Raw genomic sequence first — 72,089 nt, forward strand, 5'->3', positions numbered from 1 at the left:
AATTCTTCATTCCCAACTCCCTACTTATAATAAGTGAAAACATCAAGATTGAGAAGTTGAATCAACAATGCATCATAGTGACAATTCTCTTGGGTCATATACCTCTGAGATCCAACAAGAAACGATATAAAAGAATTCACTTCAGAATTTCACATAAACTCTAGAACTCATCCAGTAAAACACACTCTAAAGATTTCAAGAACTTATAAAAGATATACAATAGTTAGGTTCATGTGACGCGATTATGGAGAATACTGAAATTGAGAATGAAGAGTTGGATTATATTAATGAGCATATGATTCAATTTCTTAAAGAGTCGATCTCGATGATTGTCCAAAGGAATGATTAAGAGACATGTGTGTCTTTCAAATATAATGATACTGACACGCTCTAGTCATATGACACACTTGACTTCAATGAGGAGGAAGAGGCTTGTTTATTCAAGCCTCAACTCAACTTAGAAAAATAGTGTGAGGAAAGTAATCTCATCCCACTTGTAGACTATACTGAATTGGAAGATGATAAGTATTGGGATGAGAATCTGTAACACCTGGTCCATTCGGTACTATTTTCCATGCATGTGTGCATGATGATTGATGCCCTTAGCTAGACCTGGATTGGTCGTTCATAGTACACACCTAATTGACCAGAACTCCAAGACCTCGAAACCTATCTCATATCGACCGCCCCATCGCCGCAATCGTGGAGGTACCACCAGTGCATCGGTATAATACTCCGTTAGTGAGATATGCGGTGAAGAATAATTAGTGTATCATGTGCACATGGCGTCATGTACTCCACTCCACACATGTGCACAACACATGTCATACACACATGCACATGCCACACATGGGTGAGAGAATCTCTAACCATGTGTGTGATGTCACACACCCATACCTCTCATCTCTCATGTGCATGAAAAGTCAACTCTCCTCCATACCACACCTCATGCATGACATCATCACACCATGCCATCCCATACTCCTTTAATCCAACATTAATTACAAAGCATGAATTAATTACCATAATCCTAGCATAAGCTAAGAATAATCACATTAGCCTAACTTAACCATATTTTATCCATTTCTCTACATAAACCCCTCCACCCCTTAGCCTTTCACCATTTTTCTACAACTAGAGAGAGAGAGAGAGAGAGAGGATTGATCTTGGTGGGTCATCAATCCCATCCCTTCCATCCATCTTAACCATCCATTCCATCAATTTCATCCATTTCATCCATCCAATTCATCAAGGTGAGTACACCCACTCCACTCTTGGTTTGTTTCCTTTTTTATTATTTGTGGTGATGATTTGATATGATCAATGGTGTGGATACATAAGAAGAATGATGTGTTTAATGGTGTGGATCCATGGGAGAATGGTGATGATACATATAATGGTGATGATAATGTGATAATGATGTGTTTAATGGTGTGGATTCATGGGAGAATAAATATAAAAAAATAATTTAAAAAAATAATTTCATAAAGAAATGATTTTTATAGACTTTATGTGGGACCCACTGATTGTGGACCCCACTAAAATTTTTGTAGGCTATCCAAACCATCCCAAAGTATGGCTCATTGGGCTGGCCAAACACACACACATGCCCATGCACACACGTGCACACAACACAAAAACAAAAAAATAAAATAAAATAAAATAAAATAAATAGAATACACTGGACGCTGCTGCCAGCGTCCTTTGGATGCTGAAGCAGGCAGTGCCTGGCTGCTTAAATAAAGGGGTTTAGACTGTGGGTCCACAGCAGGCCCCACCCATGATGTATGTATCAAATCCACGCTGTCCATTCAATTTTTCAGATCATTTTAGACGTTGAGCCAAAAAATGAAGCTAATCCAATTCTTTGATAGGCCACACCATCAAAAATCATGTGAAGACATGCTTAAACATATAAAAGCACTCATTGGGGCCCACCTAAAATTTGGATGCATCTGAAACTTGGACTGACCCATCCACCACCTGGGACACACACAACAATCAGACTGGATCGTCCTGTTGTGGGCCCCATATTTGTAAACAAAAAAATAATATATATATATATATGATGCTGCCGCCGTTAGCGTCTAGATAACGCTGTAGCAAGCAGCGTCTGCTACTGACGCTGGAGGAAAGTGGGCCCCATCACAGGCCCCACGTTGATGCATGTCAAACATCAGCACCATGCATTTGATGGGTCCCATTTAAAAATGGGCCACCTCCAAATTTCAGCCATACACAGAACTCAGGTGGCCCACACCATCAAAATAAAAATAAAAATAAAAATAAATTTATGAAGCTAAATAAATCAACAATTTTATGGGTCTGATCATGTGGTATATGTTATATCTAAACCATCCATCCATTTTGTGAGCTTGACCTAAGGCTTGAAAAGAAAAATAAGATAGATCTAACTATTAAGTGGGCCACACAACAAAAGGAGCAAGGATTGAACATCTACCATTGAAAACCTTTTTGGGTTAGAAGTTTTAAACCAATATGAAATTTGTTTTTCCCCTTAATTCAGGTCTTTATGATCTTATGAACAGATTGGGTGGAAAATAAACGTTATGGTGGGCCCGATGAATGGTTTAATAGTGAAATCATTATCCTAATTGCTAATTGAGGAGAGATCCAGATAATCTTTGGTTATTATTCATTTTTGGATAATTTTCTAAAATGATCTCTAAAAATAGATGAATGGTGTAGGTATAATAAATATATCACTTTAGCACCCATGTAACTTTGATCTCCTTGAACCATTTGTACAACTCGAAGCTCGAGCATGTAAAATCATGTGTTAGGTCCACCTGAAATTTGGATGTATCTGAAACTTGGTCTAAACCCTCAACCAAGTGGGACACACATAATGGATGGGCTGGATTTATGAACCACACCTCTGCGGGCCCAACAAATAATTATGAATATTTAAGGGAGGGTAACCCTTTGATGTAGGTGTTATGCCACTTAATCCACCATGGTTATGACATGATTTATATTCAAGATCCTCATCGTTTATCAACCCCTTTGACGGTATGTTACCAAGACTCAAGCCCATCTAATAATTAGATAGTCGTTTATTATGAAATAATGTAAATTGAACTCTCATCACTAAAAATTTATTATGGGCCATCCTAATGATATATTAGATATTCAACCCATCTAGCCCATGTACCGGGTCCCCTTTAGAGCATTGTCCCAAAGATCAGTCAATTCAACCTGAATTGGACCACACAATACAAGGTTGTGAGAATAAGGACTTAACTATTGAATCCAACCTAAGGCCACCATGGTGTATCTATTTAATCTATGCGGACCATCCACTTCCTCATATCATTTTAGGATTTGGACTAGAATCAAAGTAGACCTAAGTCTTAAGTGGGTCACACACGACTTAACCTCATAGGAAAATCCCATGAGCTCCACCACATAGAACTCATTGTAAATTCCATTGATGTGTGGGCCCAAGAATGTTAAGGCTCATTTTGAGTGAACGCCATGTAGGCCCATCAGTGGTAGCCTTGTTTAGGCCAACCATTAGGCCTCTTCGACACGGGTTGGTAATCTCCATGTGTTGAACATATGACGAACTAGTATTATAATTTTTGAAGTAATGATGAATAATCCCTTTAATGGGCTGGTTGTGGACAGCCCTTAATCACTTGGCACTTTGGTTAGAGTATGGTCCTAAGTAATAGGATCATGTAACTTGTGTTTAAACCCTTAAACATATTTAATTATAAAAAATATGTAGACTCTAGTGGTGTGAGGGTGTGATATACCTGTTTGGACCATTAATCATGTAGGTATTTGATGTATATATAGCCACCTAATCATAGGCAATGGTGGAGTATATGTAGTATATGTAGTCAGTTAATTGTATGAATGAGAAATACGTACAAGGCCACCTAACCGTATGAAATCAAGTGGCATTGATGGCCATTCAACAATGTAGGTTTGTGCTTATCGATATAGATACCGCCACTTGAATCACATATAACTAAGTTATATACTAAACTGAATGTGATGTAGGGTTATGTTACCTAAGCTAATGCTATTAAGGTCCTGGATTCTATACACTGTGATCTCTAAACCGTAAATGGTACGATGAAATGTGGCTCTTGGCCTTTAACCATGTGACACCAAATATGAGTCATTAACTATGTGACGTGTGAAGTGGTTGTAGTATAAGACTTATCATAATTGGTGTAGCCATGTATTCGTGGCCTATGGGCAAGGCCCATTAAGATATATTTCCGGCCCATATGATGAAGCTCATTGTGATGTATTTTCGGCCCATGTGATACGGCCCATTGTGATGTGTATTAGGCCCAAGTATGTGGTCTACCTGTGAAATAGATTTAAGGCCACTTGTAATGTATTCGAGGCCCATGGACGAAGCCCAATGTGATGTATTTGAGACTCATGGGCGTGGCTCATTGAGATATATTTTAGGCCCATGGGTTGTGAATCGTTGTGATGTATTTGAGGCCCACGTTTAGGGCTCACCTCTTGTGTATTTGAAGCTCATGGGTCGTGAAACCTGATGTGGTGTATTCATGACCCATGAGCCGAGGCCCATTACGATGTGTAGTGCATATATAATACGACCCAATGTGATGTATATGCGGCCCATGAGTGAGGCCCAATGCGATGAATGTGCAGCCCTTGTGTGAGACCCGAAGTAATGTATCTGAGGACCGATGTGATGTGTGATTTCACCATGATGTATGTATTAATGTATATGTGGGCCATTCCTTGGGGGTAATGTTGGTTAAATGTCCACATTGTTGAAGCTGATTGTTGAGGGTGGTTATTGATACTGATTATGAGTATGTGACAGCATAGCATTATCATACATGCCCATACGCATCATCTGCATGTTTGTTATGAGATGTGGTTGACCATTGCATATGTCGTTGGGCAGATTGTTATGAGACTCCTTGATAGGCGAAGGTTATCTCACATGAGTGCACGATATGTGCAGGATTGATGCATGACTGTATTGTATGACTCATGCATCTTGCATTATGTGCCCTAGCGACATCAGGGCCGTAGCCTCTACAGGCATATCATGGATGGCCAGATAGGACACCGAAAATGTTTAGTTCTAGCATACGGGCACAATAGATGTCCCTGGGTGAAAATCCCTAAACCTCTGAGGCCAGGAGACGCCCCAACGTCGAGACCGAGTGGATACATGAGTACCCGAGTGCCGAATACCAGAAGGCCGCATCTCCCACTGTGTCGTAGTCGGTTGGGAGGGGGTGTGGCCTTACCCACCCGAGGGTAGGAGGCATTACTAGGCTGAGTTTGACCAGCTCGTGAATGGGTCCGCTATTAACATGCCGGATAGGTATTGGCAGACTATTAGCCAGGTGGATAGTGAGATTTCTTACGCTCACTTGGACTATGCTGCTGGGAGAGAGACTGCCATTTGGAGTGTACTAAACCCCGGTGATGATCCCAGAGAGGAACTATACTGATATGTGGACTTATTAATCAGGAGTTGCATACTCATTCATTCATTCATTCACTATCCACTCGGGCTGATGATGCACAACTATTTGTTATGTGTACCTTCGCAATGGCTAGGATTTTGGTTGGGACGCGCAACTAACCTAAGATCAGGAGTTTACCACATTGAGTTTGACTATTCAAATTAAGTATGGGACTAGTTTGGATAGAAGACCCTTGTGATGGACCCCGTAGCCTGCGATACTACGTACTATCATCCCGACTTCACACTCTACCATGGTCATTCCATTCGCACTGCATATTACATTACATCCACGGCATACGACATTTTGGGTTACTGTGCTTTTACATTTAGATACAGCTGACAGCATTTGTGAACTCATCAAGAATTGTATATTGCATCATCGACATATGATATTTGACTCTTCATGACTCTTCATTTGCATGGCTAATCTATATTGTGTACTCTGATATTGTATGATTATGGCATGACAATATGATAATGATGATGTGATTACGGATGTGTGTAATATGGTTATGGCCGTGATATAGGAGAAATGAAGTAGGAGAAATGAAAACATGACTTGGTGATGCTGGTAGCATTAACCCGGAGTATTACTATGATGTATATGCATTGCATTGACATTGATATCATACCTTACGTGCTACATGCCTTTCATATATATGATTTTCTCGTGGCATATTTTTCTTGCTTGCATGTAGGACACACTGCACACACATGTGTACTCACTAGGCTTTTTGCCTAAGCTTCCTATTTCTCATTTTTTTTCCAGGGCTGGAGTAGCTTGGAAGACTTTGCTTTCTCAATCTATTGCATCTATTTTTTTGATTTGGCAATGTTGACGTTGTGTACCTTTTAAAAGCATTGTACTTATAACCATCAGGATTTATAATGGAGAGTATTGCTTGGTACCTTAATCATGGATCTTCATGCTCAGGTATTATTATATGTATATACCAAAAAAAAATTCAGTCAAAAATCTTCCTTGTGGTGCGCCGAACTCGGGACTTGGTGTATGGAAGTCGAGTGCCGAATTCGGGGCATCAGGGAAGTTGTCCGTCCCCGGGTTTGGGGTATGAAAGAATCTGAGTTTACAACCCAAGATTCACTGGAATTGATTTCAATTATGGTTCAAGAGAGTGATTAGGAGGTAAAGGAAGTTGTCAACCATAATGATCTACTCCACCCATCTCACACACCTGATTTAAATGTGGAGGATGAGCCTCTTTCAATTGACTCTTCCAGCTCTTTTGAGGCATGTGTAGACCACTCCCCCGATTCAGATTATAATATGATTAGGAAGAAGGACGAGTCGCTCGATACGACTCTTGAATTTTTAAACCACCCAGTTAAGGCCATTATCTGAGCTGTCAACCTTTGACGATATAGTGTCTCTATTGAGTAGTGGCAATGAATAGAATCTTCAAATCAATACACCTACTGATCCCCAATCTGTCTATACAGGGCGGGGCAAGATGTATTCGGTGACAATTGACTCTCACCAAGGTGAAGAGCAAGAGATCATGTTTCCCTCTATTCTAAGAGAAGACGAAGGAATCATTAGGCATATCATCATAGACCTCAATGTGGAAAATGAGCCCCTCTCAACTGACTACCTCAACTCTCTGATCGCTTGGCATATTTTACAGATTCAAATGATCCCATGATAAAAGAAATAATGGATGCCTTGCAAAATAATACCTCGGTGGTTATTACTGACCGAGATAACCCTTATTCTGAAGCCCTCATTCCACAGATCTTGAATGTTTACTATTAAGGAAGGAGCTGAAAGTTTAATCAAAGCCTGAGACTTTGGAATATGTTGAGACTACATCACCTACTAAGAATTTTTCTGAATTTTATTTACTTGTAGTCTCTGATTCACCATGTTGCACTAATTCTAAAACTTTGTCTTAGGTAAATCATATGTACTTTGGACACCTCAGGAGATTAAAAGGAAACTTTATGATGAGGTCCATAAATTTCTCTGGAAAATCATGCTTCAGGACATCCAAACTTATTACAAAAAGGGCTTTTAGATGATCTTATTATGAAACCTACTAAGAAATTTATCAAGATACTGGCCAGAAGAGGAATCTTGTGGCATGACTAAGTAGCATTTTCCTGTTTTCTTAGTTAGGCTTATTGCTTTCAAAGAATTTAGGATTAGGATGATTTGCTTTTTGTCGTTTAAGATAGTTTAATTTTTGCCATTTAAGATAGTTTGCTCTTTGCTGTTTAGAAAAGTTTACTTTTTGATGGTTTAATTCTTATGCTAACCCATCTTCACATTAAAATATTTTGAAAAACAAAAAACCTTAGAATTCCTTCTTCAAGTATTACCTTTCCACCACTTCCTTTTTCTTTTCGTTGCCTCATTTGCATTGAATGTTTATCTCTTTTACATTGAGGACAATGTAGATTTTATGTTGGGGGTGTGGATTAGGCAGGCTAATTAGTTGTTTTCTTAGTCTTTGGGCGAAGTTATGAAAAATTGAGAAATTTTCTGAAAATTTTACAAATTTAAGTGATCTCGAAGTTAATCCATGAATTAGAATTACAAGATACTTAATATTGATACCTTGTGTCTCTTGGATTTTAGTCAATTGGGAGATCTCAAAATTAAGTCATTGATCATCGATTAGAAGTTTTAAACATTGATTGAGTCATGATTTCACATGTCACATCCAGCTTACACATTAAAGTGTCAGTTTGATATTAAATTATTAACTTGGTGATTATTATGCATGGAAGGAACCAACCTTGAGAATTTATCCATCATGTTCAATGGGTAAAACTGAAAAGAAAGAAAAAGAAAATACCCAGCTAAAAAAATAATTGTCGTTGAAAATGACTACCTATTAAAGATCTTTGAAAAGGGTGACATAGCATGAAAGTCATCGATAGAAAAATCAAAAGCTGGAGGAATAAAAGATGGAACTAAAAGAAGAACTGCAAGGTAAGTTTTGGTTTAGGTTTTGGTTGTACTGAATGCTCTTTTAATTATCAATGTTATCATAAAAGTGGTGAATTGAACATTTGATTGTGATAAGTCTAGACTTCATTATATACCCATGAAACTCAATGTTTAGAATTGTTCTAATTAGAGGATTAAAGCTTTGAACTTGATTATGAAACTTACAGTGTGATAGAGTTTAGGAGAAGGTAGTACATAAGATTAATATATTTTAGAATTCTATTATTTGGATTATTTTTTTAAACCACTTGAGCTTATAGAAATGATCTTGTGGTTCTCAAAATATTTTTCACATACTTTGCTCAAGACTAGCAAAATGCTGGTTGGGGATTGTGTTGAGGGTCAAATATTGCATATTATTCCTCATTTATATCTTGGTTTTATGAACATAATAATGCTTAATGTGCTATTTTACTCATGTTTGTGTTGCTAGGTGAATTTAAGAGCTTGGATTGAAAAGGGTGATAAAAGCATGGATTTGATGCTCAAGTATCACTAAGGCAATGGGATGGATCTTAAGAGACCAAGATTGAAGAATTCACATGTCAAAGATCCAAGAAAACTGAGGAATGAAGAGAATTAAAGATTTGAAGTGAAGAAAAGGAATCTTAAAATCATCTTGAAAAGCTTGTTCTTAAACTCTAGGTCATTTTGTGAAATTGTGCAGAGTGAAGCCTATTTTGAAAAAATGCGCAGAGCGAAGTCTATTTTAGCAAACTGCATAAATTTGGAGCAGTTTCTAGAGTTTTCCAACTAGGTGCGAAAGTTGAAGTTGTACAACTATAAATAGGACTCCCTAAGATGTTCCTAGGTATCTTTTAGGGTTTAAGGAGTGGAGAAAAAGGGTGAAGAAGCCATCACTAAGAGGATTTTTTTTTCTTCCTTAGTTGTTTTCATATTTTTTTAAGAGATTTTGGTCCAATCATGTCCATGTTTAGCTAAACCTCTTAGTTAGGGCTAAGAGGTGAAGCTTGTAACATGATGTGATGTTTCTATTGTTTGATTCATGTTTATGTTGAATTTCATGGATTCTAATTTGATATTTAAGGAATACTTTCAGTTTTTAATGGTTTATTGTGACTCAAATTATAGTAAATGTGCAATAGCTTTGAGTATCTCCGTTTCCTAATTTAAGATTATGAAATTAGTAAGTCCTATTGTTCATCATCGTCCCTTGGGTATGATAGGGTGATGGAATCCTTCTTAATCTTCATAATTCTCCTGCTTTGAGATTATGGGATTGGTAAATCTTGTTGTTTGTGATTGTCTCGTAGGCATGGTTTGGTGATGAAATCCCTTCCAATTATCATAGTTCTCCTTCATTGAGAATTAGGTCAATGGAAGTTCAGATTTGGTTTTAATAATATATTTTCCAATTGGATAGGATAGGACTCCAATTCTAATTGTGTTACTTGAATCAAGCAAGAGGGCTCCCTGATCACTACAAGTGGATCTTTGGCATCATTGTTCCCACCTTTAAATTCTTAATTTTAATTACTCTATTCATAATTGCTCTCTCAAATACTCCAGAATTAGTTTTACATCTTCTTCTAGTTCTACGTCTAGTTAATTTCAGAAACGTACAAGTTTTAGTCCTTGTGGTTCGACCTCGGTCTTATCGAGATTATTACGACATCGTGACCCTACGCTTGGGGTTGTGAACAACTATACTATTAAAGTTTAAGTTTGATATTGAATTGTTAACTTGATTATTATTGAGAATGATAGGATTCAAGCTTAGGGAGTTTGTCTATCATGTTTGAGAAAATATAGTGGAAAAAAAAAATATACACAGCTAAAAAAATAGTTATCGAAAATGACTACCTATTAAAATTTAAAGAAAATAGATATTTAAATGGAAAAAATTAAGAAAAGAAGAAAAACTTGAAAATAATGTGAAAGCCATCGATTGAAAAATCAAAAGCTGAAAGAATGGAGTGTTGAACTATAAAGCAAGTTTTGGTTTAGGCTTTGATGATCCTAAATACTCTTATGCTTATCAATGTTACTATGAAAGTAGAGAGCTAAATCTTTGGTTTTGTTAAGTTTAGATTTTGTAATGCGCCCATGGAACTCAATGCTTAAAATTTATTTAATTATAGGATTAATGCTTTGAACTTGATTAGGATATTTATCTAGTGCTAGAGTTTAGGAAGAAGTTATGCACTCCATTAAAGTACTTTAGATTTCTATAATCTTTATTGTTTTTAGAATTTCTTGAGTTTACAAGAATTTATTCACTTAGTTTCGAAATAACTTTCGCATGTTTTGTTCGATACTAGAAAAATGCTAGTTAGGAGTTGTGATAATGCTTAAATATTGCATATTTTATCCTCTTAATTGCACTAGTTTTGGTTGCATTTAAGTGCTAAATTGATTCACTAACATATGTTTTCTACATGCGAGGTAATTTGGAAGCCTACGATGAATACGTGCTTAAATGAGGAATTAAAGCTCAAAAGAAAGAAGATGAAGAATTAAAAATTTAGAAGATATTATCAAAATTTTCAAGTGTCAAAGGTCCAAGAAAATCACACATTGCATTAACAAAGATAACAGATTGTTTAGTCCCACCTGAGGTTGGTTCGGTCTGACTAAAAGTGCCCAGAACAGTCCAACAAGAAATTATGATTTTCAAAATTAATTCGGCTCGACTATTAGGTCTGACCGAATCCATATTTGGTCCAACCGAAGGAGAGTTTGGTGTGACATAAGGGAGACATAGACTTTCGAAAAATTTTGAAGAAATCCAGCTACAACTGAGAGGCTAATTTAGTATGATTGAAGTGATGGTCAATGCGACCAAAGAGTAATAAAGCGCAAAATTTTGAAGTCAGTTCGAAGTCGGTGCATATTTTTCCTATTTAAAGGGATGTTTTAGACTATTCTAAATATGAATTAGGGCTTGAGAGAGAGAGAGACCTAAGGGTGGCAGAGCTTCCATGAGCCATCCTTCTTTTTAATCTTTCAGTTCTAGTTTCTTGTTTTAGTTTTTCGTTTATTTTTGTTCTAAGATGTTTGCCATGTTAGGCTAATTTCTTAACTAAGGCTAATGGATAAATCTTGTAGTTTAATTATAATATTTAGTTTATTTAATTCAAAAATAATGATTTGAATGATGATAGTAAATTGAATTGGTCTGAATTTTACTTTTTAAGTCTTTAAGTTGTTGATTTCTTGATTTGTTGTGAATTACGGTTATAATGAGTTCTTTAATTTAACAATTGCTTTGCCTAAATTAGAGAATGAATCAATCTGTATAATTAATTGATCTATTGTTTCCTAAAGGTACATTAGATGCTCTTGATTCCTTGCGATTGATGTCTGAATGCTTCATGAGAGAATCGTTCAATTAAATTCATATTCTTATTGGTGTTGATGATGGGTTTAATAGAATTATCTTCTAATTGGATATGATAGGACTTTGATTTAAATTGAGTTAATAAGTTGAATCAGTGAATGAGATATTGTGATTGCTAATCCTTAGTCCTTTATATTTTGTTTTAAACCCTTTTTTACTTCGATTGATTAAAAACCCGGACAAACCATTACCTTTAAATTAGTTCTAGTTTGTATCCCCTATTTCTTGAGGATTCGACATCGGTCTCACTGAGTTATTATTGCATCGCAGCCCTGCATTTGGGGTTGTTAACCATTAGATTCAATCACATGGCACATGACATGTATACAATTATGCTCCTACTTAAGATGATTTTACGATTGATGAGGAAGATGATTTGAAAAATTATCTCTTATACTCCCCCTCAAATTAGGCTGAGATTAAAGGCCAAGTTTGATAAGAATGGAGCGAAAGGTGTCACAAGAGAGAGAGAGAGAGACAGAGACAGAGAGAGAGAGAGAGAGAGAGAGAGAGAGAGACTTTGTGAATACATTAACAAGCTAGTTGCCAGAAGAAACAAAACTTGTATATATGCAACAAGCCAAGTGCAATGTGTTCCCAAATAGTTAGACAACCAACTCAATTGGCATTTGAAAAAGCACAAAGATCTGTGGAAGAATGAGATGAGAGTCTAAATCCCACATCAAGAGTATCACTCATGTATCTTAGAATACATTTCATAGCTTGAAAGTGAGCTATAATTGGGACCTCCATATGCTGATATACAATATTAATGACAAAAGAGAGATTCGAGCATGTCATAGTTAAGTATTGAAGTCCACTAATGATGCTACGATAAAGGGAGGGATTGGGAAATAAATCTGTTGGACCCAAAATTTTATTTTTCACCGGCATTGGAGTAGCTACTACACAAGATCCTACATTTCATCCCTATGAAGAAGTTCACGGGTATACTTTGCTTGATTTAAGAAAATACCACCAAAAAAATGGCATGACCTCAATACCAAAAAAATAATATAGATGTCCAACATCGTTCATTGCAAATCCTTTACCTAACTGTAACCACTCCATGAAAGGAGAATTGGTACATGTAAGAATTATGTCATCAATATGAAGAAAAAAGAATGATGCTATCATACTGACATTAGAAAATGAAGATGAATGAATCAACTAGATTGTAATAAAATCCAATGAATAAAAGATAAGCAATAAACCAATTGAACCAAGCCCATGGTGCTTGTTTAAGAATGTACAATATGCACTTGAGTGGATAAACATGTTTGGAAAATTAGGGATTAACAAAGCTGGAAGGTTGCTCCATAAAGACCAATTCCTTAAGAAACTCATGTAAAAATGCATTTTTCATGTCCAACTATTTAATTGCCTAACTAGAGATAGTAGCAACAATGAAGAAAGTTCAAATGGTCATTGGTTTTATGACATGAATGAAATTTTTGGAAAAGTCTCAACTTAATTGACCCCCTTAGTAACCAGACGAATGTTCAGTCGCTCAATAGATCCATCCGATTTTAACTTGGTTTTATAAACATTCCGACACCGTATAATATTCATGATGGGGTTTTCCTCAGTTCAGAGGGGAGGTAGTGCAGCCTCTGCGCTGCTCGACCTGTCGAGTGGGTTGCTCGACCGGTCGAAGGGAGCAGCTGGACCGCTCGAGGCTTGCTCGACTCGAAGTCTAGCGTGTTAGATTTTTTTGGCATCAACTAGTTGAGGGTCATGCTCGACCGATCGATGGGGTCCTTCGACTAGTTGAGGATTACGTAGATTCTATGCGAATTTTGTGCAGATTACGTAAATTTGAAGCAGTTTTCACAGAGGTGTGGGAGGGAAGTTACCTAAACTATAAATATGGATCCCTAGTGCTATTCTAGGGTATGTTAAGGTATTTTCATGACTAAGGTGAGAGAGAGAGAGAGAAACGAGAGAGAAGAAGCTTGTGGAAGGGAGGATTCTACTTGTAAAGGTGATCTACTGTGCAATCGACATCTCAGCACTTTTACATCCTCACGATTGGTAAGATCTCTCCATTTTTCATTATTCTCTTATTGTACATCCACTCCTACGTGAGTGAAGAAGGTTTGATCCAAGTGGTGTGTGTTTGTGATCGGTTGTAACATTTTACTTCATAGTGAATTGTTGCATTGGACTAGGTCTCATTGTTTTTACCTCTTTGAGGGTTTTCCACGTAAAATTTCTTATGTCGTGTGGTTTGTGCTTTGATTTATTTCATTGCTTTATTATATCCCATAATTCTAGTGTTTTAGGAGGCGAGATCTTAAGGTTTTTGTGCAACGCTCCCAACAAAGTGGTATCAGAGCATTCAAGTTGGTTGAACGGAGTCGGATCAGTTATGAATTATGAAAGGTGGCACATTAAGGAAGGCTAAGATGGAAGGCTTGCATTATTGCAAGGACTTATATACTCCAATTCTAGGCATATTAGCAAAGACAAAAGATATGTCAAATGATGATTGAAAGAAGTTAGACCAGAAGGCGGTGGAGTTTACTAGACAATGGCTAGACGCACCACCAAAAAATTGAGCAAAGGCTACGGACTTTGAAAGTTTTTGGCAACAGATTAAATCTGTGGCTATTCTGCTACAGATTTAATCCACAGCTAAAATCTAATTAATCCGTAGCTAAAACCTACATCCTCACCAGAACATTATAAGAGATTGATGGTGCTTAAGGGGCTCCATGGGGCCCATTAGAATTTATGTGTTTGATCTAAGCCACCCATCAATTCTGATATATAATTTCAGTGGATGAGCCCAAAAATTATATGAATTGAAGGTCTAAATGGACCACACTATAAGAAATAACAAAATTTATATTTATATTGTTAATATGTTGTGTGGTCTACTTACAGCTTTGATCTTACTCATTTTTTGCATTAACCCTTAAAATGATACTTTAAAATTAATAGACGAAGTGGATAAATGACATATATCACGGTGGGCCCCATGGTCCTAAAACCAGACACTCTTAAAGTGTCATCCGTCACATGCCCTCCCCCAAAACGAAATCCATTTCATTTGCATCCACCCTTTTCTCCCACGTGCGGACCTCCCAAAACCCACATACCATTTGCATCCGCCCATTCCATTGCCCTCTCTCAATTCTCAGGCTCCCTCACTCTCTCTCTCTCTCTCTCTCTCTCTCTCTCGCTAGCGTTTTCAAAAACCCCTTTCACTACAAGAAGGAGAAGAAGAAGGAGAAGGAGGAGAAGAAGAAGAACGGTTAGTCTCTCTCTCTCTCTCTCTCTCTCTCTCTCTCTCTCTCTCTCTCGTTAGCAAGTTTATTATTAAGTCAACTTTCATTTTAACCATATCCTGGTGCCGATAAGGTGAAAATGGTTAGTAGTTATTGACCTTGTCTGGTTTTAAAGAGGGATTCTATAGTGCTTATATGCAATTCCCTCCTCACTGTCTGTTCATGTTTGGGTCTGTGTTTCGGGACTGTTGTTCTGGTGAGGGTTATTATAACACGGATAGGCAAGCTGAACCAAAAACCACCCATCCAATCTCAGCCCTACAACTGAAACAAGGACTAACAATTGTCCAATCATGTGCTCAACCTAATAACCCATCCACACCATCATACTAGATCATGGAAAATGGTAGTTGTCCTTGCTTTCAAATAGATTTGGACCATCAGGTTACTATGCCCTAGCTATCTTTTGCTGGTTACTATGCCCCCCACTTAGAGAAGCTAAACAGATGCTTGTTTTGGTTTCTTTGTCCAGATAGCATTGGGAGCCATCCATCCTAGATTGGTTGAGATTGTCAGGCAATTATGATTTCCTACCTAATATGATCCATAACAAATGGTCCCACAATTTGAAGTGTCTAGACCGATGTGTGTACAGGGAAGATGTGGTTGTGGTTTTTTCAATCATTTTTTATTATTTCTTCTCTTATTGTTGTCTGATTGAGTTAAGCATCTGAATACAGCCTTCTTCAATTTATATGCCCCATGTCTTCATTGGATTATGTATATGTGGTTAATCTTGATCTTCGTCACTACTCTCTAGATCTTGCATGCCTCAAGTACAACTAAAAATGGTTTCAATGGTCTCATCATAGCTGAGTATTCTGGGGTCAAGGTCGAACTGGCTAAGAATTTTGAGATGGAAGTATCTAATAAAACTCCTGAGTTTCTTTAGATGAACCCCTTAGGAAAGGTATGTAAGACCTGATTCGAGTTCACGTGTGTGCATGTGTGTGTAAGTATACATTTCGTTCCTCTTATTCCCATGGTCCTACCAGTCGAATCCTAGTGACTCACAACCCTTAGATAGTATTTGCAATCAACCTTAAGTCTGGTCATATAGACCCGACTCGGATCGAGCCGAAACCTATGCCATCTTGTTCGCATCGTCATTACGGTTCCGATGACGCGTCTTGTGCATCCACCCGATGTGTAGATCATAAGTTGTGTGCATTTTATGTTTTTACCCTTGCTCATGGTAATGTGGCCCACCTAGGGATTGTGTCCACGGGTTTCTAGGTTGGTCCCTTCTTTTGGCATTAATTTCCAACATACGCTAGACACACACTACCTAAAATCCTATTCCTACACCACCTATCTCTAAAACACCACCGAAAGACCTACAAAGCTTACTAACCCTACAACATTGTTTCTAACTTCGTACTTCAATCATGACCTTTCTCTACCCAAGGCAAGAAAGAAATGATTGTTAGGCTTAAAACCTCCTTCTCTCTCTTCTCTCCCTCTCATTTCCTCCCTTTCTCATTCCCATTTCCTCCTTAGCAAGAGAGGGTGGGACGTCGCCACCTAGCCATCCCATTCCAGTCCCTTTCACCTCAAATTCCTCTCAATCCAACCATCCATACCCCATCTCACCCATTAATACATCATCCTTGGAGCACAAGAAGCTAGGAGATACAAGTTTGGAAGAGATCTAAGGTGGGTGTACTTCTAGGATGTAGGATTTTTAATTCCATGTTCTAGATCTATTATTTCTTTCATATGGGAAGTGTAAGACCCACCAATTCATGGTGGAGATCCTACACCACCCCTTAGATGTGACCAAATGGCCTATTTCATGCACGCATATCCCATGCATGGGGTTTTCCCCTTATGGGCCCCATCATGGAGGACTCCTTGGATTTCATTGCATGATAGGTCATTTAGACCTTAAAATCATGGTTGGGATGACATCCCAACCATTGATCTTGATTCTAAGACATGCATGTGATTGATTTATGTTGTAACATGTGAATCAATGAAATGTGTGGTGTGATTGATGAAGGGGAGGGCGTCAATGTGGCGAAGCCCCTCCTCTTGTGGCCGATCCTTTATTTTTCTTTGATGTTAGCATTTTGATCATGAGTGTGTGGCCCATCTTGTAGACTAACAAAAATTCAGACCATTCATGGAGGTCGGACGCCCATGGTAGTCCATCCTTAAGACATGTGGCTACAAAATCCACCTAAATGGGGCACATGCAAGGGGTTCTTGATGATGGGAAAGGCCTGGACATTTGTGGGGCCCACTGGGGTGGTCCACAACATGATTTTCTGGGGTTAAATCCTATTGTAAATGTTGTCTATATTTAATTCCTTTTAATTACATGTTGCTGTCCAGAACTGTCCGGACAGATTTTTGGGCCAACTTGAGGCCAGAATTTGGGGCTTTTGGTGGGGAGTTTTGTACCAAGTAATATATGATTTTTGAAATTGTATATCCGACCTTTGAGCATGCCAAATTTCAGCCTCAACTGACCTCATTGGGTCCTTAAAAGAGTGGGCCAATATGGGTACCTTGCTGGTTTTTCTGTTGTAATTCCAGCACCATTGCAGTCTGGAAACTTAAAAATATAAAATAACTTTTAAATAGGTGGGACACTTTGGTGGACCCTACCTTATACTATACATATGTGGGGATGTTGAAATCAATTTTTCCCTATTTTTTGAGACCCTCGGCCCACCCCTTTTGGGTGCTCAATCAGGGTCTGTTCAGAATTCTGCACTTAGCAGATTATCTGGACAGTTTGTATTCCTTAATTTAAGTAAAATATTTTTGATTATCCAAAAATCCTAAAATTTTGTATAGGTGTGGTCCACCCATGATAGGACCTACCTGCCACGTTTCAGGGTCAAAGGACCCCTGTACCGATCGTGGTGCGGGCTAGACCAGCCCACCAAGCTGGAATACCCAGGCTGGGGCATTCAGCCTTGGTTGGCTGTCCACCCCACCTTGTGGGCCCACCTTGATGCATTTGTTTCACCCATGTAATTGTGGTCCATGTGAGAGATGGCCATCTCCTTCATTGGCACCCGTTTTGGGACCCGCTTGATGTATTTTGGGCCTTTGCCCAGGCCCATGGTACCGTCCACCATAGGATGCCCAGGCCCATGGGACCACTGCTGGACTTTCAGTCAAGAAGCATGGTCCACCTATTTTATATGTGTAATTTACTCCTCCTATCTAGTGGGACCCACAGATATATATGTGGGCCAACGGGGAACTCATACTTGATCCTTATCATTTATTGTTGGGCTCTAGCAGGCCCAGAATGTTGGCGGGCTAGAAATTCAGCAATGGGCCCAAATTGGCTGCCCCTAATGGCATGTTCTAGGGTAGCATGGCCCACCAGATTAAGGATGGATTATGCATATAATATTTTCATTTCTGAGATGTCTTTGGGCTTCATTTATGTATACTTGGAGGCCCACTTCCATTGGATTTTATTTTGGATCTATGCTCATAGTTTTGGTTGGCCTAGGTAGGCTCATTCATCTTGGATCTTCTAGTTAGGCCCCTTGACCATTTGTGCCTGTATTTCACCACCTATAATGTTGGGTCATGGGCCATAAAATGCAAAGTGGTTGGGCCCTTGGTTGCTCACTAAAATGATCTTTTATATGGGCCAATTTGTGAGGCCCAACTCACTTGGATAAAGTTAGGATATTGCCCTTATAGTTGGATTAACGGGCTGTCCATTAGGCCCACTACAATATGTAGGTTTTGTGACCTTCATGGTTGAGCCCAAACCTTGCTTGAGGGCCCACCATATTGCCTATGTGTTGGGCTTTGAGTATAGCTCATTAGGCCATATATTGTTTTAGGCCTTGGGCCTTATTTCACGCTCGTGTAGTAGCGAGCTACCTCTTGGGGACTAGTTGAGGTTGGATGTCCTCCTGAGTGATCCTAAAGTAGGCTCATGGGTTTCTCCATGGATGGTTAAAGGCCCACCATAGACCTTAGGCCATTTATTTGAGGATCAATATGAATGTATGTAGAGCCTACCTTAACGTATGTTGGTCCAGGTCTTCTAAGCCTTGGATCACCCGACCATGGTGACTCTTTCTATCTTAGGTTGTTGCTGGACTCGCAGTCCAGTAGCAAGCCCACTTGATCTTTCATGATGTATACACGCCCTCCATCTGGTGGGGCCCCCTTATGAGTATTGTTGGCCTTCATGAAATTATTTGGCTAAATTTTGGACTTTAGCAGGTCTAGGAAGTCGGGCAGGCCGAAAGTTTATTAAAGGACCTTAAATGTATATTTTTATGGTTAAAACTTTATTTGGCTTTGGGGCCCACGATATTGAGAACTTGTGTACGTGTTGCATGCTTATGTTTTCTTATAATCCTTGGCCTTAATCAGTGCATTCTTTTAGGTCACCTCTAGTGATCACATGAGGACCCCATTTTAGATCAGATTTTTGGGGCATCTCGTAGACCCAAAGTGGGTTGGGACATCCTAGATTGGCCCAGCCATATATTGGGCCGACTTCCACCATTTTGATGGACTTGTGGGCTAAGATAAGGATGATATTGGGCCCTTGATTGCCCACTTAAATTTCTAATGTTAGGCTGATGTAGTGGGGCCCATTTCATCCAAACTTAAACTTGTTTTTGGGCCATATATTGTGTACGCGGGCTACCCACCAAGTCCAACTTAATGCAGGGTTCTATGACCATTGGGAATTGAACCTTGGGCCTTAATTCTCCTATTCAAGCCTATGTTGTTGAAGGTAGTATTAGACCCCTCTTCTTATAGTCATTATGAGTGATATATGTATGTGACCACCTATTTTTATCTTGAATGTAGGCCTTGAGCTTTCTATCCATATAGTTCATGGTTCTTATGCCTTCGGAGGAATGGTGGTTAAATGTCCCCATTATGGACCCCTATAGGCCCGGTTGTATCTAAGTGTGATTGGATGTTCATCTTAAGACTCTTGCTAGGCTCATTATATATTACTTAGACCCGTAGCTTGTATGCTCAGTCTTGTGGGCTACCCCAAGTAAATGGGCCCCCATTAGAGGATTGGATTACTTATGGATATTGTCTAAGTACCCAGTCTTGGTCCCTTCTTGGATAGGAGGAATGTTATATACATTGTATATCACCACATAGTATGTCTAGATTCATCCTTATGACCTATGTACATCATTATATACTTGGCTAACGGCGTGTGCATGTGTGGTCATAATTGTGCCATTAGGCATTGCATGTTACCTTCTCCAAGGGACGTAGTATCCCCTCTTAAGCATATTGGGTGTTTGGAATTGATGTATGGTTGATTGTGTGATTCATACATCTGGCATTGCATAAGCATATGGACATTATCGCCCTTACTTCATCAGGGCTATAGCCTGCACAGATACATCATGGATGGCCATGATTGGACATCAAAAATGTTACTTGAGCATATGGGGTGCATAGGATGCCCTTGGGTGAAAATCTCAAAACTTCCATGGTACTGAGGATTTACTCCAACGTCGTGACCGGGTAGAAACATGAGTGCATGAGGGCCTTACACCTTTAGTCCGTGACTCCCACTGTCATGTAGTCGGTTGGAATGGGGTGTGGCCTTACCTGTCTGAGGGAAAGAGGGCAATTGCTAGGTTGAGTTTGACTAGCTCATGAATGGGTCCGCTAGTGTCAGGCCTTACTGGTGATTGGTTGTCCACATGCGGGTAGTGAGGCCTCCTACTCTCGTTTGACTGTACAGATCTGTAGAGCGGCAGTCATCTTGCAGTGTACTAGACCCCAGCAGATTCCTTATGAAGGAACTGTGCTGAAATGTGGATTAGATATGAGGACCGGCATCACTTCGTATTGCATTTGCATTGGCTGTATAAGCTTACATTGCATCGCCTTGGCATAGCGCCCAGTACTCATTACATTATTTATCCTTAGTATGACTTCCTACATTCATTGTACTACCTTGATATAGCTCCTTACATTCATGACAGCCATGGTAAGATTGGTGGTGTTGACTTGATCATGTTTTCTTTTTACATTCCCTATTATTCTTCTGTGCACCATTGTCACACACTTTCACCACCTTCTAAGCTTTCTATAAGCTTATGCACGATTAATGCGTGTAAAAGATCCTAGGTTGGTTTCTTAGAAGTGGAGCTTGGATAAGTGTGCGAGCCGAGGACCCAGTGTTACAGATCCTCTTCCTTCTTTCTTCTGTTATCATATGTATTTCCTTCAGCATTTTATCATGTATAAAGCTCAAATTTATAATGAATTTTGTAATGTGTCCTTTCGTTATTTCTGAAATTTACTTGTTGTGATCTTGGGTGTGCTCGTATTGGAATGGATATATGATTACAAAATTCCTCCTTGTAGGATCCCAGGATCGAAACCTGCCTCAGGAGCCGAGATTGGGGTACTACGGAGGCTGTTGCGGCCAGAACCGACTATCGGGTTACTTGTGAGTCCAGTTACCGAGTCTGGGGTGTGACAAGGTAAATGGTTATTTTGTCTAGAAGTTCTTTAGTTGTCTAGTTCCCGTCTTATTTGTGTTTGCTTAAACATTCTCTGTGTGCAGGTTCCAGTGCTAGAAACACCTGATGGTCCCATATTTGAGAGTAATGCCATTGCACGTTATGGTGAGACATGATTGCATGTTTTCCTTTGAACCACCTGTGGATAATATTTATACTGGATTTGCACAACCCCAGAGAAGATATTTCATTTTCCCAGAAGCATTCTAAATTTGTTCTTATGGTGTTTCTGTTAGGAGAAACTAGAAGATTTCCCAAAGGTGTATCCTTTGTTTATTTATACTGCCAATGTGGAACATGTGTAGGACATCTATGTTGTTGAAAATGTGGGCCTCACAAGGTCACAACTAGCTTTTACCGGCGGTTTTGCGGGATGCCCCTAAATCGTCGTTTTTATTGTGTTGGCAGAAAATGGGTAAAGGCTACAGACAAAGTCCGTATCTATGGTACCTATGGTCACCAACAATCCGTAGCTATTGCTATTTTTGCTGTTCAATTTTTCTTGCCCACTTTCATCATTGGGAAAAAAATGATTGCAAGTAAAACTATCTTTGAGAAACAAGAGAAAAGGAAAAAAGAAAGGATGAGAATCAATTTCGTCTTCCTAGCTTTTAAAAACAAGCAAAACTAACCCCTCTGAAAAATAAATAAATAAATATAATTTAAATATAGATTTCTTATGTGCTATCAGGCCAACTATAATAGTTTGTGAAATATAATTTAAATATAATTGAACTGTCTAAGAGTTCGTACACAACTATGGAGCTTTGACAAGGTTCATTCTATATCACAAAAGAGGAATCATATGATCCCAAGCAAATGACATGTGTAACATCATCACAAAAGAGGAGTTAATAACTAGACTATTCTCAAAATTTTCTGAAATTGTTGCTGCAAAAGGATTAATTTCCCTATGATTCATAAAATGGTAGGTTCTGGTAATATTCTCCCATTGAATTAGGTGTGAAATATTCCTTTTCACTATCTATTTGAAGGTTACCAATCAGATAAAGCAAGGCATGATTTTAGAAATCTCCAAAATCTGCATTTTAAGGAGTAGCCAAGCTAGCATTGCAAGGCCCAACACATTTTCACATTTTTTTTACTGAAATTTCTATCCAAACTGTCCCTAAATCATCCAGTTGGAAAAAACTTTTAGGAAACAAGTCATTTATGGGCTTGGCAGATAAACTGTCTGAATCATGGGACTGATGTCTGAAGATATTGTCCTATAGATTACAATACACATCCAACTCCAGTGGGAGTAAGAAACAGAACCAGCATCCTTTATATTCTTGCTAGAAACTAGATACCACTATAGTTCCATTTCTTTTCAAGTAAAGAACAGAGTTATTATGAGGATTACACATCATCAGAAGAATGAAGTAGTGAAAAAACAAACAATATGATGTGCATTAGTCTTGCAAAGTTAACTACTTAACATCATGATCAAGATTCAGATGCAGCCTGATTAAGGAAGCAAGTCTTCTCAGTTCAGATAATTCGGCTCTAAACTAACCACAGTTCAAGATCCATAAACAACAAATCAGCAAATAAACTTACAGAGATCAAGATAGGATCTCAAACATCTTTTATTAAAAGAAAGGTTTGACATAGAATGGCCATACTGAGGGCAAAGTTCCTATATAAATGAAAAATTTACTACCATAGTTACCCAAAGTAAATACCATAGGTCTAACTAATGAAGAATGAGAAACAATCTAATCGTAAGTCCCCAAACAACTAACCAATAAGAAGAAATTGGTTTTACAGTAGTATATGTCTAGACTTTGCCCATTGGATTGGTTTTATAACTTCTTAACCTTAGCTCTTCTTTCAGTAAAACTAAAACACTCCTGAAGAAAGAAAGAAAGAAAGAAAAAATAAAAAGAAGATATCAACCAGAGGTAATCCATGTCAAGAAAATGTTGCCATTGACAATCAAAGAGAAAAATGATAAATGCATAAGGAACTTTCTGTGTTCAGCTAGTGAAGACACGAAGGTTAACTATGAAGGGCAATAAGATCGCAGGGTTACTAAAATTGAAACCTCCTAGATAACTAACAATATTGAAATCTGTCACAACCGCTGAAATATCATGAAAGGATCCATAAAAGCATTGTTTTATACAAGGCAACCAACCAAGGAAGTTCTCTAGCTATGCATCTCTATAGACTTCAATCATCTAAATATTGGAAGTCAATGTATATAGCAATGTACATCGCTCAAAATATTGTAAGTCACATATACATGGCAACTGGTTTTAGACATTGCCATTGAAGAGATCTATGAGGACAAGAATTAGTATCTATCATCTCCAAAATCAGATAACAAGAGTCACAAAAGAATTAAATATGAAATGACAAAATGCTTGCATGCAAGATGGTGGGCCCATACGAAAACGATGGATGAAAATAGGCAACACTGCTACACTTCTAAGCCACATTCCAAACATCATATTGTGTGAACAATCCTAACATATGAATTAGTAGGCATCTTTTTGTTAAAACAGGAACATTGGATTTTTCACTTTTTAACTTTCCAATAAATATCCCATGTTGGAAATGTGGCTACATGGCCATTAAATCAGCCATATGTTGATGATGGTGACGCAATAGCCCAACCCATGACCTGATTCCTGCTTTCAATCATAAGAAAATTCTCTTTAATTAATGAGGAACAATCACATACAAACATTGCATGCTATGCTTACTATGCTACCCTGTTTTTTCCTACCAACATGGGGCATGTGGAGAACATCTAAGCCATGCAAAAGGTGGGGCCCATCATGAAGTTCCCCTAGCAAGAAAATCAAATCGACCCATTCACCAGGTGTGCCTCAATTGTACCTTTGCTCTGATCATAAGCTGCCAATTCATTTAAGTGTTTGGCCCATCTGATTAAGTTCTGCACCAGATGCACCATTCATCTTCTCTGAGATCTTCTTCACATCAACTTCATCTTCCTCGAGTGTATTTTCAAGATATTGAAGCGGGACTGAAAAACAATTAAACAAATGAGATCAGGACCTCATATGTATTGAGCAGAATTCCACACAGTAGCTAGCAAAATTAAAGCTGGCATTGGTGGAATTATTAGGAGAGATCCAAACGAGGATAGAAGATTCAACTATTAAGTTTCATGTTCCGGGGAAGAACCAAAATGTAGCTTATACCTCTTCGTTGGGATTTGGGAATTCAATCTTCCTATCAATCCAGTCAGGCCTGAGGAGGGCTTGATCCAGAATATTCATACGGTTGGTAGCCATCAAAACCTGGATAGAAGATAAATTTCTATATGAGTACAACATAGAGATAAAATAGAACTTTGATGGTTTCAAGCAATTCACAAGAAAAAAATAAATATAAATATTTTGATCTTATTGGATACTTTAAATCCATCAAGTTGATTGAGAAGCTCAAGCATAGTATGTTGAACTTCACTATCACCATTGCCAGTCCCTGATTCGATACGAGCAGATCCAATACTGTCGATCTCATCCATGAAGATGATTGAAGGGGCATGTTCCCTATAAAAACAGTAAGAAGCCACAATTCACTATATATATCATTGTGAAGAGCAACTCTAGTGGACGGTGTGTCTGTCACTACAACAAAAAAGGCCTTTGCTTCACCCCCAATTCATTGAAATACTATGTATTCCAAACAACAATTGTACATCAACCATCAACTGATAATACGCATATGCAATGAACAATCAGTTATATGTGAATTTTAAAGTTTTTAAAGTTTGACAAAGAGCATCATCATTAGCCCTGCAGATATAAGCAAATCAGCCAACTGCCTAGATCCTACACGTTCAAGCTTTGCACAGTGCCTTTTGATGGCCTACATACTAGGACTCCATCTTTTACAAATCCCAAAAGAAAGCGGCAAGTAACTTTAAGAGCCTGTTGAAGATCAGCCAATGTTGAACCTCCTGTAAACATCAGTTTCATCTAGTTCTATCAGTGTCATGCTTAATCTAACTGACCATGATTCTTCTGGGTTCAACTAACCATGACATGTCATTTAGAGAACTATGCAAAAACAGAGGAAGTAAAAGGCAACTGTAATTCTCTTGGATTTGCAACACACCACATGAAACAGTAACTCTGCCCCAACCTATACATCAGTACTAACTATGCCCCAACTAAAAGTCTGACCTAAAGAAAACTAATGTGAGAGAGTTAAAATAACAGAAGGAAAAGAAGACGAAATGGAAATGCATGGAACAGCTCTAGAGATACCTGTTATTAGCAACCCTTTGTTCCAACATACAATACCCATTCCTTCATATACACATGAAAACAAAAGAATATCAAGAAAATAGAAATTTTATTACCAACCATTTTCTTGAGTCCTATGATTATCATGTCTCCAGATTTTATTTCTAGAAAAGGTACTTATATTGCCTGCTTAGCAAACAACACTAAGAATTCATTACCTGAACATTGTATTCTTCAGCAGTGGGTCCTATTTAAACAACTCTTCTAAATTGTAAATAGTGCTATGTTTGGAGAGTGGAAATCCTGGTCCTCATTAAGGAGAACGAAGAATGGAATGTCAAAACAGCTAGAAATGGTGAGGCGGACCGTTTCTTTGAAGGAAAGAAACAATATTATAGACATTCAGGCCAAAGGTCATTCTGCTCCATTCGAATTTATGAAATTCCAATACCACCCTATTTAACCATCATGACCAAACGAGTAAGCAAAGAAAATGGATGAATTGAGATTTTTTACTAACTGCGGCTTCAATGTTTGCAGGAGATTCATCATTAGGACTTGAAAGCAACTCACTCGAGCAATGAAAACTCAGTATACAATAGAGAAGCTAATGAAAACTCAGGCATTGATGGAATCCCAATGCCTACAGTTCCACTTGTATCTCATGTCAATATGAATGTTGCAACTTCCATAGAAAAAATGAGCAAAGAAAATTGATGGCCTTTCATCAAGATAATATTCCAGTCAAGAAAATCAGGAAATAAACCAAATAGCTTCAGTACATACAGATTGTAATGTTTTATAAACAGGAATTACAACTGCATCTTGTTTTGATAATTGATAGGAAATTATAGGTCATGTCAAAAAATTGCTCAAAATTTTGCAATTTCATAACAATTTCAGTGAGCAATTTTATCTCTTTAAGGCAATAGAATATTGAAGAAATTCTTTAAAAGGTTCTATTCTTAGGAACAATGGCATGAATGGAGATATCATATTCATGACCAATATCACCCTCTTCTAAATTTAGTCATCCTGGAGGTACTTGGAAGACAGAAAACAGAAGGTTTGATTGAGGTTTTTCTTTTATGCATTGAGCCTATGTAATCTTCAATGTTCCGAATCAGGGTTGATGCTGGTTACACATCATTTCTTCAACCAAAATGAGACTAATGCAAGCAATATAAGACATAATCCACATGGAACAAATCACAGTGATGAAGAAGGAATTAGCATTACCATCTCAGAAGAATGCCTAACTTCAATGTCACAACTGAGCGTGAATCTTTAACGAAAACAAGAGAAGATTCATACATAAAATTGATAGAATGATGGTGTAATTCAGCTCCATTTTCCCAAACAATATATTGCAGAAAGAGTGTTTTTTCTTTTTCCTCTTTTCATGAAAAACTGTGGAAAGAATGTTGCAGACTATAACTGCCTCTCAAGATCAAAGCCATGTTAACTACTAGCACATCACATTTTGGATATTAGTGAAGAGCTCTGTTACTCCGACTAAACCGTCAAATGTATTATCATGGGAAGAGTGGTGGAGACTGATGTCAAAGCCCAAATTACTTACATTTCCATAAGGTATGATTTGCAAGTCTTTTATTCGTTTGGGAGCTCAATTAATTTGAATTACAATGAATTAATGCAGTAAAGAGGAAATGGCTAAAGGATGGGTGGAACCATTGTAATTCATAATGACAATCACACCCTAATTGCAATTCATTGAATCTCCTGTTAGACTCAAAATGATAGTTATGGTAATTTGGTAGCTAGTAACACATTAACTAGTGTCCTGTTTCTGGTTCCCTATTTATTGAACTGACTATTCTGATTCATTTCAGTTGAGCACCCAAACATGCACCTGGTAACTAACCAGGTAGAAAGATACAGCAAGTATTTGAATTGAAACCTTGAGGTTTATTGTTTTTGTTACAATTTTTCTCCTCATTTCAATTTACTGATGCATTAGGTACTGATTCAACAATCTCTACATTTTTGCAGTGGAACGAGGCTGAAATAGCTACGTGTTGAAGAAGTACAGAACCAACAGAGAGCATCAGCGCAACAAGACAACCCTGTCAAAGGTACGAAACAACTGAATAAGAAATTTGCTCAAACATAGAATAAAATCAGTAGCCAGGATCTCAAACATTATCATCATGTAATGAAGATAAAATGAAATAAACTAAGATCTCACCCAAGCTCACCATGCTGGCCTTCTCAAAGAATGCAGATAATGTTGTCACTGTATCTACACTAATCCTCGGCACATAAACAACACTCCTCATGCCAAAGGCCGTCGCCTGACCACATCAATAATAGAGAAAAGAGGCAAGGAAATGTGGGCCACAATTGTATCAATGATGAAATGACATCAATTGACATATTACAATATAATAAGATAAGAAAAATAGAGAAAAAATCAATGTAATTCAAGACACGGGAAATTCCCACGATTGGAAGTCACCGAATCATACTACTACATAGCACAATGTATATTAAATGGTGGACTATTCAGGAAATTCCTATCTCTGTGAGTATAAGTTAATAACATGCCACATGACAAGTTCAAGTTTAAAGTTCTAAACAAAACCAACCTGTTTCACATTGTCATAAACTGTTGGCAGGTCGATGAAATTGATGACCACACTAACTGCTTTCGACTGCCAAAGGATAATGAATCTCATCAGCATAAAATACGCAGGGGGGAGTCCGAACTGGCATCCAAAAGGTAAAATTCTAAAATCCCATTATGAATAGGTGCCGGGATTCACGCTACATCGTTACTTAAAGTCACCCTCTAATAAATAAACCATGCAAAGAACATAGAAGAGATGAAAGAGGCTATATAGCTGAGAGATGGAACCCAAAACCATGGTCAAATCACTAATGGTAGGTATTTCCAAAGGCTCCTCCATATTACACTCCTACACAAAAGACACCAACACCATACACTAGTTAAGAAAAATGTTCAGAACATTCAATTCAAGTACTGATACTTCAGTAGGGAGGAGGAGCAAAAGAACCTTCCCAACATCTTCTCCCACAAGAACAGAATCCACAGCACCAACTACATCCATTCCTCTGGATTTACTTACTACAACTATGGCAGTTGTCCCAACTATACCATCTTCCAGCACTCCGAGTTATCTCCCTGTTTGAAAAAACATCAAGGAAGAGAGAGCATAAAAAATAAAAAAAAAATAAAAAATAAAAAAATAAAAACTCTCCCTGTTAAAAAAATATCAATGGTGAGAAAGCATATAAATAAATAAATAAATAAAAGTGAGATTTTTTTTTTCAATCCATAACAAGCCTAATCTATGCTTTTTCTATACATCACCACCTTCTAAATCACATTAAGTTAAAGATTTCTTCTACTAAAGCAAAAAAATAAAAAATAAAAAATAAAAAATAAAAAAATAAAGCAAAAAGGCCAGATTTTTCAATCCCCCTCAATCTGAATACGACTTCAAAATCATCTCAAGATGCTCCAAATCTCTAAAATAAAAATTAAATAATAAAAAAAAATAGAAAATAGAAAATTAAAAATTTCTTCTAATAAAGGAAAATAAAAATAATTTTTTTTCCAATCCTCCTCAATCTGAATATGGCTTCAAATCATCTCGAGAAACTCCAAAACTCTAAAATAAACTTTCTAAACTGCAATGGAAATAAAAAATTGAAAATATCAGTTTCTTAACAAAAACTAAAAGGAGATAGAATTTCACAAATGTTAACAAGTACCAAAGGCATTATCTTTTCTTTTCTTTTTTTCGATTTCTCTCTTTTTCCTCCTAATCTAAGAACTACACCTAAAAAGATCTCTGTAATTAAAGAAAATTGAAAAAATAAATAAATAAATATTCAAAAGATCTAAATCATCAAACCACCAAAAAAAAAAAAGGCAGATAAAAAAATCCCATGAAACAATCTCGACATCAAAATGCAGCTCCAGGAACCCTCAAATAGCACATGCAACTCAAGAAACGCTACAAACATAATGGAGTTCGATGAAACCCTAACCTTACAATGCATGAGGATGAGATTGAAAGGTCTGCCCTAAATCGATAAAATGGGGAAGGAGGAATTAGAAGAAACCCTCTGATGCGAGCTTGAGCACCGAATAGGTCTGCCATTGTAAACATGAGCTCGTTGAGATATGTGAATCTAAAGGGGAGCTCTCTCCTCCAACATTGAAATTGAGAGAGAGAGAGAGAGAGAGAGAGAGAGAGAGAGAGAGAATGGGGGAGGCGTAGAGAGAAAAAGAGGCCGTCGGTTTAGGGAGAGGAGAGAATAGGGGAGAGAGAGAAAGCGGGAGGCGGGTAGGTTTTTATTTTATTTATTTTAGTTTTTTTACCAGGACCTTCGTGGACAGCTGGTTTTGTTATGGTTGGCAGAGGTTACTTCAATCCGACGGAAAGGATTTTCAGATGCTCATTTCTTTCCACTACAGGTGGCCACGCAAACCGTTGGCTGTGCATGTTGGCCACGTCAACAATGTGCCGGTAGTGCTATCGTTTCTTGTAGTGTGTCCTTGATCTGTATCTGTTTTGATTTTTGTTACTGACTATTTATTGGCACATGGGATGACCATGATTATGGATTAAATGATGCAGGGAAAGAATTTAGTGGGAAAAATGTAAGCAAAGGCTGATGTTAGATTTCTTAGACGAACACCAAGATAGCTCACAGTGAGGATTCTTTTAATATGCAAATAAATCATCATCTTTACTCTACCATAAGTGGCATGTAATGACTAGGTGGCTTACTCATATGTTTCCAATATTGTTGTCCTAACATATTTGACTCAAGTTTGTTACTTATAGATGCTAAGGGTAAACATGACTATAATATTACCAAAGTAACTATTGAAGTACATCTCCATGTTGCAGCATCTCTTGTGATGGGTTTTGTCAGGTTGGAACAGATCTAAAACTGCACTTCATTCAGATTTTTTTCCCTGAGGTTATTTTCTGTCTATCAATTGTGGACTTCCGTCTCCATCATTCACATGGTCATCTATACTGTGATGTGGACCATCTGTTTGGTGGCCGTGGATGTGCCCTGACTCAGAATCCACGAAAGCACATTTGTAAAGTGCTTTCTTTAAGTAGTGTGTTGTCGATACAAGCATGCGATGATAGATTGATAAGACTTTGTAAAGTGCTTTCTATAAGTAGTGTGTTGTCTATATAAGACTTAAGGCACATTTGAACACATTTCTATCTGCTAGTGATATGGAATGACTATTTTAGCTTATATTTCTAGACTATGAAAAGGGGTAAAAGAAATCTTTCTATTTTCTAGCTTATTTTAAGAATCCAATTAGTGAGTCCAAAGCAAGTTCCAAACTTTGAACATTTAAATCTTTAACATATCCATTTGTAGGGCCAAGTTGGATTAGTAGAAGAGATTTCTAATTGACCTAGGGACTTTTTCTTTTCGCAATGGTAGTTTCATTGTGTTTTTATGAAAATCAAAGCATCGTTGTGTAATTCAGTATTATTGTACCTATTTCTTAAATCAAGCCATTCTTGTTTACAATTTTGCATATGCCATGTTATATTCTTCATGGGATAGTAAGCCATTATTATTGTACCTATTTCTTAAATCAGGCCATTCTTATAGCAATTTTACAATTTTGAAATTCAAACAGTTCCTGAATTGTGAATACATTTTGATTAAATGATTCTTGTTAAGGGTCATTTGGATGCCTGTAAGTTCTGTTAGTGGGAAGTGAGTTACAAGTAAGTCACTTACTAGTGGTGCTTGGTGGAGGAAATTCAACATATAAGTCACTTATAGGTGAAACAACCAGAAAACTTCATGGGGCTAGGGTGAGAAGTCACTTCCCTGTAAGTGACTTACAGCTGAAAGTCACTTGAAAACTTTTACAGGCATCAAAAATTTCAGTCCTTGGGATTTTCACTGTTTACCTGAATTTTCAGAAAAGGGTAATCCAAGGCATGACGGGAAGTAACAACTCAATCTTGAAATCATACTCATCTTCAATTTGATTTTTCTTACTCGGTTTCTGTTTTCTGTCAGTTTTTATTCTTAAATTTAGCAGAACGGGGTGAAAAAAGACAATATTAGAGGACAATAACTGAGCAATAGGCTGATTAGTTTTCATGACTGATTCTTTGTTTTTATGTTGCGGAGTCCTCTAGTGGTGGTTCGCCCTCGAATATTTACAGAAGATGCACAGGAGAAGTTATCGGTATAGCTGTTGGATGTAGGTGGATTACTGATATTCGCATCCATTTTCTATCTATGGTGGATGAAGGATGCACCTAGCCATATGCGAGTGCACACAGACTCACCAAATTTGTATTTTTAGCATTATTGTAATTGTAATTGTAATTGATTGAATGAAGGATTGTAATTGTAATTGTAATTGTAATTGATTGAATGATAGATTGTAATTGATTCATTATTGAACGAATGAATGTAATTGAATGAATGAATGATTATGCAGGTGGTAATTGAATGAATGAATGAATGATTATAATTTTTTACATGTAGCTCAATAGCTATAGATATTGACCGTAGCTGGTAATTTGACAACCGTATTGCTACGGATCCAACACTACTTTTAGCTACAAATACTATACGTAGCTGTATGTACTTTTGGCTACAAAAATAGTTGCTACGGATTATATCTGTAACTATTGAAGTCTATGACTACAGATTAAATCTGTAGCCATAGATTTTAAACCTATTAGCTCAACACCTACGATGACAATCGTGCTACGACTGAAAACCGTAACCATGGGTCTATGGCTACGGATTAAATCCATAGCCTTTGCCCAGTTTTCTGGTAGTGACGATTCCGTATTCCACCATGTGTCTAGGGAGACCTCAGCCACTAGCCTATGATTGAAATTACAAGGGTTATATAAGAGGAAGACAACTGGCAATAAGATTTTTCTGATAAGATGACTTGTGAATCTCAAGTTCAAAGATGGTGGTTTTGTAGCTGAGCACATGAATGAGGTTAGCAACATATTGAACCAGCTCTCTGCTATGAAGATGGTCCTAAATGATGAACTACAGACTTTGTTATTGCTTAGTTCATTGCCTGACAGTTGGGAGATATTGGTGGTGTCTCTGAGTAACTCCGTACCAGACGGAAAGGTGTCCATGGAACAGATAAGTAGTTGTCTCTTCAATGAGGAGACAAGGAGGAAGTCTCAGGGCTTTACTCAACAAGAGGCCCTTGTGACACAAGATCGGGGGAGAGGAAAGAATAGAAAGGGCGGGAAGGCTCAAGATAAATCAAGATGCAAGTCGAGTGTTAGGAAGAATGTTAAATGCTGGAATTGTGGCAAGAAGGGCCACTACAAGCATGAATGTCATAAGAAGAAGAATAACAAGAAAGGAAAAGGAAAGGAGAAGGAAGATGAATTAGACTCCACTGCGGTCACTTCAGATAGCCACGTTGTAGTTATTCTTTCGGTAGATCATGATGTTTGTCTCACGGCTACAAGTCAAGATACTGACTGGGTGATAGACTTGGGAGCCTCGTTTCATGCGAATCCACCAAGGATTTCTTCATGTCACGCCCCAAACTTGGAAACCGGGCTCATAAAATTTTGGATCGTTGAATCCAGTGCTAACAGCCTCCAAAGTACTCCATTCTCGACTCCCAGCGTACATACGCCAGATTCTGATCCTGAGATCATATAAGGAGGATTTTCCAACATACATTTATCTCGTAATAAGCATAACCCTAAGATTACTCAAATCACAATGGCAACGCCATCATCATATATCCACTATATAATCATTTGAGTATAATATTAAAAAGGAAAATACATAAATTGAAAATCAAGCTCTAGAAGACCATTGCACGCTCTAAGCTCAACGCTGTTGTGACCTAATGCCACCTGCATGCATCTATTGTGCACAAGCTTATAGAAAGCTTAGTGGGTGGTGAAAGTGTGTGCACAAGGTAAGTGCCAAGTAAGCAATATCAGAGTAATTAGAGTAAGAGAAAATACTAACAAGCCCATAAATCATACAATACAAAGACATGCTGATAGGCCCATAAATACCATCATCCTTAACTAGGCTATGCGATACAAAAATATAATAAACCAATATCATATACTGATGAAGCAATGTAGATCAGCTATGCAATGCGGAGACAGTAAGCCAAATACTATGTGTTAAGGATGCGATGCAATATGCGATGTGAATTAAATGACCAAGCTGAAGTGTGAAATCGATATGATAGTATGTAGTATCGCAAGCTACGAGGCCTATCACAAAGGACTTATATCGAAACCAGTCCCATACCTAAATTTAGTAGTAAGACCCAATGTAGTAGACTCCTGATCTTAAGTTAGTCGTGCGCCCAACCGAAATCCTAGCCATGCGAAAGTACATAACAATTAGTAACGCACCACCAGCTCAAGTGGATAGTGAATGAAATGAATATATGAGTATGCAACTCCTACTCAATAAGTCCACATATCAGTACGATTCCTATTTGAAAAATCACCGGGGTCTATTATACTCAAAGCAAATTGCCGACCCATCGCGTGCAACAAGGTCTCACTATTCGCCTGCCAATATCAGGCCTGGGTCATCGATAGCGGACCCATTCCTTGAGCTGGTCAGACTCACCATAGCATTGCCCCCTCCTCTAGGGCAGGTAAGGCCGTACCCCCTTCTAACCGACCACGACACAGTGGGAGACGCGGCTTAACGATATATAACCTTCATGCGCTCATGCATCCACTCGGTCTAAACGTTGGAGCAACCTCTGGAACCAAGAAGGTTTAGGAACTTTCACCCAGGGATATCTATAGCACCCCATGTAGCACAGATTTTCAGAGTCTCATCTGGCCATCCATGAAATACCTGTGAAGGCTACAACCCTAATGTCACTAGGGCGTATGGTGGTCATGTCACACAAATATGAGATGCATGAGTCACATAGTCCAATCATGCATCAATCCTGCACATACTGTGCACTCATGTGGGGCAACTCCACCCATCAGGGAGTCCCATGAACAACCTGCCCTATGATATATGCAATGATCAATCACATCTCATAACAAATATGCAGATGATGCGTATGGGCATGTATTATGATGTTATACTGTCACATACTCATAATCAGTATTAATAACTGGCCTCAATAATTATCATCGACAATAGGCCTTGACAATGTAGACATTTAACCAACATTGCCTCCAAGGGGTGACCCACATAGAGCCTAACATATAGTGGACCCATGGCCTCACAATGGGCCTGATATACAATACCATGGGCCTCATTCAAGAGCTTAATATACATCACGATGGGCCTTTCACATGGGCCTAACATACATCACAATGAGCTCCATTGCCTGACCCCCAAATGCATCACAATGAGCCTCATCACATAGGCCTCATATACATTACATTGGGCCTTAAACACGGGTTGAATACACATCACAATGGGCCTCAAATACAGGTCGCATATACATCACACAGGTTGAATACACATCACAGTGGGCCTTAACTACGGGTCGCATATACATCACGTAGGTCTCGACAATCGGCCTCGACAACCGAAATTCGCCTCAACAATTGGAATCGACACTTGGAATCGGTCTTGACACTCGGCCTCGACAATCAAAATCAGCCTATACAATTGGCCTCGACAATCGAAATCAGCTTCAATACTCGGCCTCGATAATCGGAATCAACCTATACAATCAGCCTCGACAAATCAGAATGGGCCTCGATACTTAGCTTCAACAATCGGAATCGGCCTATACAATCAACCTTGACAATCAGAATCGGCCTTGATAATCGAAATTGGCCTATACAATTAGCCTCGACAAATTCGAATAGGCCTTGATACTCAGCCTCGACAATCGGAATCGGCCTATATAATCGGCCTCGACAAAACAGAATCGGCCTCGACAATCAGAATCGGCCTATACAATCGGCCTCGACAAATCAGAATAGGTCTCGATACTCGGCCTCGACAATTGGAATCGACTTTGATACTCGGCTTCGACAATTGGGATCGGCCTATACAATCGGCCTCAATACTCGGCCTCGATAATCGGAATCGGCCTGTACAATCGACCTCGACAAATTAGCATTAAAGAAGGCGGGGTCCATAAATGGATGACTGATCAACCATAATATAAAGATCGGCCCATGGCCATAGTTATATCAAATCTGATGGCACGGAGCCATCTGTCTATGGCGAATGGGGCCCACTTATTTGGGTTAACTCACTTAGAGAATGGTGCGAATGAACCTAACAAGGCCTACAGGAAGGTCACAATGAGGACATCTAACCATCATTGCCCATCAATGTGGACATCTAACCAACATTGCTCCCAAGGAGTGGCCTACATAAGGAATTCATATATGACGTAACGGCCACAACATACATCACATTGGGCCTCATCCATGGGCCTCGAATACATCATAATGGGCCACATCACATGGGTCTAATATACACCGCAATGGATCACTCACACGACCTAAGATACATCAAGTCGGACCTAATCACATGGGCCTAATATGCATCATAACGGGCCACTCACACGGGCCTAATACACATCACTATGGGCCGCATCACATGGGCCGGAATATATCACAATGGGCCTCAAATACATTACAATGGGCCTCGGCACATGGGTCATAAATACATCACATTGGGCATCATCATATGGGCCTCATATGCTATACATTGGGCCTCATTATAAGGGCCTCATATACATCAAATTGGGCCTCACTTATAGGCCTCATGCAAGGGCCACACATGTATCAAGGTAGGCCCCATGATTTGGACGATTTGGAGAAAACACATACATTGCATAGGTCCCACCATCCATACCTGGATGGTGGACTCCATGGATGAACGCATGTATCATGATAGGGCCCATCATCTAGATCGTGGTGGGCCACGTCCTAAATAAAGAGAAATGGATGAACAACTTGGAATAAAACACATATATCATGGTAGGCCCCACATGGTACCATGGATGCATGGAGTGGATAAAACACTTCATCCAGGTGGGCTTCACAAGTCCCGTCCAGATGGACAGCGTGGATACATGATACATACATCAGAGAGGGTCCCACATGGATGGTGGGTATAAGACACATGCACCATGGATGGGATCCCACCGTCCTACACATATGGATCGTAAGGATGGGACCATGCATCATGGCCTGGCTCCACATGGCTGGGATGGAACACGTACATCAATGTGGGGTTCCACACCGCCGTCCAAGAATAGATGGACGTTGTGGATATAGAATACATACTACAAGGTGGGTTCCCACCCACACGTGTGGGGTGGCCACATCCTCCAGATAGATGGACGGTTTGGATATAAAACGTGCATTACAGTGGGGTCCACCGTCCTGGCCAATGGACGGTTGGGTGAAACCATACATCATGGTGGGGTACACAGCACTTGCTGACATCAATCAACTATATAGCTAGTGCGTGGTAGCCCAGCCAATCCATTTCCACCGTGAGTGGGTCCCACGTGGGACCCATCATAATGTTTATTTGCCATCCGATCTATTAATAAGGTCACACAGACCGGATGATCAGGAAAAATAAATTTCATAATGATTCAAAGCTCCTGGACCTATGGAGTTTCAATGGCAGACGTTCAATCCTATTGTTTCTTATGACGTTGGCCACCTGAGTTCCATGTACAACTGATTTTTGGGGTGGCCCACGGTTAGAAAGGGGGGCCACCAATGCATGACGTTGATGTTCTACACCCATCATGGTGGGGCCTACAGCTATGGGTCCCAGCCCACCTCTAAACGTAGCAAGACGCTGCTGCACGTCCTCTGGACGCCAGCAGCAGTAGCGCCTGCTGCTTATATATTTTATTCTTTTATTTTTTTCTTTTCGATTTTTTTAATGGTTTTTCTGTGGTAAGGCCTGCATCAGGTAGATCCACTCCACCCATTGGATTTTAGGACTCAAGACAGTCCAATATGCAACATGTTTTGGTGGGTAGAAACATCAAGGTGGGTCCTAGCAGCCTTGAACAGTATAAATCATTGTTTTCTATACTATGGCCTGCCAGAAAATCGAATTAGCCTCATTTTTCGGCTCAACGCCTAAAATGAGTTGGGAAATAGGATGGGCGGTGTGGATTGAATTCATACATCAACGTGGGGCCTGCATGAGCAGCCCACCCCAAGGCTTTGAATCAAACTAATATTTATTTTGTCAGTTCATGTCCAGTGTCCCTGGACGCTAGACGGTTTGGGCATAACACATGTTTAAGGTGGGACCTGCTCAGGTGGGCCACCAAATGGCTGGATGGGGTGGATAAGACATACATCAAGTGGGGTACATTCGGGTGGGCCACACGAAGCTCTCTCATGGAGCTCTCATGCCTTAAACGGTTGCTTGCTTGAAAATAGGGAAGTGAGAGAGAGAGAGAGGATGAGATGTAAAGAGAGAGAGAGAAAGGGATGGGTGATGTGTACTTGACATGTAAGGAATGGGTTTGTAAGAGAGAGTTGACTTTAGGGGAGGGGTGGTTGTACTTGACATGATGTGGTGATTGATGAGATTGATGGGATTGATTTGACATGTTCTCTCTTGGATTTTGCAACTGCGCGACGTTTTCCTCGAACTGAATATGGGCACACATCTCCTGGCTTGAGTATCGCCTCGGTGAGCGAGATGCGGTGTCGGAACCCCAGCGACGGCGCGGTCGCACTGGTACAAGTTTTGAGTCAAGCCGACTCTGAAATACGAGAATGAGTAGGGGTTGCGCATAAATACTATCTACACATCGCGGGTCGCCAAAATTTCACCGGGAGGACCATGGAAGCCTACAGAACAGTACAGGCTAGGATAAGGGTCTTACACTTTACAAGCTACAAGTTAGGTGACTTTGAGACCGTGAAGATGGAAAATTTAGGAGTATCGAAGATCATAGGGGTTGGTGATATTTGTGTGAAGATTGATATGGGTTGCACATTGGTTCTCAGGAATGTGAGACACATTTTAGACCTTCACCTCAATTTGATGTTGACGGAAAGGTTGGATGATGATGGCTATGAAAACTAATTTATTGGTGGGCGTTGGAAGCTCATCAAGGGTTTGTCGATCGCAACCAGAGGGAAGAAGTGTTGCACCCTTTATAAGACAAGTATTAGTGTGTGAAAGGGTGGGTTAAATGTAGCAGAAGATTCAGCTACTGACATGTGGCACAGGCGTCTAGGCCACATGAGTAAAAAAGGGCTTCAGCTACTAGCAAAGAAGAGGCTCCTTCCAGAAGTAACAGGTATACCTCTCAAAACCTGTATTGACTGTTTATCAGGAAAACAGTATAGAGTTTCATTTATTAAATCTACTCCCTATATTAATAAAATACATGCATTAGATTTGGTTTATTTTGATGTTTGTGGTCTTATGAGGACAAAAACCTTGGGTGGGGCATTGTATTTTGTCACTTTTATAGATGATGCATGTAGGAGGGTTTGGGTTTATGCTTTGAAATCCAAGGACGAGGTTATATGACATGAACAGACAGTTCCCAAGACCCCCAGCATAATGCTGTGGCTGAGCGAATGAATCACATCATTGTAGGGAGAATCAGATGCATATTATCCTATGCAAAGTTGCCCAAGATGTTATGAGGAGAAGCAATGCACACAGCAATGTATTTGATAAATAGGTCTCCATCAACCCCGCTGAATGGAGAAGTACCTGAGAAGGTGTGGACTGGACAAGATCCTTCGTACAGTTATCTCAGGGTGTTTGGATGTAGGGCATCAGTTCACATACTAAAGGACAAGAGGTCTAATCTCGATATGAAGATCAGACAATGTATGTTCTTGGGGTACAGTGATGAAAAGTTCGGATACAAATTGTAGATCCGACTGAGAAAAAGCTCGTCATGAGCAGAGATGTGGTCTTCTTTGAAGATCAATGCATAGAAGACATTTGTAAGCCAGAGAAGAGTCAGCCTAGTTTAGTTGAGGTAGAGGACATGGATCCAGTTACTCCTCCTATAGTACCTGATGACGGGAGAGTACAATAAGGTGCAGAGAACAAGGGAGTTCCTATAGAAGATAGACCGGGGGAGCAGCCCCCACTTGATCCACCCGTTGAGCCACAGGTGAGGAAGACATTTAGGGACAAACACCCATCTAAGAAGTACTCGCCGTATAAGTGCATTATGTTCACTAATGGGGGAGAGCCAGAAGATTATTTTGAGGCCTTAGCCAACGAGCATAAGGAGGAGTGGTTGAAAGCTATACAAGAGGAGATGAAATCTTTACATAAGAACCACACCTATGATATGGTGAAATTGCCTAAGGGCAATAAAGCTCTGAGCAACAAGTGGGTGTTCAGAAAAAAGATTGAGCAGAAGAATTTACAAATAAGGTTCAAGGCCAAAGTTATTTTGAAAGGGTTTAGTTAGAGAAAAGGTATAGACTTCGAGGAGATATTCTTACCAGTGGTGAAGATGACATCCATACGGGTGTTGCTTGGGTTAGCGGCTAGCATGGATTTGAAGATAGAGTAGTTAGATGTTAAAACTGTCTTTCTCCATGGTGACTTGAAAGAAGAGATCTACATGCATCAACTAGAGGGGTTCGAAGTCAAGGGCAAAGAGCATATGGTATGTAGGCATAGGAAGAGCTTGTATGGGCTGAAACAAGCTCCAAGGCAATGGTACAAGAAGTTCAACTCATTCATGTTAAAGTATGAATATGATAGAACAGAGTCGGACCCCTGTGCATTTACGCATAAGTTCTTAGATGGTGATTTCTTAGTTCTGCTATTATACATTGATGACATGCTCATCACGGGTAAAGACATCAAGAAGATTGACTAGCTAAAACAGGAGCTGGACAAGTCATTTACGATGAAAGACTTAGGCTCGGCTAAACAGATCCTAGGAATGGAGATAACGCATGACAGAAGCAGCAGAAAGCTTTAGTTGTAACAAGAGCGGTATATTAAAAAAGTCCTAAAGCGGTTCAATATGAATGCAGCGAAGCCAATCAGTACTCCACTGGATGGTCACTTCAAATTGAGCGACAAGCAGTGTCCACAGATGAAGGCAGAGGTGGATGAGATGAGGAAGATACTCTACACGTCAGCGGTAGGAAGTTTGATATATGTTATGGTGTGTACACGCTCAGACATAACATATACGATTAGTGTTGTTAGCCGGTATCTTGCCAATCCTGGCAAAGAACATAAGGCAGTGGTAAAATAGATACTATAGTATCTAAGAGGCTCATCCAGGTTGAGCCTATACTATGGCGACAGAAAACATATGTTAGAAGGCTACACAGATGCAGATATAGCAGGTGACATAGACTCTAGGAAGTCTACATCGGGGTTCATGTTCACGTTTGCATAAGGAGCAGTCTCTTGGTAGAGCAAGCTACAGAAGGTCGTAGTATTATCAACAACAGACGCAGAGTACATTGTGGTAATAAAGGCATGTAAAGAGATGCTTTAGATGAAGAGGTTCCTACAGGAACTTAGCCTGAAGTAGGAGCAGTACATGGTTTATTGCAATAGTCAAAGTGCTATACACTTGAGTAAGAATCCAAGTCACCACACCAAGTCGAAGCACATAGAGATTTGATATCACTGGATCAGGGATACTTTGGAATAGAAGGTGTTACAGCTTGAGAAGGTCCACACGGATGATAATGGGTCAGACATGATGACCAAGGCATTGCTCAAGGGCAAGTTTGAGGTTTGTAGAAACCTGACTGGCTTGAAGAATGCGAATTCCTCCTGAGTCAGAAAGGAGGAGATTTGGTGGGGTGTTCCTCCTCAATTCAGAAGAGAGGTAGTGCAGCCTCCGCGCTACTCAACAAGTCGAGCGGGCTGCTTGACCAGTCGAAGGGAGCCGCTCGACCGGTCGAGGCTCGCTTGACTCGAATTCCAGTGTGCTAAATTTTTTTGGCATCGATCAGTCGAGGGTCAAGCTCAACCAGTCGAAGGGGTCCTTCGACCAGTTGAGGACGCTCGACTAGTCGAGGGTTATACAGATTTTACGTGGATTTTGTACAGACTGCATAAATTTGAGGCGATTTTCGTAGAGATGCAGAAAGGAAGTTGCCTAAACTGTAAATAGGGATCCATAGGGCTATTCTAGGGTATGCTAAAGCATTTTCACAACCAAGGTGAGAGAGAGAGAGAGAGAGAGAGAGAGAGAGAGAAGAGAGAGGAAGCTTGTGGAAGGAGGGATTCTGCTCGTAGAGGTGATCTACTGCGCAGTCGACGTCTCAACGCTTCTATGTCCTCATGATCGGTGAGATTTCTCTGTTTTTCATTATTCTCTTATTATGCATCCACTCCTACGTGAGTGAAGAAGGTTTGATCTAAGCTGTGTGTGCTTGTTATCGGCTGTAACGTTCTACTTCATAGTGAATTGTTGCTCTGGATTAGGTCCCGTGGTTTTTACCTCTTTGAGGGTTTTCCACGTAAAATCTCGTGTTGTATGGTTTGTGCTTGATTTATTTCATTGCTTTCTTATATCCCATAATTCTAGAATTTTGGGAGGCAAGATCCTAAGATTTTTGTGCAACACTCCCAACAATTCATGCTTCGGTTAGGAGGAACCAATACCCAAGTAAAGTTACCATGGAAGGCCAATAGTTCTTCCTTTATAGTTTCAACCCAACCAGGATGAGTAAAGGCAAATTTAATTGATATTCACTTAATAGGTATCTTATAAGAAGAAATAACTAGCAATGGAATAATTAAGGTTTCAAAGTATTATAGGGATGACAATGATGTGTAGATGAGGTCAGTGTTGTCTTTGGGGTTGAGAGAGAGCGTAGTCTTAGGCATAACAATAGATGCCCCCACATCAATAGCTAGTGATGAGGCATCCAATTGGTCAAACTCGAGTGTAGTAGGAGACATCATGGTAGGAGCTTGTGATAAGAGCGTGCCATGCGCAGGGGATGAAGACAAGGCCACAACTGTAGGTTGAACTGAATCTAACAATGGCAACATTGGTCATGGAGAAGAACCAAGACTGTCGACTAGAATAGAGGGTGGTGGTACTGTAAGTAGAGGCTAATTAAATAACCCTTGTTCTACATCTAACACAATCGACTAATGTGAAGTACCATATTTTGTATCTAGATCATGTGGTTCAACCCAATCAGAGTAAGTCAAATAGCTCCCTCTGAACCTAAACATGAGTAGTAGAGGGATTACAAACAACGAATGGAAGACAATGCTTATTGAAGAAAACATGTCTCAAGATATATGTGTCATGTCAGAGGATAAAGACATTTATAGTCCTTATGTTGGATATCATATCCCAAAAACAGACACGGGAGAGAACGTGAACTCAATTTATTCACTACTTGAAGGCGTAAAAGAGGGAAGTACTGCAAACCAAACATTCATAATACAAAATAGTTGGAAAATCTATTAAAAATAATCCGATACAGTGACTTCATTCCAAGCTTAGTTGAGGGCACCCTGTTAAAAAGAAACAATAGTACTGAAGGGATCGACCTAATAGTTTTTAGGCACTTTACTGTGAAATAACATTGTAAGACCAAGCTCCATAATGTCTATGTTTGTATTCAATTACTCTATTTTGTTTAGAGTTGTTGGAGACGAAAATTGATGAAAAATACCTTCATGAGCTAAGGATTCCAACTATTACTAGTAAAATTTTCTCCATTGTCTCTTTGAAAAGTATTTTTATTTTTATTTTTCAAAATGCTTCTCAATCACAGCTTGAAATTTCTTAAAGAGTAGAAAAAAAAATTCTGATTTGTATTTCATGGAATATAGCCATGTGAATTTAGAATAATTATTGATGAATAAACACAATAAGAAAAATCCTTAGCTAGACGCAATGGGAGCAAGACCCAAAAGATTGGAATGCACTTTAAATAAAAGTTCAGAGGATGTTTTATTAGAATTAAAGAACAGAAGCTTACAAACCTTCCCTAACTAACAATTTCTACACATGATGTGAGCTTTATTCCAAAATCAATTTTCATAAGTTTCTCACTAGACAAAAATTTAATATTTTATTTTGTGGATGCGTAAGCGGCTAATGCCACATGGCTTCAGATTTTGTCTTATTCTGAATTGAAAAAAGTGATATTTTTCCCTCTTCCAGTGCATAGAGTCCTCCACACCTACTCCTATTGGCTAACATCTTCCTGCTGCTAATTTCCTTAATAAAAAAACATTAAAACTCAAAAATACAAGGTAAGCCTCCAGTAAGTTGACCGACAGATTATTAAGGTTTTCTTCAAATCAGGAACAATTAGAACATTAGGGACTGAAGCTACACGTGGCCCTAATTTAATTTGAGTATCACCAACATGTGAAAAAAGTAACTGTGTGTCATACCTTATGATCATGACATTATCAGGACCAAAATAAGGGTATATATTCTTCAACTTAGTGAGATAATTTATCATATGGGCTGAAGATCCATAATCAGCACACCAATTCTCATTGTGTGGATCATTGAGAGTGACTAGAGTAAGAGCCTAAGAAAAATTTTCAGGCTCCTAGGCATTGTTGAAGAGGTGCCAACAACCCAAAGCCTATGACCACCTCATTGACAGATCTAGAAGTATACTATCAAGTTTAAAATCGTGTGAGTGTGTGATTGTCATGAAGTTTGCTGCTGGGGAGGGTAGTTCTATTGTTGGAGTCCTCTATGCTGGTTATGACCTTGAAATTCCTGGTCCTAAATTTCTTATTGATGGCGACCTTGATAACCTTGGTCATTCTAAGGGGCCTGCATAAAACCATGTCCTGAAGAGTTGAATCCTTGTTGTCAATTGCCTTTATTTGAATGGTTATTCCTACTATTAAAACTATTTCTCTATTGCCTAACGAATGCAAGATGTTGCCTAGGATGGTAAATCTAATGTTCCTAGCTGATTATTTCATGAATATTAAGTAATGGAATATTTTTTTATATAGGAAGGAACTGACGACTTCAACAACAAAGTTATAAAGTTCTTATATTGAGGACCGAGACCGTAAAACAGTGAGAATATTTTTGTCTAGAAGGCTACATGTTTTCTATGGACTTAAGTTTATCATAGATACTGATGAAGAAATTATTTGAGACTTTGTATAGCAGTTGCATCATTTCTAGTTATTACTATGTCACCACTACAACAAAGTTAGCCTTTACTGGCGGTCAAAACCACCGGTAAAATCTCTATTGGCGGTTACCGGCGGCTTTGCGGATGCCCCTAAATCTTCAGTTTTATTGTAGTGGTCAAACAAGAAAAGGCTATGGACAAAGTCCGTAGCTATAGTACGTATGGTGGCCAAAAATCCGTAGCTACTGCGAGTTTTGCTGTTTCAATTTTTCCTGCCCACTTTCATCATTGGGAAAAAAATGATTGCAAGTAAAACTAGCTTTTGAGAAACAAGAGAAAAGGAAAAAAGAAAAGGACTAGAATCAATTTCGCCTTCCTAGCTTTTAAAAACAAGTAAAACTAACCCCTCTGAAAAATAAATAAATAAATATAAATTAAATATAGATTTCCTATGTGCTGTCAGGTCAACTATAATAGTTTGTGCAATTGAACTGTCTAAGAGTTCGTACACAACTATGGAGCTTCGAGAAAGGTTCATTCCATATCACAAAAGAGGAATCATATGATCCCAAGCAAATGACATGTGTAACATCATCACAAAAGAGGAGTTAATAACTAGACTATTCTCAAAATTTTCTGAAATTGTTGCTGCAAAAGGATTAATTTGCCTATGATTCAGAAAATGGCAGGTTCTGGTAATATTCTCCCATTGAATTAGGTGTGAAATATTCCTTTTCACTATCTGTTTGAAGGTTACCAATCAGATAAAGCAAGGCATGATTTTAGAAATCTACAAAATCTGCATTTTACAAAGGAGGAGCCAAGCTAGCAATGCAAGGCCCAGAACAATTTCACATTTTTTTTTACTGAAATTTCTATCCAAACTGTCCCTAAATCATCCAGTTGGAAAAAACTTTTAGGAAACAAGTCATTTATGGGCTTGGCAGATAAACTGTCTGAATCATGGGACTGATGTCTGAAGATATTGTCCTGCAGATTACAATACACATCTAACTCCAGTGGGAGTAAGAAACAGAACCATCATCCTTTATATTCTTGCCAGAAACTAGATACCACCATATTCTTGCCAGAAACTAGATACCACCATATTTCTATTTCTTTTCAAGTAAAGAACAGAGTTATTATGAGGATTACACATCATTAGAAGAACGAAGTAGTGAAAAAACAAACAATATGATGTGCATTAGTCTTGCGAAGTTAACATAACTACTTAAACATCATGATCAAGATTCAGACACAGCCTGATTAAGGAAGCAAATCTTCTCAGTTTAGATAATTCGGCTATAAACTAACCACAGTTCAAGATCCATAAACAACAAATCAGCAAATAAACTTACAAAGAACTAGATAGGATCTCAAACATCTTTTATTAAAAGAAAGGTTTGACATAGAATGGCCATACTGAGGGTAAAGTTCCTATATAAATGAAAAGTTTACTACCGTAGTTACCCAAAGAAAATACCATAGGTCTAACAGATGAAGAATGAGAAACAATCTAATCCCAAGTCCCCAAACAACTAACCAATAAGAAGAAATTGGTTTTGCAGTAGTATATGTCTAGACTTTGCCCATTGGATTGGTTTTATAACTTCTTAACCTTGCTGTTCTTTCAGTAAAACTAAAACACTCCTGAAGAAAGAGAGAAAGAAAGAAAAAAAAAAAAAAGAAAAAAAAAAAGATATCAACCAGATGTAATCCATGTCAAGAAAATGTTGCCATTGATAATCAAAGAGAAAAATGATAAATGCATAAGGAACTTTTTGTGTTCAGCTAGTGAAGACACGATGGTTAACTATGAAGGGCAATACGATCGCAGGGTTACTAAAATTGAAACCCTCCTAGATAACTAACAATATTGAAATCTGTCACAACTGCTGGAATATCATGAAAGGATCCATAAAAGCATTGTTTTATACAAGGCAACCAACCAAGGAAGTTCTCTAGCTATGCATCTCTATAGACTTCAATCATCTAAATATTGGAAGTCAATGTATATAGCAATGTACATCGCTCAAAATATTGTAAGTCACATATACATGGCAACTGGTTTTAGACATTGCCATTGAAGAGATCTATGAGGACAAGAATTAGTATCTATCATCTCCAAAATCAGAAAACAAGAGTTACAAAAGAATTAAATATGAAAAGACAAATTAAATATGAAAAGACAAAATGCTTGCATGCAAGATGGTACATGGGCCCATACGAAAACGATGGATGAAAATAGGCAACACTGCTACATTTCTAAGCCACATTCCAAACATCATATTGTTTGAACAATCCTAACATATGAATTAGTGGGCATCTTTTTGTTAAAACAGGAACATTGGATTTTTCACTTTTTAAATTTCCAATAAATATCCAATGTTGGAAATGTGGCTACATGGCCATTAAATCAGCCATATGTTGATGATGGTGACGCAATAGCCCAACCCATGACCCGATTCCTGCTTTCAATCATAAGAAAATTCTCTCTAATTAATGAGGAACAATCACATACAAACATTGCAGCTATGCTTACTATGCTACCCTGTTCTTTCCTACCAACATGGGGCGTGTGGAGAACATCTAAGCCATGCAAAAGGTGGGGCCCATCATGAAGTTCCCCTGGCAAGAAAATCAAATCGACCCATTCACCATGTGTGCCTCAATTGTACCTTTGCTCTGATCATAAGCTGCCAATTCATTTAAGTGTGTGGCCCATCTGATTAAGTTCTGCACCAGATGCACCATTTATCTTCTCTGAGATCTTCTTCACATCAATCCCACACATCAACTTCATCTTCCTCGAGTGTATTTTCAAGATATTGAAGCAGGACTGAAAAACAATCAAACAAATGAGATCAGGACATCATATGTATTGAGCAGAATTCCACACAGTAGCTAGCGAAATTAAAGCTGGAATTGGTGGAATAATTAGGAGAGATCCAAACGAGGATAGAAGATTCAACTATTAAGTTTCATGTTCCGGGGAAGAACCAAAATGTAGCTTATACCTGTTCGTTGGGATTTGGGAATTCAATCTTCCTATCAATCTGTCAGGCTTGAGGAGGGCTTGATCCAGAATATTTATATGGTTGGTAGCCATCAAAACCTGGATAGAAGATAAATTTCTATATGAGTACGACATAGAGATAAAATAGAACTTTGATGGTTTCAAGCAATTCACAAGAAAAAAATAAATATAAATATTTTGATCTTATTGGATGCTTTAAGCCCATCAAGTTGATTGAGAAGCTCAAGCATAGTACGTTGAACTTCACTATCACCATTGCCAGTCCCCGATTCCATACGAGCAGATCCAATACTGTCGATCTCATCCATGAAGATGATTGAAGGTGCTTGTTCCCTATAAAAATAGTAAGAAGCCACAATTCACTATATATATCATTGTGAAGAGCAACTCTAGTGGACTGTGATCTGTCACTACAACAAAAAAGGCCTTTGCTTCACCCCCAATTCATTGAAATACTATGTATTCCAAACAACAATTGTACGTCAACCCTCAACTGATAATATGCATATGCAATGAACAATCAGTTATATGTGAATTTTAAAGTTTTTAAAGTTTGACAAAGAGCATCATCATTAGCCCTGCAGATATAAGCAAACCAGCCAACTGCCTAGATCCTACACGTTCAAGCTTTGCACAGTGCCTTTTGATGGCCTACATACTAGGACTCCATCTTTTACTAATCCCAACAGAAGTGGCAAGTAACTTTAAGAGCCTGTTGAAGATCAGCCAATGTTGAACCTCCTGTAAACATCAGTTTCATCTACTTCTATCAGTGTCATGCTTAATCTAACTAACTGACCAAGATTCTTCTGGGTTCAACTAACCATGGCATGTCATTTCGAGAACTATGCAAAAACAGAGGAAGTAAAAGGCAACTGTAATTCTCTTGGATTTGCAACCCACCACATGAAACAGTAACTCTTCCCCAACCTATACATCAGTACTAACTATGCCCCAACCAAAAGTCTGACCTAAAGAAAACTAATGTGAGAGAGTTAAAATAACAGAAGGAAAAGAAGATGAAATGGAAATGCATGGAACAGCTCTAGAGATACCTGTTATCAGCAACCTTTTGTTCCAACATACAATACCCATTCCTTCATCTACACATGAAAACAAAAGAATATCAAGAAAATAGAAATTTTATTACCGACCATTTTCTTGAGTCCTATGATTATCATATATCCAGATTTTCTTTCCAGAAAAGGTACTTATATTGCCTGCTTAGCAAACAACACTAAGAATTCATTACCTGAACATTGTATTCTTCAGCAGTGGGTCCTATTTAAACAACTCTTCTAAATTGTAAACAGTGCTATGTTTCAAGAGTGTGGAAATCATGGTCCTCACTGAGGAGAACGGAGAATGGAAGGTATCAAACCAGCTAGAAATGGTGAGGCGGCCCGTTTCTTTGAAGGAAAGAAACAACAGTATAGACATTCAGCCATTCAGGCCAAAGGTCATTCTGCTCCATTCGAATTTATGAAATTCCAATACCACCCTATTTAACCATCATGACCAAACGAGTAAGCAAATAAAATGGATGAATTGCGATTTTTTACTTACTGCGGCTTCAATGTTTGCAGGAGATGCATCATTAGGACTTGAAAGCAACTCACTCGAGCAATGAAAACTCAGTATACAATAGAGAAGCTAATGAAAACTCAGGCATTGATGGAATCCCAATGCCTACAGTTCCACTTGTATCTCATGTCAATATGAATGCTGCAAATTCCATAGAAAAAGTGAGCAAAGAAAATTGATGGTCTTTCATCAAGATAATATTCCAGTCAAGAAAATCAGGAGATAAACCAAATAGCATCAGTACATACACATTGTAATGTTTTATAAACAGGAATTACAACTGCATCTTGTTTTGATAATTGATGGGAAATTATAGGTCATGTCAAAAAATTGCTCAGAATTTTGCAATTTCATAACAATTTCAGTAAGCAATTTTATCTCTTTAAGGCAATAGAAGATTGAAGAAATTCTTTAAAAAGTTCTATTCTTAGGAACAATGGCATGAATGGAGATACCATTTTCATGACCAATATCACCCTCTTCTAAATTTAGTCATCCTGGAGGTGCTTGGAAGACAGAAAACAGAAGGTTTGATTGAGGTTTTTCTTTTATGCATTGAGCCTATGTAATCTTCAATGTTCCGAAGCAGGGTTGATGCTGGTTACATATCATTTCTTCAACCAAAATGAGACTAATGCAAGCAATATAAGACATAATCCGCATGGAACAAATCACAGTGAGCGTGAATCTTTAACGAAAACAAGAGAAGATTCATACATAAAATTGATAGAATGATGGTGTAATTCAACTCCATTTTCCCAAACAATATATTGCAGAAAGAGTGTTTTTTCTTTTTCCTCTTTTCATGAAAAACTGTAGAAAGAATGTTGCAGACTAAAACTGCCTCTCAAGATCAAAGCCATGTTAACTACTAGCACATCACATTTTGGATATTAGTGAAGAGCTCCGTTAGTCTGACTAAACCGTCAAATGTATTAACGAGTGGTGGAGACTGATGTCAAAGTCCAAATTACTTACATTTCCATAAGGCATGATTTGCAAGTCTTTTATTCGTTTGGGAGCTCAATCAAATTGAATTGCAATGAATTAATCCAGTAAAAAGGAAATGGCTAAAGGACGGGTGGAACCATTGTAATTCATAATGACAATCACACCCTAATTTCAATTCAATGAATCTCCTATTGGACTCAAAATGATAGTTATGGTAATTTGGTGGCTAGTAACACATCAACTAGTGTCCCGTTTCTGGTTCCCTATTTATCGAACTGACTATTCTAATTCATTTCAATTGAGCACCCAAACACGCACCTGGTAATAACTAACCAGGTAGAAAGATACAGCAAGTATTTGAATTGAAACCTTGAGGTTTATTGTTTTTGTTACAATTTTTCTCCTCATTTCAAGTTACCGATGCATTAGGTCCGGATTCAACAATCTCTACATTTTTGTAGTGGAACAAGGCTGAAATAGTGGCTTGTTGAAGAAGTACAGAACCAACAGAGAGCATCAGCGCAACAAGACAACCCTGTCAAAGGTACGAAACAACTGAATAAGATATTTGCTCAAACATAGAATAAAATCAGTGGCCAGGATCTCAAACATTATCATCATGCAATGAAGATAAAATGAAATAAAATAAGATCTCACCCAAGCTCACCATGCTGGCCTTCTCACAGAATGAAGATAATGTTGTCACTGTATCTACGCTAATCCTCGGCACATAAACAACACTCCTCATGCCAAAGGCCATCGCCTGACCACATCAATAATAGAGAAAAGAGGCAAGGAAATGTGGGCCACAATCGTATTGATGATGAAATGACATCAATTGACATATTACAATATAATAAAATAAGAAAAATAGAGAAAAAATCAATGTAATTCAAGACACAGGAAATTCCCGTGACTGGAAGTCACCGAATCATACATCTACATAGCACAATGTATATTGAATGGTGGACTATTCAGGAAATTCCTATCTCTGTGAGTATATGTTAATAACATGCCACATGACAAGTTCAAGTTTAAAGTTCTAAACAAAACCAACCTGTTTCACATTGTCATAAACTGTTGACAAGTCGATGAAATCGATGACCACACTAACTGCTTTCGACTGCCAAAGGATAATGAATCTATCAGCACAAAATACGTAGGGCGGAGTCCGAACTGGCATCCAAAAAGTAAAATTCTAAAATCCCATTACGAATAGGTGCCAGGATTCACGCTCCATCGTTACTGAAAGTCACCCTCCAATAAATAAACCATGCAAAGAACATAGAAGAGATGAAAGAGGCTATATAGCTGAGAGATGGAACCCAAAACCATGGTCAAATCACTAATTATAGGTATTTCCAAAGGCTCCTCCATATTACACACCTACAAAAAAGACACCAACACCATACACTAGTTAAGAAAAATGATTCAGAACATTCAATTCAAGTACTGATACTTCAGTAGGGAGGAGGAGCAAAAGAACCTTCCCAACATCTTCTCCCACAAGAACAGAATCCACAGCACCAGCTACATCCATTCCTCTGGATTTAGTTACTACAACTATGGCAGCCCATCCAACTATACCATCTTCCAGCACTCTGAGTTATCTCCCTGTTTAAAAAAATATCAATGAAGAGAGCATAAAAAATAAATAAATAAATAAAAATAAATAAATAAATAAAAACTCTCCCTGTTAAAAAATATCAATGGTGAGAAAGCATATAAATAAATAAATAAATAAAAGTGAGATTTTTATTTTTATTTTCAATCCAGAACAAGCCTAATCTGTGCTTTTTCTATACATTCACCACCTTCTAAATCACATTAAGTTGAAGATTTCTTCTACTAAAGCAAAAAAAAAAAAAAAAAAAAAAAAAAAAAGAAACAACCAGATTTTTCAATCCCCATCAATCTGAATACGACTTCAAAATCATCTCAAGATGCTCCAAATCTCTAAAATAAAAATTAAAAATTAAAAATTAAAAATTAAAAAATAGAAAATTAAAAAATTAAATTAAAAATTTCTTCTAATAAAGGAAAATAAAAATAATTTTTTTTCCAATCATCCTCAATCTGAATATGGCTTCAAATCATCTTGAGAAACTCCAAAACTCTGAAATAAACTTCCTAAACCGCAATGGAAATAAAAAATTGAAAATATCAGTTTCTTAACAAAAACTAAAAGGAGATAGAATTTCACAAATGTTAACAAGTACCAAAGGCATTATCTTTTCTTTTCTTTTTTTCAATTTCTCTGTTTTTCCTCCAAATCTAAGAACTACATCTAAAAAGAAAATTGAAAAAAATATATATATATATATATTCAAAAGATCTAAATCATCAAACCACCAAAAAAAAAAAAGGTAGAAAAAAAAAATAAAATCCCATGAAACAATCTCGACATCAAAATGCAGCTCTTGAAACCCTCAAATAGCACATGCAACTCAAGAAACGCTACAAACATAATGGAGTTCGATGAACCCTCACCTTACAATGCATGAGGATGAGATTGAAAGCTTTGCCCTAAATCGATAAAATGGGGAAGGAGGAATTAGAAGAAACCCTCCGATGCGAGCGTGAGAACCGAATAGGTCTGCCATTGTAAACATGAGCTCGTTGAGATCTGTGAATCTAAAGGGGAGCTCTCTCCTCCAGCATTTAAATTGAGAAAGAGAGGCTGTCGGTTTTTGGAGAGAGAGAGAGAGAGAGAGAGAGAGAGAGAGGATGGAATGGGGGAGGCGTAGAGAGAAAAAGAGGCCGTCGGTTTACAGAGAGGAGGGAATAGGGGAGAGAGAGAGAGAGGGAGGGGGGTAGGTTTTTATTTTATTTATTTTAGTTTTTTTACCAGGACCTTCGTGGGGACGCGGATTAGCTACTGACAGGTTGAGTAGCGAGACTCGCTGCTGAAGTGACGTCACCAACTTCTGTGGGCCCCACCATGATGTATGTTTTGTATCCACACCGTCCATCCATTTGGAGAAATCATATTAGGGCATAATCCAAAGAATGAGTCAGATCCAAATATCTAGTGGACCCCACCACAGGAAAAAGTGAGGAGAAGTTCTAAGGGCCACAAAAGTTTTTGATCAAGCTGATATTTATGTTTTCCCTTCTTTCATGTCTAATTTAACACATGAACAGGTTGGATCTCAAATAAACATCATGTTGGACCTTCGAAAGGTTTCAACGGCGGGCGTCACTCTCTCCACTGTTTTCTGCTGTGGGGTCCACTCCAGCCTTGGATCTGCCTCATTCTTTGTATCATGCCTTAAAATTGATCTCTCAAAATATATGGACAGTGTGGATACAAAACATATATCATGCTAGGGCCCACATAACTTGGTGATGTCACTTCAGTAGCGAGTCTCGCTACTCAACCTGTCAGTAGCTGATCCGCGTCCCCTTCGTGGGCGGCTGGTTTCGTTACGGTTGGCAGAGGTAACTTCCATCCAACGGAAATGATTTTCGGACGCTCATTTCTTTCCACTGTAGGTGGCCACGCAACCCGTCGGCTGTGCATGTTGGCCACGTCGAAAATGTGCCGGCAATGCTGTCGTTTCTGATAGTATACATAGGTAAGAACACGCTGGATACTTAGGTACTCAATCATCAAACTTTTCTATAAAAATAAATCTGAAGCTCATAAATTATCAAGGTGATATGCTATAGATACCTTTATAAGCTTGTTGGGGTTACCCGGTAAGTTGGAATTCATGGGCCTGAGAGATACCAGCATAAGCATGCTCAAGACATCACTAGACCTTGACCGAGGTTTCAATTCCAACCACTAACCGGAGTGCTTTTTTCTGAAAGGGTACTAGTGATCCGACCCTTAACTTTGTGATCAGATCGTTGCCAAGAGAAATAATCAGGATTTAAAGCATCTCGCTTACTGTCAAAAGATGTGATCTCCATTATAGTATGGGGTGTTTGTAATTGATGAACCACCAAATGTCTTTCCCTTCAAGCATGGAGATGAGATGCGTTTTCCATAACAAGAAATTGGTTGAATTCAACTTCAAGGAGACATAGTTGGCTACGTTTACCACTGTTGTCGGGTATGGGTAGGGCAATGTGGTTAAGGAGGCAATTGCAAATCATGATGAGGCTGCCATTACTGTTGGAATGTGCAAGTTCTCTCTCACGACTAAACGAGTTGATTACTATTATTAGGGATCAACCTTCAATCAAGCAGGAACGAAAGAATGAAGCACTCAATAGAGTGTTGTAGCCATGATACCATTTAGAAGAACAAAAGATCCATTAGAAAATTCTCTAGCTCGTAAAGTGTAAGAATAGAGAGATTTTTATTTTATTTATTTATTTTTGACTATGTTCATTATTTGGAATACAAGGCATGACTCTTATTTATAGATCAATTTTACATAGAAATTACATAATGAATTAATTATAGAGGAGTTACACAATTGGAATAACTATATATAAAGGAGTTACATAATGAAACATTATACATGAGTTATACAATGGAATATTAATAAAATCGCAACACTTAAAGCATGGAGGAAGGATAAATTGACTGTGATTTGCTGAACACATCGTACATGCCATGTGTGTACAATTATTTCCTACTTACACTAATCTCGCGATTGTGGCGGAAGATGATTTGAAAATTTTTCTCTTTTAGATTACCGCTTGATCCCTTGGCAAATGGACTAGGAATATTTTATCACACCCCTCGCCTACGGGATTGTACAGGTGGTAAATGGGGAAAGGATGTTGACCGTAGGTTTGTGTGTAGGGTTCACCCACAATCTAAAACTCAACATATATGGTCTAAGACTTAGGGAGGCCATACCTGACATATGCATTGCACATTGGACGATACTCTACTAGTTTTATAGCAGCTTTCTACTTTTTGCCACACATATGCATAGGTTTATTGATGGCCCATTCACAAAAAGTTTCCGAGAGAGAGAGAGAGAGAGAGAGAGAGAGAGAGAGAGAGAGAGAGATTTTAGCTAAGATCATCGGATATATGGTGCAGAGAGAGAGAGAGAGAGAGAGAGAGAGAGAGAGAGATTTTAGCTAAGACCATCGGATATGTGCATGCACCATCCAAAGTTAAGCCTATCGTATCAGTAGTTTGGATTATTGCACCAAACAACCTTCTTATAAAAACTACATGCGCGGATATGCGTAGAAAGTACCACCTAATTATTTACCTCTTCTCCATGAATGGTGAAAATGTAAATATTATTTACCTCTTGAAATTGATTCCCTCTATTTGTTGTATTAAAAGTTGTGCTCCAAGTAGGAGTGGCAACGCACAGGACTAGGGCACCCAACCCAAGAGACTTGAACCTTGCCCGTAGCCCAACCCAGGCCTTAATGGGCTAAAGAGGCCCTGGTCCTAGAGGGCCAGGATGGGCTAGGGTTAGGGCTACACAAGGTCTGGCCAAGGCTTGCCCTATAAGTTAAAGATGACTTACATGTATGATACATGCACAATTTGTGTATAATTGGTAAGTGTGTATTTATAAACCATCTTAATTTTTTAGAGAATTAATAATAATAATAATAATTATTATTATTATTATTTTTGCATACCTATCTCAAATAAAATCATTTATCAATGAAGAAGAATACCTCACCCAATTATCCACCATATGCATGGACTATTGTATTTGATGTCTTAAATCTAATTAGATTTCATGTAGATTTTTTTGCAAAATGCGAGATTACGGGATTTGTTTCTGATTTTAAGATTCTTTCCAAGTCTATATATGTAATGCCCTGAAATTTGGGGTCGAGCCACACTCAACTTCCAAGTTCCTGGGTGTCACTTATATCCTAAGTGTAGTAATTTTGTATATAAATCAATTGAATGAGCATTAAAGGGATCAATTGAAACATAAACCATAAACCACAGCTAAGCTACTGAAATAAAGGCGACTAGTAAATACGAGTCTAATAGGAAACATTATACGGGTCGCACAAGGCGTCACCCAGCAAAATATACATGTAAAATGTCCAAAAGAAATGGTATGCTAAATCCCTTCACTCAACAGCCCTTTGTCAGCCCGTACGGTCTATGGAAATTCGCCCATAAGCTGGAAGTATGAAAGCTCCTCTTCCTCATCTATGTTCGCTTCGCTCAGCTTGCAGAGCTACACATCACCTACATCTAATGAAGTGTTTGGTTGGTGTTTTAAAATATTGTTCCAGAGTGGAAGTGAGTGATCAACTTATTGGGTGTCATTAGCAATGAGTTACACCAAATAACAATTCCATGATGATATTAATGAAAAGCATATGTTTATAAATTTCTAACTACTCTTGTTAATGCGTATTCATAAATTATCATATGATGCATGACCTCACCAACAACACTCCCTCAAGCGACTTCATCTAACATTCGCACATACACTACAGGAAATTGCTCTTTTACCGATGACATATTTCGTTGTTATTTTATCTTTTTTTGTCGATAATAATTATTACCGAAGAAATCTGTTGTCAGCAAGATCATCGCAATAAGACCGTGGCTAAAGGATTTTTCCAATGAAATATGACTTCATGGGCAATAATAACACAAATACCGATGACTAAAATCGTCGGCAAAACACGTTACTTTTGGTAGGAAAAAATAATATATTTCGTCGGTAACACAACTTATACCGACAAATATCTTAGTCAGTAAAGTGTAGATTAACACCATTATCGACGATTATGTTCGTTAGTAAAAAAATAATACCGACGAGTATGTTCGTCAGTAACACAGCTTATACCGACGAATAGTTACGTCGGTAAAAATATGGATTAACGACATTACCGACGATTATGTTCGTCGACATAAGCCCACTATTACCGATGACATAATTCGTCTGTATATCTCATATAGAGATCGTTGCTATAGATTTTTGTATTACTTTTTACCTTCGAAATAATTTGTCGGTATAAGTTTTAACCTATTATTACTGACAAAATATTTCATTGGTAATAGTCTGTTTCTTTTTTGTTTCATTTGTTTTCAAATTTTAGGAAAAAATTCCTGATATACATAAATACACCTGTTACAATACATTCATCATATTCACATCCACATCCATCCATCCAAACACAAACTACATCCATCCACATTTGTATATAAAATATATTATAAATAAAATAAAATAAATCTTATCCACATGCAACCCACAATATTCATCCATGCACAAATACATACAAGTTAAACATTCAAAAATAAAATAAAAAAATCATGAGGATGAATGTGTAGGTGGTGGGGCATCAGTGGGAAAGCGTGCAACTAGATCCTGAAACATCTCCTGCATCCATCGCTCATGCTCTGCCCACATCTCCTCGGTCCTCCTCTCCTGATCCTCTCTTCGCCTCTCCTCCTCCTCCTTATGCCTTTCCTCCTCCTCCCTCTGCCTCTTCAGCTACTCTTTGATCTCATCGTCGGCGAGCCGTAGCTGCTGAACCTCTCTTTCTGCCATATCAACTCGGCGTAGGGTGCTCTCCCCAACGACGGATCGGCTAGAGGCAACTCTACCAAGTGCCATGAGCTTGGCACCATAGCTAAGCCCATGCACATATCCAGAACGGGTGCCAAGCACCTCGCTCAGGATATCTGGCTAACTCCGCTGAGTACCATCACGAGTGGGCTGACTGTGTATGGTGTCCATCGCCGCCTGTAATGAAAACATATAAATTTTTATAATGAATGATATTATTATAAATCAATGCAATTAAATTTTACAATGTAAGAATTTTTACCCAATTCTTGCTGACTCTAGGATGTACCCATGATCCTGTCGCCTGGTGACAGTGAGTCCCTCTGTAGAGGTCTACTGATTCAAGCTCCTGGCCAGTGATAGAATCTCGCTGCGCAATCGAAAGGACAATAGAATTAATATAAATACGTAGAAAGAATATATCAACTTAATAATTACCAGTAATTTCTTACCATGTCATGATGATGTCGTACAAATGACTTTAAACCAGCTACGTGGTTCACTTCTAACTTTTCCCTACTCATAAAATTTATTCTGCTCCTTTTTTAAACACAATATTCATAATCATTGTTATTAATTGAGAATTTAATTGTTAACTTAAGACATTGTAAATATTTAATTATTATTTGAAAAGACTCAAACGAAATCTCTCGCAGAGTATCCGCTAGTCGTTAATGGTCACGTGTGGCGGTGCAGATAGTATGGCCTCCTCGTGGGTCCTGCACCGCTTATATCGCTGGTGTAACTCACCGCGGTACTCCTTGAACTGCTCCCTGATATATAGAATACTCAAATTCAAGACAAATTTATCTTACAGTTTCGTAAATAATAGATTAAGGCAATAAACTTATCAAGAAAATAACTTAACCGTAAATGAACTTTTACAAAATAAAATTTAATTTACTAAAATTTACCGTAAGGCGCTAATGGATGAGCTGTCGTATATCATCTGTCATGTCTGCCTAATGGGGGGAGGGGTGGGGATCAGAGATCGGCATAAGACACTGACCTCCAACATAAACAACCTAACATTGTCCCCAACAGGTCTAAGGAAGTCCTGTGGGAACTCTACCGTCACCCTACCCTCACGCATAAGTCGATCTAAAACTAACCCACGCGTGGGTCCACGTCCTCGTCGGCTGGTCGACGATGTTGTTACAAAAGAAATATGTAAGTCTAAACATAAACAGAAGTCACTAAAAGAAATATATATCTAGACTTACATACAGTGCCCAATGTATGCGTAACTAAGAGATCAGACGCTTGTGATGTAACATGTGACATCGATGTTGTCTCCGTCCATCATGAGTGGAAGGGGTAGATCCAGTGCGCGAATGACCTGATCTCCCACCTGGTGTCATCACTGAATATGTGTAAACTATGACTTATAAATTTAAACAATGTCAGTACAAGTGTATGAGCATCAATATAATAAACACATTAAACTTTACCGTGCAAGTGGAATATACTAAAATATTATACAAGTAGTGTTGATGGTAGAATGCATTTGTACTTATGCTTAGAGAGATTATTAAAATATGATTAGACCATTACACTATAATGCAAGCAGAATATAATAAAACTGTAAACATTCTACTAATTTTGTAAATTCTATTACACATTGTCATTTTATATTAAATACATATAATAATTTTATTGTAATATGAAACAACTTCGGAACAACTATCCGAAGTACTCCCTACATAAGTTATCGTACACTACAGAAGTATATGTCAAGCTATGTGAAGCACTCGACATTGTTACAGCCAACATGACAGTCACAATAGGAGAAATCTAATCTCTCAGGACTCCATTCAGATGTGCAAGTGACAAAACCGTATCTTTCAGATGAAGTTTCCTGTGGTTATATTCCTCCACCAGGTCTGAAATTTGTTTGAGATTATAGTCTTTCATCTGGGTCATCGTCAATATATTCCTGCATACACTTATCGACCAGACCGGGTATCTCTTTGGCCCTACTAGAAGAAGATAGGGCCGAAAAATCCATCCGCAACAACTGATGAAGTATGCTGCGTGCTTCCGCTACGCTACGGTTTGAGAAGGACATGATTATAAATTGACTCAACTGCAAATGTGGATTATAAGCAAGTCAATTAAAGAAATAAATCATGACTTGTAAAACATGTATATATGTAATAATCAAATTATTCGAATTAAAAAATGACATGTAAATCATGTGTACATTCAATAATCATCGTCTGTATCACTATCGCTTAGGACTATTTCTTCTTTACCATCACTATCGCTGATCAGTATTTCATCTTCATCGTCTGCAACGTCGTCATCAATGAAACTGCTATCATCTCTAACAATGTCATGTATTATTGAGGCATCAACATGATCAAGTGACACATCATCTCTATCCAATTGTATCACATCAATATCAACATTTGGATCAATCCCTCTACCCCCAAATGGCATGTCTTCTTGATATGCTTGATCAACCTTAGACGTTTCATTTTCCACATCCTCTCTATCTTCAACGTCTAGTTCGAGAACATTAAATACGTTCCTTGGCTTTATTTTCTGCACCACATGCCAAGAGCCGCCTAACTTGGTGTCAGCGAGGTAAAATACTTGTTCGGCTTAGCTGATGATGATAAATGGATCGTCCTTAAATTACTTCCGAGATAAATTTACGCTCGTAAAGTAGTCGTCAGTCTGTATTCCCAACTTATTTCCCACCAATCACATTTAAATAAGTACACACGCTTTCTCATACAATAACTCAGCTCAAAAATATCAGTCAAAACGCCATAAAAGTCAATTTCTACATCCTCATGCATTCTCTTCACAATCACCCCACTATTTTGTGTGGTCCTATACTTCTCATGCTCTTCAGTGTGGAATTAAATTTTATTTACAATACAACCTATATATATCTAGATACATATCTATCAGGGCCACACGCTAGTGAGTAGAGTACATCAGACGCATCTGCAGAGTCACTAGCGCGCAACATTTTCATCTATTATTACATAAAGAATGTAAATGTTTAGGAGTTTTCTTAGGTTTAAATATTGTGCAATACAACAAAATTCTAAGTGTTGTGAGATACATGGTGAAATCTTACACGTTTTGTGAACTATTCTGGAAACTGATCCTGATGCATTCGATCATAATTTGTAGGGTATTGAGACTTCATCTCCTCGATGTGTTCGCTATACATAATTGACACGTCATCAACAAGAAACATTAAGATCATCGTATGTAGAGATACAATTATCGAGGGAAGACTTACTCTAAGTACGACTCTATTTCTTCACAATTATGCAATACATACCACCGTGCTTTTGATTGATCCCCAAGGTCCATATCCTAAAACGTCGGGGATTCTAAAGGACGGACGTTATGTGTGAATACAAATATGAGTCCTTGTTCATGCTTCTGCCCTTTATCGGCATTCTAATCTTCTTGGTTGAATCTAGTCTCGATGCCACGAAGATAGATGAATCAAAATCGCAAGCACTCATTATCAATGAATGCCTCAGCAATGGATCCCTTTGGACGTGCCTTATTCCTCACAAATTATTTTAGTGTATGAAGGTATCTGTACACAAAACCACTATATTATAAGTATAAAAACATGGATATATGCTGTTTACGGAATATTGAATAAAAATTTTAATAGGTTATACCACCTTTCGATCGGATACATCCAACGATATTGTACTGGGCCTACAAGCTTCGCCTCGCACGGTAAGTGAATCGCTAGATGTACCATAACATCGAAAAATGCAAGTGAAAATATTCTTTCAAGTTTGCAAAGGATTACGAAAATGTCTCTCCTCATTTAATAACCTCTGCATTCAACGATTTCGAACATAAATCTGTAAGTGTTATACTTTCTAGATCCTATGATTGTCAAATTTTGTAGTGCCAAAACCTCTTGTAATCTTTGTCTTATGTAGCGCATCGATATATTCAAGACAATGCATCTCATGTACAAGGACAATGGTCTTTACTTCAAGATCTTCAAATGCAAAATTACTTGTTCATGTTCAAGTACAATATTAAGTGTGAATTTAAGCTTTCAAACTTCAAGAGTTTAAGTTTTTCAAAGCTTTATCCAAGTTAAGAGAAAGTTTCTTTACTTTGATGCTCAAGCTCAAGCTTTAATGTATCACAAATTCAAGCTTCAGAAGTCTCAAGTTCAAGCTTCTACATATGACAAGATCTCAAGCGTCGTGAACTTCAAAGAACACATATCAACTGAAGGAAAAGAAGTTTTAATGTTCATACATCATGTATAAGGTATGAATGATCCTAGATTGACCATAGGGTAGGTCATTTTGAATACATAATTTAATTGAGTCATTTTATAAGTGCATAAACTATTTCTCGACTAGTCTTGGACTATGTTCGACTAGTCCTACCACTGGCTCAACCAGTCCAAGAATTCCTCGACCAGTCCTAAGTTTGTTACTGATTTTCAGGAATTTTTGTTAAAGCCTTGACCAGTGCTGGAGACTACTCGACCGGTCGTGTGAACAGTGCTCGACCAGTCCTGCAGGCTCGACTCAAAGTCCGGCAACTAAAAATGGTTCCACATGGCCAATCGTGGACAGGACTTGACCAGTCGTGGAGGCCACTCGACCGGTCGAGCAGGGCCTATGACTAGTCGTGGAACGACTTTATCCTATCGCGCTCAAAATTTCAAAAATTTATTGGTCTTACAACCAGTTGTGCTGACCTCAGGACGAGTCGAAGATGCGATTTCTACACTTATAAATAGAGCATGAATTTCAGAGTTTCATATTTAATTCAAGCTAAATCAATACGCCGCTCTGAGAGATAAGTTAGTGATATTCTTAAGCTATCTAGTACTCATTTATATTCTCTTTAATTATCTTTCTTTGTATTTGATTTTGTATTCTGCATTCCAAGTATATTTGAAAGAGGGATTGAGGTATTCCCATTTCTTGGAATCAAAATCAAATCAAGCTAGCCCAAGGTGCTTTAAATCTAAAATCAATTTAGAACCTAGAACCATTTTATAAGTGAGTGTGGACATTGAACTTTTACATTGAACTTCTACTCCGATTTTCTTCTTCCGGGCTGCATCTAAAGGAGAATATCTAGGTATTTTACATTATTGTAAATTTCTTTCTTTTAGTTTCATTGAGATTATGCCAAAAAAAACCTCTCTGTTTTGGTTTGTCTGAGGTGATCCAGAAAACTCTGAGTGTGGGATTTTTGAATTGTATAAGTCCACTTGAAAGACACAATTGTGAGGGTTTTAGGTAAACTTTAAAAAACATATTTTCATAGTGAACACTAATATCCACTGTGTGAGGATATTAGGAGTGGAGTAGTTGTGTGGCTGTTTTTCTAAACTGTTGGTATGCACACAAGTGAACCACTATAATTTCTGGTCTTGTGGATTAATTGTTTATTTCTTTTTGTGAATGTTTGTAATTTTTATTTTTACGTTTGTGGAGAATGTTGTAATTTCTTTTATGCAAGTGTGGGAATGTTGTAATAGCTTAGATTTCTTTCCTTACTATTTATTTCTTTATTCCTCTGTATCAATTTGAGTTTTTGATACACAAACCTTTCTAGGAATTAGGTTGTCCTACCATAAACCTTTGGTTTTTGGTGTAAGGTTATCCTTAAAACAACATCTATATCAATCTATCAATACTCGTACATTTGAGGTTATATTTAATTTCAACATTGTGAGATTGTTTTTGTGCTATCTTTATTTAATTTGTTTAAATTTCGCTATTAATTTTTTTAATTTGGCATAGTCCTATTCACCCCCCCCCCCCTCTAGGACATATAGCTCGGCCTTTTCAAGTGGTATCAAAGCCTAATAGCTCGTTTTAATTGTCATTTCTTTTGGATTAATTTCCTGAACTAAATGATCTGAGCTTTGTAAGATGTCAAATTTTGATAGCCTTTCAGTCACTAGGCCTCCACCATTTGATGGCTCCAACTATGCCTATTGGAAAGCCAGAATGAGGATTTTCTTAAAATCCATGGATGAGAGCTTGTGGCAAGCCACAGTGATTGATTAGACCCCTCTTACCACTGAAGTAACTGGTATCGACGGATCCAAATCTATGAAGGTTACACCTTATTTTTCTTGGACCACTCTTAAGAAAAGTGAGAGTAGTGCCAATGCAAAAGCACTAACTGCAATCACTTGCGCATTATCACTGGATGAATTTAAAAGAATTATATCATATGATACTGCAAAGCAAGCCTGGGATATTTTAGAAATAACAGACAAGGGAACAACAATTGTCAAGAAATCTAAAGTCCGAATCCTCACAACCAAATTTGAGGAAATATGTATGGAGGAAAGTGAAACTTTGATGGACTTTTATATTAGATTGAATGACATTATCAACTCTATGTGGGGTCTCGGTGATAAAAACCTAGAAAGTAAAGTCTGTGCAAAGATACTACGCTCACTACCTGAACAATTCAATTCAAAGGTGACTGCGATTTAGGAACTTCGTGATATGGATAATATGAGGGTAGAAGAATTAGTTGGGTCATTAAAGACTTATGAGTTAACTTTTAAAGCTCCTAAAGGTAAATCCATCGCACTTAAATCTTCTAAATGTTTTTCTCAAGAAAATAGTAGTAATTCTGATTTAGAAAATTCTAAAGATGATATGGCCCTTTTAACTAAAAAGTTTTATAAGATTTGTAAAGGTAAAAAGAGGGTTAATTTTCAAAAACCTAATGAAAAGAAAAGATCGAAATCTAAAACCTGGAAATCTTTAAAAGATAGTTAATGTTACAACTGCCATAAATATGGGCATTTAGCAAACAAGTGTCTTAGAAATGACAAACCTAAAAAGAAAGGTATTTTGCCTACTTGGGATGAATCTTCCTATCACGCCCCAAACCTGGAAAATGGGCTCACAAAATTTTCGATCGTCGAATCCGGTGCCGACAGCCTTCGTAGTTCCCCATTCTCGGATCTTGGTACTCACATGTCAGATTCCGATCCTAGGATCCTACAAGGAGGATTTTCAGTGTGATTTTATTTTTTTGTAATGGAGCATAACCACAAGCAAAACCAAGTCACAAAACAACATCACCACGTATCCACTATATCAAAAACTTTAAGTACAAAGCTGGAAGGGAAATACAAGGTGATCAAAAAGCTCCAAAATGATCAGATGTGCGCTCCTGCCTCAACGCTGCTGCTGTCCAATGACACCTGCACGCAACAGTCGTGCATAAGCTTACAAAAGCTTAGAGGGTGGTGTAAGTGTGTGCGCAAGGTAAGTGCCAAGTGTACAATATTAGAGTAATATGAAAATATGTGGTTAAGTCCACGAATGCAATCAGCTATACCAAAACGATGTGATGTAAGGCATGAATGCTATCGGCCATACCAAGGCCATGTAATGCGAGGCCTATGTAGCCAAATGTTATATGTGAGATGCAAACCAATCATGTCAGTCCTCATCAAGTACACATATCAGTACAATTCCTCTCTGGATATCACCGAGGTCTAATACACCTTACACTAACTGCTTCCTCCCTAGCTGCACAGTCAAGCAAGTGGAAAAGACCACACTATCCGCCTGACCAGTAGTCTGCCAATACCTACCCAGCTCGTCAATAGCGGACTCATTTGCGATCTGGTAAAACTTAACCTAGCTTATAGCCCCCTCACTCTAGCGGATAAGGCCACACCCCCTTCTAACCGACCACGACACAGTGGGAGACGCGGCCTACTGGTATTTGGCACTCGGGCGCTCGTGTATCCACTCGGTCTAGACATTGAAGCATCTCCTGGTACCAAAAAGGTTCTGGGACTTTCACCCAAGGACATCCTAAGTGCCCACAGTGCTAGAACTAAGCATTTTTGGTATCCGATACGGCCATCCACGATGTGTCTGTGGAGCCACGACCCTGATGTCACTAGGGCGTGCAGTGATCACGACACACAATATGAAATGCATGACTCACACTGTCAGTCATGCAGCAATCCTGCGTGTACCACGCGATCATGTAGGGCACTCCGTCTCATAAAGAGTCCTGTAAATGTCTCAGCCCAATGGCTTATGCTATAATCAAACTTTCCTCATATCAAGCATACATATGATGCATATGGTCATGAATCATGGAGTTACACTAAGCATGTTATAAGGTGATGAACTCCCCTCACAACGAAGGTGGGCCTAGATGGCCTACGCACAACAAGTATGGGCCTATCAATGGGCCTAGGGAGATTTATAATACGGACATTAAACTAACATTATTCTTACAATGTCGACGTCAAACCAACATTGCTCCCAAGGCATGGCCCGCCACAAACCATGGAGAAATCACGCATTGCAATGGACTTAAGGACAACCCGTTGGGCCTCGACCCATGGGCCTTAGATATATCAAATGGGCCGTATCACATGGGCCTTACATTCATCAAATGGGCTACATTAATGGGCCTCACCAACGGGCCTTATGTACATTGCAATGAGCCATAACCCATGGGCCTTAGAATACATCAAAATGGGCCTAATCACATGGGCTTTATGTATCTCAAATAGGTCTCAACGGACGACCACAAGTACATCCATATGTACATGTAATAAATATATATACATATAAATGAATCATATCAAAAGATCAACTGGACTACACTCCAATTAACAGTGGTGAGAATGATTTCCACCATTAAAATCCTCAAGGCCCACTGTATCATTTATTTTCTATCCAATCTGGCCATAGGGTCACACAAACCTGGATTAAGAGGAAACAAATTTCCCAGTGATCCAAAACTTCTGTGAAATAAAAGGATTCAAGGGCAGACGCTTAATCCCCACTACTTTTGCTATGTGGTCCACTTGATACTGGTTCAGTGACATTTTTGAACTCAAGCCTTAAAACAAGCCTTCAAATGGTTGGACAGATTGAATGCAACACATGCATCATGGTGGGGGTCCACATAGACTATGGATTTGACTCAATCTTTAGCTCATACCCAAAAATGAGCTTGCAAAATGGATTGACGGTTTGGATGCAACACATGCATCATGGCGGGTCCCACCATCCAGGTACGGACGGTGTGGACAAAACACATACATCATGGGGTCCACGACCGTCCAGCAGCCCAGCAAAACGGCTGGATGGCATGGTAAAGCACATACATTTAGGTGGGTTCCACTGTCCACTTGGATGGTGTGAATAAGACACATACATCACTGTGGGTCCCACATGGGGCCCACCATAATGTTTACCTACAATCCAATCTGTCCATGAGGTCACGCAGACCTGGACGCTAAGGAAAAATAAATTTCATCTTAATCCAAAACTTCTGTGGCCCATAAAAGGGTTTCAAGGGCAGACGTACAATCACCACTATTTCCTATGATGTGGGCCACCTGAGTCTTGGATGTGGCTAAAATTTGGAGGGGGCTCATTTCGGGAAGGGGTCCACCCAATGAATAGGTTGGATGACAAATATACATCATGGTGGGGTCCACAGCTGGAGCCGTGGGTCCCTGCCTACCGCCCGCCCGCCCGCCTGGCGCAGGCGCTATCTGCGCCTCTGACAGCAGTAGTGTAATATCCTGGAAAAATTTCGTACAAAGACCTGAGTACTACCTTAATCCTTTAGAAGTTAAATGTGAGTTAACTAGCGCTAAACTCGATTACCTGTGAAATTAGCACTAATCACTTTAAATTCGATCTGTAAGATCCAAAACCTGTAGCATCATTAGCGCTACGTTACCCTGAAATCTAGGATTCAACGTTAAATCCAGTTGCTCTCGGGAGTACTTGGAAATTTGTATCGGACCTGGACCGCGTGTCGAAAGTCCAATAGCGATAATCTTAAACAATTATGATCACCTTGTTGGGCTTGACAATCGCCTCAAAAATCAAATCCAGATAATGTCCTGAGACGATTTGCTTGAGTCCGGAGTAAAGAGTGTGAGAAAGGTGAAATTGTTTAGAAATTAAATATGAATTTAAGAAATCTGAGTCGTGTCGCTTGCGTGCCGATTTTAAGCATTCTGACCATTGGATTCTGACCCAAATTTATCCTCGGATTAGGGAAGATGACCCACACATGTCAAAGTGCTTGTAGCCCTGATCGAGTTTCTGTGACCGTTGAATTGAAATTGGTCTGCAATGAATGATCTGGAAACCTGATCGGACTGAAAATTTAACTTGCTTAAGATCCAATATTAGTGAGCTTAAGTCCGACCACACTCAGAAAAAGGACCTCCAGAAGTGCTCCATTGGATCGAAATAGACCCGATTTGGTTATAACCTAAGTATACCTTGGTCTTGGGGCTATTTCCATCAATTTTAGGCCTATATAAAGACCTTAAACCCTCACTCTCAAACTCCATACGAATTTTCTAAACCCTAGGTAAGAAAGAGAGAGAAAGAGAGAGAGAAGTTGGTGAATCATCTTGGCATTCTTTCCAGTTATTCGGCGTACTTAATCCTTTGCATCTGAATCGTTGTTCCGACGATTCTAATCTCATTCTTGGGTAGGTCAATCAAACCCTAACCTATTTTGGAGCTTAGAATAGTCTAAGTGTTGATGTAGCTAATTTAATTCATGCCTTAGGTTATCTAGTCGCCGTTGACGAAGGCTCATCGTCTAAATCAGATCTGTTGTGCACTTTTTGGTTTAAGGTGCGGACTATATTCATATAGGTTATGGTTTTCAAGGCTTTCAAAGTCGGTTAATGGTTTATTATTGTTGTGAGTGAAATTTCACATGCCAAATGTGATGTTTATATTGTGTTTCTGATATATATGAACTATATTGAGATTTGTGTATTCCATGTATAGGTAGAAAGTATTGTATGCGTATGAAATACGAGCATGTGTTCGCCATGATTAATTGTCGTGTGTTCGTGCTAGTTGTACATGTATCAACTCCTTAGCGAAAGGAATTATCCAAATGTGTGTTATCACCAACATACGTCATATATGTTGGAATATGTAGTCTAAGTATTTGTAGAAATGTCTGAATGATCAAGTGTGTAATATATTATCCTATTTATAGGCATTGAGAAGAGATTCTCAACTATCTTATTGATGTGCATGATTTCCTACATGCAATTTACATTCTTTGTTTGTTTAAATTCAGGCACTACTTAGGTGTGAATTCATGTTAAGTTGAAATCCATCAAATGCTCACATGCTTGTATGATTGGAATTGTTGTTCCTTTACTGTTCTGAATTGGTGGTATGAATATCTGTTATAATTGAAGGTGTTTGGGACTATTAAATAGTCCAGGAAATTGGTAATGAGCTTTGAGTTCGTGGCTGAGGCTGTTTTTGCCACTTAAGACGTGTTTGACGAATCCGAGTCGTATTAGGGTTGTCGACAGTGGTTTGGCTACACGGAGTGTTTGCGCACTTCATATCGTTCAACTCAACATGCGCTTGTGCTAGTCGAGCTCGTCAAGTAACCCGATTGTCCCAGTGGATGTTCACCATGTATGGATGCTACTGTTTGAATCTAGGGTACCAAACTTACCAGTGCAATCCCGTTAACCATTGTACCTTGATCCGCTAAGACTCATGAGCTGGGCATGGTGGTATGGGACATCGTGGTTGTCATGCCCCAGACTCGGTAACCGGACTCACAAGGAACCCGATTACCGGTTCTGGCCGCAACAGCCTCCATAGTACCACATTCTTGGCTCCTGAGGTAGATTCTGATCCTGGGATCTTACAAGGAGGATTTTCATAACAGTATAATCATTTCCAATACGAGCATACCCAAGATCACAGCAAGTATATCTGAGAATAACAAAGGCACACATCACAAAATCCACTAAAAATTTAAACTTTTACATCATCCATAAGGTCCAAAAGGACATACATGAGAATAAAAGGAAAAGAGATAGAAATTAGCAATACTGGAGTCCTCACTACTCAACTCTACTTCACGCTCTACTACTACGACGCCTACCTAGAGTCTTCTGCACGTATCAATTGTGCATAAGCTTATAGAAGCTTGGAGGGTGGTGTAAGTGTGTGACAATGGTGCATAGAAGAATAGTAAGAGGTATAAGGAGAGAAGCATGATCAATGAGCATATCACTAGCCTTACCAAGGCTTACCATGAATACGATGCAATGAGTAATGGATGCCATACCAAGGCTATGCATAAAGGGGGGGCTTGTATAGCCAATGCTAATGCGATGTAAGTAATGTCAGTGCTCATATCCAAACCATAAGTCAAGTACATTTCCAATCATAAGAAAATCACCGGGGTCCATTACACTGCTGAATGACTGCCGCTCTACAGACCCCGCACAGTCAAACGAGCGTAAGAGACCTCACTACCCACCTGTGGACAACCAATCACCAACAAGGCCTGAAGGTAGCGGACCCATTTATGAGCTGGTTAGACTCAGCGTGGCAATGCCTCCTCACATTAGGCAGGTAAGGCCACACCCCTATCTAACCGACTACACGACAGTGGGAGTCGCGGCCTAACGGTATAAGGCCCTCGTTCGCTCATGTATTCCACCCGGTTACGGCGTTGGAGCAGATCCTTGGTACCATGGAAGTTTTAGAAATTTCACCCATGGGCATCCTATGCACCCGGTATGCTCAACCAATATTTTTGGCGTCTAGACATATGGCCATCCACGAATACTCCTGTGGAGGTAAGGCCCTGATGAAGTAAGGGTGGATATCCACAAGCCATGTAATGCCAGATGCATGAATCACACAATCACCCATGCATCAATCCCAAGCATCCATCTCTCGGAGAGATACCAACATGTCCTACACAATGGCACAACCATGGCCAATCACACCTCAATTAAGCATGCATATGATGCGTATGAGAGTAGGCCATGAAGATGAATAGGGGTGCCAATGAGGTGAAGATGAACTCTCTACCTAACCATGAAGGGTCAAGGTACTTAACCAATTCCTCATAAGGAATATAACCTCTAGTGGGGCCCCATATACCTGGGGTAGCCCACGAGACTAAGGAGAACAATGATATGGGCCTAAATAGATGAAACGGGCCTAGCAAGGGTCTATTGTGGACCTTTAACCACCCATAGAAGCCCATGGGCCTACCTTAGGGCTACCAATGTGGACATCCAACCACAATTAGTCCCCAAGAGGTAGCCCATCTCTAATTGATCATAGATCAAGGCTCAAGGACCACATAACATCAGAAATAAGAAACGGGCAGCCATAATCATACCACAAACACTCATGTTGGGCTTTAGAAAGGGCGGGCCAAGGCCTATCCAGAACATGGGTCCAAGGAAAACACACATAGCCCAACTCATAATTACCATTATGGGCCCATAGGGGAAATGTTAGGGCATAACATAAAGGCCACTAATCCCATTTATTATGGTGGCCTAGTGGGCAGCCCATTACTCCAACCACATGGGCAAATGTCATGCTCTTAGTCAAGTGAGTTGGGCTTACAACCCGGCCCAAGTATAAAGTTGATTTGGTGGGCAACCAAAGGCCCATCTACTTATGTAATCCAGCGCAGTAACCCAACACAATAGTATGGTAAAATGGCCCAAGACTTCAATGTCTGGAAAGTTCCAGCTCAATTGAGCTTAAAGAGTTTAACAACTAGCTACGTTTGTGGACCCAATTAAATTCAACTGTGGTGGGTCTCAAAAGTAAATTTATTAAGCCTAACATTTAAGGAACCAAAGGTATAAATTATTCCCTCTAAGATCTTCACAATGTGGTGGGCCTCACTCCTCAAAATTTCAGCCCAAAGGCCAAGCATAATTATGACATGTTGCTGTCCTAAATTTGGGCACTCCATTGGAGTGGGTCAAGGGCCTCTAAAACTCTGAAAATTGACGGCCAAGGCCCCTCATCATGCATACAATGAGAGGTAACCCAAAAAGGTGGCTCACCATCAGAGGAAATATTTTTGAATTATGGTTTTATCAAGGCATATTGCTGGACTGCATAGCAAAAAATCTGGCAGTCCAACTATCTTAGCCCATTCTTTTGGATGCCCAAATGAGGTCCGTTGGAGCTGAAATTTTACATAGTGATACTAAAATAGGTGGGCCACACCCTCATAAAATTTCAGAATTTTTTGACATTTATAAATATTTTAATT

The 72,089-nt window shown here is 38.7% G+C and overlaps 3 protein-coding genes across 18 annotated transcripts; all 3 read right to left on the bottom strand.

Moving 5' to 3' along the window:
- Window positions 1-23,119: 23,119 nt before the first annotated feature.
- LOC131253451 (26S proteasome regulatory subunit 8 homolog B-like) lies at window positions 23,120-50,249 on the bottom strand. 14 transcript variants are annotated; one of them, XM_058254438.1, is made up of 6 exons: window positions 49,558-50,249; window positions 49,047-49,094; window positions 48,227-48,324; window positions 48,025-48,069; window positions 24,811-24,851; window positions 24,158-24,632 (listed from the first exon to the last, which is right to left on the bottom strand). In XM_058254438.1, the coding sequence occupies exons 2-6, from the start codon at window positions 49,073-49,075 to the stop codon at window positions 24,582-24,584; spliced, it is 264 nt and encodes an 87-aa protein (XP_058110421.1). In that variant the 5' UTR covers window positions 49,076-49,094; window positions 49,558-50,249; the 3' UTR covers window positions 24,158-24,581. The 14 variants fall into 14 exon arrangements, 10 of the variants coding, with proteins under 10 accessions (XP_058110421.1, XP_058110415.1, XP_058110416.1 ...); XR_009175192.1 differs by lacking the exons at window positions 48,025-48,069; window positions 49,558-50,249 and adding an exon at window positions 23,120-23,490 and having other exon boundaries at window positions 24,485-24,632; window positions 24,811-24,909; window positions 49,047-49,528; XM_058254432.1 differs by lacking the exon at window positions 48,025-48,069 and having other exon boundaries at window positions 24,811-24,909.
- On the bottom strand, window positions 27,816-28,753 carry LOC131253450 (dihydrodipicolinate reductase-like protein CRR1, chloroplastic). Its single transcript, XM_058254430.1, has 3 exons — window positions 28,473-28,753; window positions 28,083-28,178; window positions 27,816-27,950 (listed from the first exon to the last, which is right to left on the bottom strand). The coding sequence occupies exons 1-3, from the start codon at window positions 28,566-28,568 to the stop codon at window positions 27,825-27,827; spliced, it is 318 nt and encodes a 105-aa protein (XP_058110413.1). The 5' UTR covers window positions 28,569-28,753; the 3' UTR covers window positions 27,816-27,824.
- Window positions 50,250-50,853: 604 nt separating the features above from the next.
- LOC131254063 (dihydrodipicolinate reductase-like protein CRR1, chloroplastic) lies at window positions 50,854-52,179 on the bottom strand. 3 transcript variants are annotated; one of them, XM_058255095.1, is made up of 5 exons: window positions 52,013-52,179; window positions 51,838-51,912; window positions 51,584-51,649; window positions 51,194-51,289; window positions 50,854-51,061 (listed from the first exon to the last, which is right to left on the bottom strand). In XM_058255095.1, the coding sequence occupies exons 1-5, from the start codon at window positions 52,064-52,066 to the stop codon at window positions 50,936-50,938; spliced, it is 417 nt and encodes a 138-aa protein (XP_058111078.1). In that variant the 5' UTR covers window positions 52,067-52,179; the 3' UTR covers window positions 50,854-50,935. The 3 variants fall into 3 exon arrangements, with proteins under 3 accessions (XP_058111078.1, XP_058111079.1, XP_058111080.1); XM_058255096.1 differs by having other exon boundaries at window positions 51,184-51,289; XM_058255097.1 differs by lacking the exon at window positions 51,838-51,912.
- Window positions 52,180-72,089: the final 19,910 nt, after the last annotated feature.

Source organism: Magnolia sinica, chromosome 8 (genome assembly GCF_029962835.1).
Source record: "Magnolia sinica isolate HGM2019 chromosome 8, MsV1, whole genome shotgun sequence".
In the NCBI taxonomy this organism is placed as follows: domain Eukaryota; kingdom Viridiplantae; phylum Streptophyta; class Magnoliopsida; order Magnoliales; family Magnoliaceae; genus Magnolia; species Magnolia sinica.

Coding starts and splice junctions, on each gene's coding strand:
- LOC131253451 (XM_058254432.1), bottom strand. CDS start 49,086: ATGGGTATTGTATGTTGGAACAAAAGGTTGCTGATAACAG. Junction 48,325..49,046: donor CAAAAGGTTGCTGATAACAG/GTATCTCTAGAG, acceptor CTATTTTTATAG/GGAACAAGCACCTTCAATCA. Junction 24,633..24,810: donor TCCCAAATCCCAACGAAGAG/GTATAAGCTACA, acceptor ATTGTTTTTCAG/TCCCGCTTCAATATCTTGAA.
- LOC131254063 (XM_058255095.1), bottom strand. CDS start 52,066: ATGGATGTAGCTGGTGCTGTGGATTCTGTTCTTGTGGGAGAAGATGTT. Junction 51,290..51,583: donor TTTATGACAATGTGAAACAG/GTTGGTTTTGTT, acceptor TGATGTGGTCAG/GCGATGGCCTTTGGCATGAG. Junction 51,062..51,193: donor TCTGTGAGAAGGCCAGCATG/GTGAGCTTGGGT, acceptor TACCTTTGACAG/GGTTGTCTTGTTGCGCTGAT.
- LOC131253450 (XM_058254430.1), bottom strand. CDS start 28,568: ATGCTGATGAGATTCATTATCCTTTGGCAGTCGAAAGCAGTTAGTGTG. Junction 28,179..28,472: donor TTTATGACAATGTGAAACAG/GTTGGTTTTGTT, acceptor TGATGTGGTCAG/GCGACGGCCTTTGGCATGAG. Junction 27,951..28,082: donor TCTTTGAGAAGGCCAGCATG/GTGAGCTTGGGT, acceptor TACCTTTGACAG/GGTTGTCTTGTTGCGCTGAT.